The 67,704-nt window shown below is 33.5% G+C and overlaps 1 protein-coding gene and 2 long non-coding RNA genes across 15 annotated transcripts; all 3 read right to left on the reverse strand.

Moving 5' to 3' along the window:
* Positions 1 to 5,791: 5,791 nt before the first annotated feature.
* LOC148782084 (uncharacterized) lies at positions 5,792 to 11,032 on the reverse strand. Its single transcript, XR_016056217.1, has 2 exons — positions 7,466 to 11,032; positions 5,792 to 6,167 (listed from the first exon to the last, which is right to left on the reverse strand). It is a non-coding gene; the product is annotated as an uncharacterized LOC148782084 (long non-coding RNA).
* Positions 11,033 to 11,198: 166 nt separating this feature from the next.
* LOC18433004 (protein phosphatase) lies at positions 11,199 to 22,878 on the reverse strand. Of its 8 annotated transcripts, none has more exons than XM_088867832.1 (5): positions 22,565 to 22,878; positions 22,295 to 22,379; positions 13,292 to 13,362; positions 13,116 to 13,162; positions 11,334 to 11,434 (listed from the first exon to the last, which is right to left on the reverse strand). In XM_088867832.1, the coding sequence occupies exons 1-4, from the start codon at positions 22,654 to 22,656 to the stop codon at positions 13,123 to 13,125; spliced, it is 288 nt and encodes a 95-aa protein (XP_088723958.1). In that variant the 5' UTR covers positions 22,657 to 22,878; the 3' UTR covers positions 11,334 to 11,434; positions 13,116 to 13,122. The 8 variants fall into 8 exon arrangements, with proteins under 8 accessions (XP_088723956.1, XP_020522154.1, XP_020522155.1 ...); XM_020666493.2 differs by lacking the exon at positions 11,334 to 11,434 and adding an exon at positions 11,940 to 12,397; XM_088867831.1 differs by lacking the exon at positions 11,334 to 11,434 and adding an exon at positions 11,940 to 12,480.
* Positions 22,879 to 47,313: 24,435 nt separating this feature from the next.
* LOC110007153 (uncharacterized) lies at positions 47,314 to 52,849 on the reverse strand. Of its 6 annotated transcripts, none has more exons than XR_002280710.2 (3): positions 52,789 to 52,849; positions 48,218 to 49,942; positions 47,314 to 47,943 (listed from the first exon to the last, which is right to left on the reverse strand). It is a non-coding gene; the product is annotated as an uncharacterized LOC110007153 (long non-coding RNA). The 6 variants fall into 6 exon arrangements; XR_016055408.1 differs by having other exon boundaries at positions 48,218 to 49,947; positions 52,789 to 52,831; XR_016055406.1 differs by having other exon boundaries at positions 47,314 to 48,026; positions 48,218 to 48,373; positions 49,391 to 52,831.
* Positions 52,850 to 67,704: the final 14,855 nt, after the last annotated feature.

Raw genomic sequence — 67,704 nt, forward strand, 5'->3', positions numbered from 1 at the left:
TAATCTATAGACCATCGCTGTTCTATCATTCTATATATACTTCGTGGACCATAGACAATAGCTGCCCTATCATTATGTATTATAGCGTGTAGACCATGGCTATTGGTCTTGAGGGAGTAGGGTGATTTCTAGGTTTTGGGGCATAGGAATTGCACAAAAATATAGGTAGGACAGTGTGCACCGGATTTGGTAATACGCACAAAAATATAGGTAGGACATAGTGCACTAGATTTGGTACGTGGTGTATCAAGACCTGTTTGGCATTAAATTGTGCATGATTTCTAAATGGTATGTGGGATTGACATGAGACATGGACCTTTTGAAAGCTGGTTCAATTTCTTATAGAATGGTATTTAGGTTTCGGATCGGGGTTTATTATGGCTATAACTTTGACCTATGTTTTAAGATCTTGAGGGTATCTTTAGAATTGAGCCTGCAGTGTTTGGGGGATTCCTACGTGTGATCGGCATGGGATTTTGTATTGAATACAATGAGATTTTGTATTGAATACGATGAACAAATCGGTCGGTATTGAATACAATCAACAAATCGGATTTTCAGATGTTCACAATTTCCATCAGATTTTTACAACTTTTTTTTTGGGTGAGTCAATAGGGAGAGAGCCTCTACCCTTGATAGAAATTGAGTCTAGGATATAGCATTGCAAATCATCAAGTGCTAACCAATTAAGCCCAAGCTCTTTTCCTAGATTTCTACAACCTTTACAACCATTAGATGCCAACAAGGGATAGAAGGGGTGCCATTCCTTCAATTAAATTCTTGAAAGGATTTATAGTGTGGAGGAATGGTTCGCCAAGAAGCTGTAAAATTTGCCGTGAAAAAAGGAATAGTAAACATAACATACCAAGTGGGTACATTGAGTATGTAATTCCAGAATAGAAGGTATACAAGTAGCGCCTCCACCATAAGTTCCCTGAACGGTTGGTGGATGCATGGTATAAAGCTATGTATTTTTTTGGGGAGAAACATTGTATAAGGTTTGAACTTTATATTGTAGAAGTAAGGTGCATCAAAAAAACTCATCAGAAAAAGTTGTTCTGGTGTTGAAAAACTGTATAATTGATTATCTCGACTTCGAGATGTATGAAAGTTAAGAGACAAAAATGTTTCAAAAATAGTGAATTTGTTAATGCATTATCTGGAACGTCCATTTTCATTATGAGAAAGTTATCTTCTTTGTTTTTTTTTGCTCTGCTTGCCACTGATATTGAGGGAATTAAATTCTATGTTAGGCTTTAGTTTTCTTGTGCTTTCATGCTTATCACTAATGCTTGTTCAGTTTTCTTTTCTTTATGGTACTAGTGTCTACACCATGTTTCAGTAATGAATTTTTAGTTTATGTTAAAAAAAGATAAAGAAGGTATCTATTGGTATTATAATTTATGTTAAAAAAAGGTAAAGAGGGCATATATTGATATTATATACCCATTATGAGTTGGCTGAAGTAGATCGACCATCATTCAACATTTTAAGATGGCTTTCCAGCAGGCAGATTCATAACAGGCAATAAGTACTATCCGCTATCGAAAAATTGACTCAAAACACAATTGCTCAAGAAACCCTTAGGCATTGGCAAGGTAGGGAAGCAGTGTTTGGATCATAGTTACCAGGACCGAGAATGGCTTTGGTTCAAGGAGCGGGAGCGTCAGATCGATAATTGTCAAAGCTCTGGAGCGAGTTTCGGTGAAGGTAAAAGTAGTTGATCGAGATCCCATATGAAGAGGGAGCATGTTCCTAATACAATAGGATGTTGATCCTTACTTAACGGGTACGCAATCCATGTACAATGGGCTCACATTCCCATATTTAATAGGAATGCACTCCCATCCAAAATAGGAACGAGATCCCATTTGAAGTTGAGTCGCGCCCCCATTTAAAAATGACTGTGTTCCTATTTAGAAAATATCAAGCTCCATTCAAGAATGGATCACATTATGTGCATGATTGATCCACACTCCCATCATCGAACCCCACTTGTATCAAGAGCCCATCTCAATCACTATATATCAGTGGTTTAAGAAACGGATCGATGACCCGGATCGGACATCCAAAAAATTGATCCGGATCGGTGAATCAACGATTCGGATCAGGAATCGGGCCGAATCGCTCGGATTAAGCCTTAAAAAAATTCAAAAAAATATTAAAATTCATTATAAATGTTGTTTTTTAAGAATCCAATAAGAAATGGGGGTACTACATTATTAACTTTCATTGTTTTCATCAATTTATTAATATTGGGATGTTCTTTCCCTGTATGAAATTATGTTGATCATTAAATTTATATCACACAAAAGAAATCATAGAATTATCAAGGATTAATTATATAATCATATATGGACTACAATAAAGAGTTGACTAAATCGATGAAAAATTGGCCACTAAAATCTCGAATTGGCGGAAAACCCTAATCCGCTAAAAAACCCAAATTATTACAACCTAACTAACTATAATATTATATACCAACAATATTTTATAAATATTTTATTATATAAATAATAAAAAATCCAAAATATTTTATAATATCATCTAATTTAAAATGTATTATTGACAACTGTAATAAAAATAGTACACTACATGATTTATAATACAAAATTAATAAATAAAATAAAAGATTTGGTTATCAATATAGAAATTATTAGAATGCGTACCAATTTTCTTTAATTTTTTAGGTTTCTAGAATAAATTAGTGGAAGAGATTGTTAGTACTACTTAGTAGAAAGAGAGAGATTTCAAATGGCCTCATTGTATGAATCCTATCTTTAAATAATTATTATTAAATTTATGTTAAAGACCATCATATTATAAAAATAAAAAAATATAATCAGACCATTTATTCCTAGGTTGTATTAAGAAATACCTTTTATTTTTCTGACAAGAAATACTTATTGTGTTATCTTTTATGTTTGTTTACAAGAAAAATATGATACTTGTTGATTATCTTTTTTTTTTTTTTTGACAAAAGAAGAAGATGTTGTACTACATTTTTTTTTACTTGTTGTATTACTTCTTTTTTTTTTTTACAAGGAAAATAAAAAAATGATGTTGCCGAAGTACATTTTTTTTTTTTTATGCCTTTTGTTTTATTTTTTTGCAATAAATACTTGTTATATTACTTTGTATTTTTTATAAGAAAAATAAAAAAATGTTGTATTATATTTTTTTTCGTTATCTTGAAAAGTCTTTTATTTTTTATAACAAAATTTTTTTTGACAACAAAAAACGAGGACTCGCATGCTAAGGGGTTCGAACTCTAAACCTCTCCCTTAAAATCAAAGATGTCAACCAACACCGCCACATCACTTAATGTGAATATAATAGCTTCTATAATAATATATATTCAATCATCTTGCTTTAATGATTTTTTGTGGAAATTATCCCACATCGAAGGATAAGCGTTGCTTTGTTCTCTATATATTCATGTGTAATAGATATTACATTGTGTGTGTAGAAAGCGATGGGGCCGACGTATGAGGTGAGTTACCACATGTGGAGATTTTTTAGGTGCCACGTGAGGCGGTCAAGTGTAAGACTCGCGATTCACTATTGGGAATCGCTTGGTTCTCTATGGACACGGGCGATTCCCAGTTTTTTCGTGGAATCGGCTCGGTTGCAGATGATTCCCGAGTATCGAACAGGACGAGTCCAGCTCAACTTGACGAGTTTTCAAACCCTGCTATATATATATATATATATATATATATATATATATATATATATATATATTTGTGTTTTAGATTGTGATTTCACAGTTCACAAAGGCAAAAACTGTAAAAAAATTAAATGAATGGTCCAAAACTAAATTTAAAGCACCTCATTCTAGAGTTTAAAAGTATTTATTTATTTTTCCCATTTCCCATGTAACGATTCCGGTGATTAAATTATCTTAAAACTAAATGTCAAAAATAGTTAAGAAGACATTTGAATACGCGTGCGCCTTGACCCACCAAAACATAACGGCTTCGTTTTTTTCAAGTATATTCCAAGGTGTTATGGAAATAACACCTTGGTTAAGGTTTCTTCTAGGCTAAGTTTCTAGGTGCTCTTGTACAAAACAGTCGTTTTCGATAACACTTTGATTAAGGTTTCTTCCAGGCTAAGTTTTAGGTGCTCTTGTACAAAGCAATTTATCTCTCTCCCAGGGCCGGAAATCCGGACCAGTTCTAGGTGCCTTGGCCTGACAAGTCCTCATTAAATTAAAAAATTATTAAAAAATAAAATCGCAAAAATCTAAAAAATATGACAATGATGTTTGAAGTAAAATTAAACAAGCAAACCTCTAAATGAGGTTTAAAAAGTAGAGTAGTGAAAAATAGATTTTTAAAATTTAATTTGTGATAAGGGGTATTTTAGAAATAATCTAAAGTAAAGGAACAACGTAAAAATAAGTATTTATGGCTAAAATACTTTTCCAATCTTAGTAAAAATGTTACAAAAAAATAAAAACAAAAAACTAAAAAATAAAATTATCAATTTTTATAAATTCTTTGGAATTTCTTTTTTAGAATACCCAGCTTGCCACTAAAATCGGGTCTATCTATAGGTGGTCTCGGGTAACCAGGCCGGGTCCATGTCGTTCAAGCCGGCGGGTTTGATGGTTAATCTCTCTCATTTACCCACAACAAAATCCCTCGCCTTGTCGATTGTAGAGTAAATGGTAAAAACATGCAGCACCCTTTTTTTTTTTTTTTTCTAAGCTTTTTGAAGTCGATTTCTCTTTATTTTTAAGTGTCTCTCGTATTAATTTGAGGGTATATTCATATACCAAAAAAACAAAATAGGTTACTTCAATACCAAGTGAAGTTGTCATATAAAACTTTGAGCAGTTCACGTACGGATCCTAAAAAATAGGGAAAATACGAAATGCTCCAACGTTTCATTTTTTTTTTTTTTTTTTCCACTAAAATTGCCCTTGTTCGAGGATGGTATCCACAAACCGAATTTGAATTATTTTTTTAAGCTTTTTTTAGTAGTGCAGTACCCCGAGTTTTAAAGGTAGTACCCAAGCGATCCAAAGTTAGAATCGTCAAACCAATCATTCTTTTTTTTTCTTTTTAAAAAAAAATAACGGTCCAAAAATGACGACCTCGAAAGACCGGTTGGAGCTCAATTTTAGAGTGGTTGGAGGTCCCCACCCCGCAAACAACTATTTAATTTTATGTGAGTATAAGAACCTCAACTATTGTCTCCCCAACAATAACATCACTTTATTTTAATGAGAATCAAATTTCACTTCATTCTAATCCACATCAAATTCAAGTAACCATGCCAAAAGACATCATATCCGGCGCTTTGACTCACATACGAACATAAAACACAGCATTAAACTTGTACGTTGAGACATCAGCATCTATCTTTTCAATGGACGGTGATGGAGATAGTGTGGTTCCCACCACTGAGGACTTTGCTTTTTTTAGAGACAAAAAATTTTGGGAGGTTCCCGAGGGAGTAAATTGCATATTTCATTCGTCAGCCTAACACCATTTTCGGATGCTTTTGTAGTTGTGTGACCCAAAACTATCATCTTTATCCATCTATAATAACCAATGGTTTAAAAAACGGATCGGTGATTCGGATCGGGTTTTCAAAAAATCGATCCGGATCGGTGAATCGGCGATTAAGATCGAAAATCTGGTGAATCGGTCAGAATAAAGCTTTAAAAAAATCCGAAAAAATTATTAAAATTCATTATAAATATTGTTTTTTAGGAATTCAATAAGAAATGAGGGTACTCCATTAAGAATTTTCATGTTTTTGAATGAATATTCGAATATTGATATGTTCTTTCCCTGCATGAACCGCCATTCAGCATTTAATTTACATCACACAAAAGGATAAACATATAATTATCATGGAATAAGTATATCAACATACATGGACTACAATAAAGCATAAAATTAGTAACATATGATCTAAAAATAAAATGATAGACGACGTTATTGTTCTTCTTGATTACGCTGGTGCCATTGATTGAATTCGTTTAACAATTCATTGATTCGATCTAAAAACGAATCATCAATATTAGCAGGTGTCTGACTATTTCCAAATCCCTGAGTGTTAGTGTTTTGTTGTGTTCCCAATCTAAAATCCTCGAAGATTGTCCATCCTTCGTGCTCACCTGCATTGTCGTGCTCATCCCTACACTGTTGCTGTTGGGACTCGATATGTGAATAATATGGCTGGGATAGGGTGGCCTCTAAATCATCATCTCTCTTATTTTCTCTTTGAATAATAGGGATTAAAAAAAAAAAAAAAAAATTTCAAAAAAATCGATCATGGATTAAAAAAAAAAAACCACAAATTTTCAAAAAAATCGATCATGGATTAAAAAAAAAATTCACAAATTTTCAAAAAATTCTATCATGGATTACAAAAAAAAATTCGATCATGGATTAAAAAAAAAAATCATAAATTTTCAAAAAATTCTATCATGGATTACAAAAAAGAAATTCGATCATGGATTAAAAAAAAAAAATCACAAATTTTCTAAAAATTCAATCATGGATTACCAAAAATTCGATCATGGATTACATAAAATTCGATCATGGATTACATAAAATTCGATCATGGATTACAAAAAAAAAACAAACAAAAAAAAACAAAAAATTCAATCGTGGATTACAAAAAAAGAAAAAAACAATTCGATCATGGATTACAAAAAATTCAATCATGGATTACAAAAAACTCTATCATGGGTTACAAAAAAAGCAAAAAACAAAAAATTCGATCATAGATTACAAAAAAAAAAACAAACATTTCGATCATGGATTACAAAAAAAAAAAAAAACATTTCGATCATGTATTACAAAACATTCGATCATGGATTACAAAAAATTCTATCATGGGTTACAAAAAAAAAAAAAAAAAAACAAAAAATTAGATCATGGATTACAAGAAAAAAAAACAAACATTTCGATCATGGATTACAAAAAATTCGATCATGGATTACAAAAAATTCTATCATGGGTTACAAAAAAAAAAAAAAACAAAAAATTCGATCATGGATTACAAAAAAAAAAAACAATTCGATCATGGATTACAAAAAATTCTATCATGGGTTACAAAAAAAAAAAAAAACAAAAAATTCGATCATGGATTACAAAAAAAAAAAAACAATTCGATCATGGATTACAAAAAAATCGATCAAGTATTACAAAAAAATCTATTATGGATTACAAAAAAAAAAAAAAAAAAATTCCGTACGGGATTCGCCGATTCCGTACATCGAATCGTCAAGTCACTGTACAGAATCGTCCTGTTCTCTCTAGAACCGGACGATTTAAGTTTTTTTCGCCGATTCGATCCGTCCATGGCGATTTCGGAGTCGAATCGGATGAGTCCGGTTCGACTCGGCGTTTTTTTAAACACCGCTAATAACAAATCAAGTAACCGAAAAAGCTAAAGAACAGTTATCTTCAAATTTACCACAAGGTAAATCCTTACTTACGTGTGTCGCCTGTGGGACTAAGCATACAAATTTGTCCCGCAGAACCACCATCAACACCTTTTGTTTAATGTGTCGCGTTAATGTTGGGGAGGGAATAGCAATATGAGGTTCCCATTTCTCCCACTAATATTTTTTTTCAAAAATAAGGAGCCGTACGGGGACCTCTGATCGCCCTAAAATTGAGCTTTACTCCATCTAAGGGGTGGTCCGAGGTTCTTATCTTGGGACTGCTGTTTTTCCTAAAAAAATAGAGAAAGATGGTTTAAGGAAAAAACTAAAAATAAAAAAAAGTTAAATTCGGTTAGAGGATAACATCCATCATCAGATCAAGGGGTAATTTTGAAAAAAAATATAATGGGGTGACCGACCGTCATTATAATTTCCCGATATTAAAATGAGCATTTTTGTATTTTCCCTATTCTTTTAGGGTCAGTAAATAAATTACTCTAAAACTCTTCATGGAGACATAATGTCAATGGAATAACGGAACCATTTCGTGAAGATTGGGAAAAAAAAAAAATACAACGGAACCATTTCGTGAAGATTGGGAAAAAAAAAAATACCATTTCGTGAAGATTGGGAAAAAAAAAAATACAACGGAACCATTTCGTGAAGATTGGGAAAAAAAAAAAATACTAATATAAGATAGTTTCAAACTTTCAATATATATATATAAAAGATAGAAGAACAACACTAGTGGTGCTCCTTTCTCTCACACAGATGCCTCCCCCTCTCTCTCTCTCTCTGTCTCTCATATTTTGTTATTATCATATATGGTAGTACTCAGCGCATCCGCCGTCCATATGGCAACAGAGCCACATGACAGAAGAGACACCAAACAAAGAAACCTGAAAATCTAGGGCATAACATCTGGGAGCAAGAGACACACATTAAGCAGGAAAGCCAGAATAAGCAGGATCATTTCAATACCAAACAGACCCTTCATCACTCGCATGGATCTTCTAGACTCTGTCACAAAAATGTTAAGAATGATCGTTGCCGCCGCGACCATGAAACACAGGAAGTAAATCATGAGGAGGATTGCTGAGACGAAGGCATTTTCAGTTTCGAATTGAAGGAAAGTAGCTAGGCCCACAGAAGAGGCCAGGGTTATGGCTAAGAACCCTGAAGCCTTATATGCTGGCTTAGTATTTAAGAGAGCATCCATCAGTTTTTTAAAAACTGGTGGATCAGGTTGCTCATTTGCCGGAAAATGTACCATGCCACCGGGATATGGCTGTTTTTTGCAGGAATCCGGCAGCCATTTTCTGTTGGCAGTGAATGAGCAAGGCATGTTAAATGGTGATTTCCCCTTTGAAGCAGTGACTAATGACAAAAAGCCAAAACCTTTTATAGTAATTTGTTTGTTAAAAGAGCCGTGGGTATAAGACTAATTACACAAGTGGAGGAGACACTACGTCATAGCTGATGCCATCGACCCTCTCAAACGAAGGAACCGTGTGTGAGCTCTACGTGTGCGTGTGCATTTTCGAGTCTGAATGCGTTGGTATAGCGTGTGATGTTGTTTATACTTGAAAATGAGGGCAAAGAACTTGGTCCTCGGTTTGGTTTTGGGCATAAACTTGTCCAAAAGAATTGGTAGAAAAAAGGGTCCTGTCAAATTACATTTATGGAGAGAATCAGGCCATAAGACCTTCTCTCGTTAGGACCGCCGAAGAGCCAACTTCCCAACCTTAGAGCTCGAGAGGAATTTTGAAATATTTAATGAAAAGAGGGGGGTTTTATGAAGATATTTGAAACCATGGAAAATTATTAAATAGCATTAATGAAATCAAAAGAAGAAGGAAAATCCGGCCCCGGACCTAGTTCCCATAGTCATAGTCAGTTTAAAGTCAATAATTGTATGGCTAGTTTCGCTACTTTGGGTTTTTACAGGTCAAAGGTACGGTTGGAAGAGGGTCAGGGTCGGATTATGTGGACCGCTTTTGCTTTGGATTAAGTTTGATAATATTCCTAAGGTTTGAGATATAGGGATTGGCTTTGATTTAAGGGATTGGATAAGCTTGGATCTAGTCCGACAGAGCTTATGCAACAAAATTATCGGCCTTTGGCTCAAAGAGGAGCCCTCTATTTATAGACAAAACAATTCTACCATCATTGTTGGGCGTTTTTTATGCAATCTATTATGCCCCTCAAACTCTAGTGCTACTTGCAATGACTTCAGTGCCATTGGCAATGCCCAATCAACATTAATTACAGTCAGCATCACAAAATGCTCCAAAGTCATGTGATCCTGGCCTAGGTACAGCTCTGTGGGTGGGGTGTCAGAGGCCCGACAACATTGGCAATGTCGTTGGAGGAATTTAGAGTAACTTTCTGATACAAATTGCCATGTGTCGTCTTCTAGGCATTCTTCCATACAACTGACCGATCAGATTTCGGCACCATTTCGACTGTCATTGTGCCATTCTCAGTGTCGTCGATGTCAGTTGACCGTTGGATGCCATCGTACGATCCATAATTGATGTGACATTTCATTCGATGAATCCGAGAGTGGCACACCTTCCGTACTTACACTTGGCATGTCAATCCTTGCAGACACGTATTAGTCCATACTGATACGTGATAGGTCCGTGCATCCAACTTGTATCTATCTATGACTATCAAAGTCTTGACACTGCTGTCAATGCCGCTAGCGCCACTAGCAATGTTGTCCATTTTCTTCTTTCTCGTGTCGCTGAGTATGTCCAGAGTGCTGGGCAGTTTTCCTGTGTCGGCATTGGGTGCGGCACTGATGCCATTGGTAGTGGTGTTGGAACTTTCTACTTCTAGACTACTTCGAGTTTGGCATTTCTCAATTATGTTATGCCTTGCTTGTTCTTCAGGGGTAATCCTTCGTGCAATGGTCTTGGTTCTTGGAGGATGGTTTATGGCTAGGTCAGGAAGGGGTATGAATGGTTGAAGTTACGGGCTAGCTTAACAGGGGTATTTGGGTCTTCCATTGTTTCTTCGATTGGGATCAGGATCAAGATGTCTACTATTTCCCTTCTTTGTTGCTTGCGTCTCATGGTAGAAAAGAAGTAGACGCATGGGACACAGATTTGGGTGGTGAGGTATGCAACAACATTTGTCTCTCGGATGCCTGATAGGAATAGGCCCTATTGAGCATGTGGTCTATGAGACCAGGAGGTGAGCTAGCACATCGATTGGGGGTGATCACTATGCCCCTCCGTTATATCGGCTAAGGGGGTGATGTCAATATTCCAATAAAGTTTTGATGTTTTTGTGATGAGAGGAGATGGTTCAAATGAGGACGGAGAAATTCTAATCAATTGAGCAACGAGCAACTTCATGCCTCGGGCGTTTTTCTAGGCTTTTAAAGTTGAGAAATCTTAGGATTGGGGGTCTTTTCTGGCTTTGAGGGGTGTGGGTGTGTTGTGCTTTTTGCCATGGTATTTTACCTTTTGAACCCGGGTAACCTTTTGTGCACCCTGTTCATCATTTTTGGGATTGATTTGACTCATTTCTTTCTTAAAACGTTTTTGAAAGGATTTCGAAATCAGGGAGAGATTTTAGAAATAGATACTGGCACCGGTGCGGACTGGAGCAAAGCCTATATACATCACACAGTATATACTTTGACAATTATAAACACTTACGACCATGATGGATCACACTGTACTTTTTTTTGACACCTTTTCGATGGATCCTTACCTCAAATGGTGCAATAACTGCATGTTTTTCATGTTTTGTGATGCATACCACAGTAGCATTGCAATGTCTGGGAAACACATCCATAATCATGCTAATATCATCATCACTGGGGATGACTGGAAATGTATTCCAGGATACCTATACTTGATATTAATTTCATCTTGTGAGGGTTTCAACATGCTGACTTCATACATTTTCAACAAAAAGTTTAGAAAAGTTATTGCACCATTAACATAAACTCCATGAGTACAACTTCCATTCCAAACAGCCTTCCTGGACTCTTGAGTAAAACGCCTGTCAAAGTTGCAAAGCAATGGCACTTTGTCATCAGACATTGCTTGTATCCAAACCGTACATTCCAATGAATAATTAACTCAGTGCTTGAAAATTTCAAAATCGTGAAAGTTGACAGTCAAAAAATGCATTACAAAATGCACTATTTTTTAAAACTTGAAATCAATTTTTTTATCTTGTCCATGCATCTTGATATCAAGATGATCAATTTGATGATATTTGGATATCAAAATAATCTTGTTTAGTGAAATTTTTGAGTTAGGCTCGAATGTGATTGTTTAGAGCCTCGGCTCTATATAAAACTTTTCCCAAAAAAAAAACGGATGTTCTTTTCTGTTACTATTTGGAATTAACCGCTCCTTCAATAGTGTAAGATGATAGAATCCAATTAACCGTTCCTTCAATAATCCAACCCGCTCCTTCAATACTGTAAGAGGGGAGAATCCAATCCACTCACCAGTGTAGCGTTAGCAAGTAACTTACATTATTTCATAACACTGTAGCCTTCAATGTAAATACCTTATTCAAGACATAGAATATCAATCATACTGCGCATCACAGAAAAGCTCAGGATAAGTTAGTGATGAGTCATGATTCATAAACATCACAAACTAATACTGCAATTCAGTAACAACTATTACACATTGGCTTGCTACACTTTTAAATAAATGAATACTTTTCTTTTGTTGATCACCTAATGACCTCGAAGGAAGTAGAGGCATAGAGAAAGGGTATGAGAAGAGTCGATAGATAGGACTAAAATTACAAATCCCTATAGGGATCAAAAAATACATCCTCACATATCCAATGTTGTCTCTTCCTGGCTAGGGCCTGGTTGCCCTAAGTAGCTACCATCAACTTTTGGTCTCAGATGGTGGGGGTAATCATCTTCTACTCCATGCTCTAGAACGAGGATTTACTCTTAAGAACAGTCTCATTCCGATGTTGACGACGTCCTTCACTCTGTTGTTATGAAAGTAGGCAAACACTAGGGTATAATGGATGACCACAGTGGTTTCCTCTAATTAAGGATGGTCAATAATTTCCTGAGACCCAAGAAAAACATACATTTTGCTCCTTCCAACACCATACAGAGGGGAAAAAAAAAAAGTGTAACTAGTTTTCAATCCCTAAGTAGATCAACTGCTTTATTGCCATAGAAGTGGGTGGCACCCAACTGTATCTCAAAGAGCTCCAAAACGAAAGAGCAAATCCTAATCTTTTCATCCTTTATTTTTTTTTTGGATACGGATGCAAGCATTAATATACACACCAATGTTTTAAAAAGCGGACTGCCCAACTCCAAAATGGCTGCCTAGGCAGTCCAGAAGGCCTGGGCGAGCAGAAGGCCTGGGCACATCGCCCAGGCCTAGGTGGCTAAATTAGGCGGATATCCCTAGACGCTCGCCTAGGCGCCCGCCCAAGGGTAGAAATGTACCTCCTTGAGGGTATTTTTTTAAAACCTAAAACCCATTACAAGCTATTTTAGAAAGAGAAAACCCCAAAAAGAAAAAATTTCCACTAGGCAGCCCAAGTTCTGGTGCCTAGGCACTAGGCGGCCTGGACCCCCCGACCGCCTAGGTGCCGCCTAGCACTTTTTGAAGCACTGATACGCACGCATACATCCACATATATGTAAAATTTAAATCCAAAGCACACCAGTTCACTTTGAGAAACTTACAAAGGATCTAGTCTGCAAGAGTTATCGAGCACCACTTAGAATGAGAACTACAATGAATGCACATAATAAAGTTTAATGGGAGTTTCAATGTAAAATAGTAAAATAGTTTAAGAAGACAGAATTTCCAGCTCAACATCTATCTTGAAGAAGACTCGGCATCGAACGAATAGCCAAACCTATCTTTGTTGGAATATGCAATGGCCTCTACTTCCAATAAACGGCTCAGCTGTTTATCTTCCAAATGTTTCTGCATAGGATACCGATGGGATTAATCGCTTTGTAGGATCCAAAGGAACTAGGCTATTGGCTATAATTAGTTGAGCTTCCGTTCAAACAAATTAGAAATGAAAAAAGAAAAATAGGATATTAGACCTAAGGTGAATTTATCAACCCACATCAAACGGCATGGATGGTTATCTATACATCTCCACCCATATATATATATATGTGGAAAACTCTGAAAAAAACCTATAGGCGAAATTGAATAGTGTTTCGCCCCGCCACGGACATGCTATGTCCGTTGCGTTTTTGCCTTAAAAACAACTACAGATCTACAAGACCCATGCGGTTTCTCGTGTTTTTTTGCACAAAAAAATATTGCAAATTGCAGTACCTCAGCAGACATAGTAGGTCTGTTGCGGTCTTTTAATCCATGCCGTCCAAAAAAATCGGATGGCGCCGAGCCTATGGGCAAAAACACTAATCATTTTCGCCCATAGGAATTGCGTAGTGGCTTCCTATATATATATATATATATATATATATATATATATATATATATATATATATATATATATATATATATATATGGAAAAGATGAGATTAGCCCACTCGCTCATATGAACATATGAGCCCAACGGCCCAAATTGAATAAAGGCCGATTTGACGATCACGAACGTCCAATAGTGTTTGAATTTTAGTTTTTTTTTCTACAAATCCAAATCACTTCAAATTTTAAACATGTGTTCATCAAAAATAGGTGAATCTTTTAAAAATATCAAAAAACATATTTTACATGAAATAAATTGACCAAAATACCCTCGAAATGCTTCGAGGAGTATTTTGGTCATTTTGTTTTTTGCGAATAAATTTCTTTATCTTTTTATTAGGTGTGCCTTGATGAGAAGAACACACACCTCAAATTTCAAGTGATTTGGATATGTAGAAAAATAAATAAAATTCAAGCACTATCAAACATCCGTGATTGTCAAATCGGTCGAGATTCAATTTGGACCGTTGGGCTCATATGTTCATATGAGCTAGTGGTATATATATATATACATTCCTCATCTCCCAATCGTTCGATCTGAATGGATGGCTGAGATGTCCTAATAGTAATGTCACGCATAAACATTGTTTTATTTTAAATTTTTTTTCTATAAATGATATTGACACCAAATTTGGGGAATCCAATCCTCTCTTAAGCTCGCACCAGCAAAAATATTGAAAAGAAAATGTTCCTAATAAAATAAAATGACCAAAATACCCTTGAAAGTTTCAAGGCTATTTTGGTCATTTTAATTTTCAGAAATATTTTTCTAGGTCACCTTATTGAGACGATGACATGCACCAAATTTCATCTCCATAAGTTTTATAGAACAAAATTAAATTAAAATACTCTGAGACGTTAGATCTAGAACAAACGGTCAATGGCTCACTCATGACATTATGGCTGAAGTTATCCTAACCATCCATTTAGATCAGACGGTTGGGAGATGAGGGATGTAGATAATATATGTTTGGGTGGGGATGTATAGTAACCTTTCCCAATAGATAACAAGGACGAGATATTAGATGGTAGGGTTGCAAGGACATTCACATGCAATGAAACAATCTCCCTTTACAATTTTAGGCACATGGGAGAAAATTGGAAAAACGTAATGCACATGACCATTAAGTACACGAGTAGTTCAACATGTTCAGCTCAATATTGAACAAAGGCATCATAAAATGAGGATTTGGACATGACTTACCCAAAAAAAAATGAGGATTTGGACACGAAGAGATACTCTAGCCATGGAATAAATGGATCAGTTTTCTTATTTGTTGGAAAATGCCAATTTAGTAACCCCCTTGCAAGTTTTTATCAAGTAGTAACAATATGATTTAAGTCCTATACTTTCTACCATAGAGAGAGGCTGTATGGTACAAAAGACAAAAATCAACGGCGAAAGTGTCTGTAACAACTGTTTTCAGTGTCCATAGAATCATATTCTATTGTGGACCAGAGCTAGAGGTTGATTTGCTTCTTACCATGCCACAATATGTTTAAGTACCCAATAACAACTATTCATATCATTTATTTTCTCTCAGGAATATTATTAGATCATTTAGGAGTTGCTTCCTAAATTATCAATTCACTTCCAGTACAGTTTGCGAAGCTGAGACACAAGCAGTGCCTTGATTAGCTGGTTTGTTCAGTTAGATCGTAAATTGGCCAGATCATGACGTCAGTGACTCAAGGACATTGTACACAGATCCAGCCAAAAAATTAACTTGTAAAAGAAGAAACTGATTGCATTTATCTGATAAAATTCAAAAAGAGAACTTAAATTTGGAAACTTAGACCTGCAAACCCAATGCACAACAAATAAATTAGGATTAAAGTGTGTACATGCCTGGTTAGGTGTTGAGAATTGCAACACCACATCTCATGTTTGAATACAACCACATGACTATGAAAAAACAAAAATAACAACGATAACAAAAGCAATGGGTCGGTCAAGACTTATGATAACAAAGACATCATGATCAATGTTTCAGAAAACGCTTGGCAGCCGGCCTGGCGCCCAGCCCCAAGGCAGGCGCCATGAGGTGAAATAGTTTTGTATTGTCTTTTCTTATTAGAAATAATTTTACAAATCTATTCTCCATGGCATTTTCACGACATTGTACAAAGTAGTAGAAAATCAAAGGAACAAATTATCAACAATGGAACAATATTGATTACCACTACTTTTGACAAATTATTTAAGGCCAATATATATGATAACATAACCATGGGAGAGTCTACCATAGGTTATAAAATGATTGTATCTAGAAACATTTGAAACAGAAAGTTACGATTGCATGATGATGACAAAAAATTGCACAACATAAGAAATTTAGTATATGAACTGTAGATTTTTGGTGGACGTGATTTTTATTCATTATTAGAGGTTATCAACTAGTAGTATCTCTCTAATTACTAATATTCTATGGGAGTTATGTTAACATATTAAAAAAAACATTCTTAAGGGAGTTATTTCAAAATATAAAAAACTAAAACCTTGCAGTACTTAACCAGTATTTTCTATCAAAAATATAACAAAAAGACCCAAAAATGGCTTCGGGGCCTTTCTATTACACACAAAAGGGCCCAAGCCATGGGCACTGGGTGCCTGCCAGGCAGGCGCCCAAGGATGGCCGCCCAGGCCAAGGCATGCGCCGTAGTACACTTTGGGTGCCTAGGCACTTGGCAGACCCTTTTTTTAAACAATAATCATGATTAAGCATATAATGAAACGGTAATAGAGATTACCAAATAAACCTCTGGTTCTGGAATTCTCAACATGCATCCAAAAAACCAAAAGTCCATCACATAGAATAATAAAAATAATGAAAAGTAAATAAAACACGAATAAAGAGAACAAATCAAGAGAAAGAAAAACTAAACTATGACAATAAGTAAGAATACAAAGAATAAAGATGACAAAGAAATTTAACTGCAGAGAAAGACACAGAAAACTCAGGTTATTTTAAGTGTTTGGGAATCCCAGTGCACTAAATAAAAGTATGAACATATGATCTGATTTTAAATTATTTAAGGTAGTCGGATTAATTATGAATTAAAATACTAATGATATATTATGGAGATTTTCAGTACTAAAAGTAACATAAGCACATTTAGAATGAACTAGATGAAATTTTAGCAATATATTGTCACCTTTATGAGAAGAAGAGAGAAAGAATGAACTAAATGAATCCTAATTTAAAAGTTAATGATGGAGAATGGAAAACCTCATAAATCGCCGATCAGACATTGAAACAAGGGGATAGGAACACAAATTAAGTAGTTTGTAGCTTTAAGTTAGTGTATTGATATCTAATCTCTTATGCATCTTCTATTTTTTTGATACTAAGTTATGTTTCTCATGCATCTTCTATTAAGTTCCTTCAATGCATGCAAAAAGTAGCATTAGCACATTCAGCATGGAACTTGGTGAATCCCTATTCAGAAGTTCATAAAGGAGAAAGGGAACCATAGTTCAACTACCTTTCCCCGCCCCCACCCCCACCCCCCTCTTATAGGTAACAGTTAATGGGGCCAAGGTTCAAAAAGACAGCCGCCCAGGCTCCCAACCTTCTTATAAATTAAATTTTATATGTTTAAAAAGACAAAAAAAATGAAGTAATATTTTTAATTTTGCATTATAGAGTATAAACGAAACCAAAAAAAATCCAAACAGATAATAGAATATTTGATTTTACATTATAAATTATAAACATAGCAAAAAAATATAGATGAAAGTATATTATAAATAAATTTGCATCATACATGGAAATAAATTGAAACATGGACAAAAGTATATTATAAAATCTTGCATTAAAAGCTAGAAACAAGCCAGCCAAACATATCTGCACAAAAGGTTATAAAATTTTGATTTTGCACCATCAAGTAGAGAAATAGTCAAACATACCCAAAAATATGTTATAATCACAAAAATAGGAAGCAAACCCTTAAAAAAACCACCCAAGAAGTTTCATCATAAATGTCATGCCAAACTTCAAATATAAACACAAGAAAAGTAACTAATGAAACCTAACATAATATAATACTCATAAAAAATTTCCAAAAACACCCGGGTCGAATGCCTTTTGTGAAATTGAAACTTCGAGTTTGAAATCGATTTCCAAAAAAAAAAAAATTGATTCAAGCTTAAAAAAAATGTTTTTGGGAGGAACAATGTGTCTAAGTAGGGTTTCAAGGGGCCAAAATAACCCCCCCCCCCCCCCCTCCCTCCCCCTCCCCCTCCCCCTCCCAACCCATTTCCTAACTTTATAAAGGGATTGGCAAGGGCAATTTCCACCCTCACCACAAGGGCCTAGGGCGGGCGCTCGCGCAGGCAAGTCATCCGCCCTTGGATACCGCCACACCCAGAGCCGTATAGCCCCAGGGTGAGGCGGTGAGGCCTCCCAAATGGGGCATTATGTATACATCAAGTAGCACTGAAAAGAGTAGAGAAAAACAAAGCCCTATACATGGAAAAGAAAACAAAAAGGAGGTAGAGCTAGGGAACAGCAAATCAAGGAGATGATATCGAAGTTCATGGGAGAGGGGTCAAATGTACTTGCAAGGAAATCAATCATTCTTTCTCCTTAGCAAGGACATCTGCCATCCCATTGGCTTCCCTATAGATGTGCACAAACATGCAACCAATGGCTTCAGTCAGGGGAAAATCTCCTTCATAAGATTACCCAAATGCTATGGAAAGGGGCACTTTTCTCGATGACCGACATATGAAACTGAGAGAATTACCCTCCATGAGAAGAAGCAACATGAAAGAATCTTTTTACAGCCCCAACCCTGTCAAGACTCCTGACACCTCAGCATGAGTAGAGTCATAAGCCCCCAAAGGTCCTAAGAAGGACATCAAGGCATTCTCTGTGCTATCACCCTACCATAAAAGTTTGAGTTTAATGGTATAAGCCAAAGGGACCTATCTAGGGTGTGGCCTTGGTCTAGGCTTCACTCTTTGAGTAACACCATCCATTCAGCAATGAAGTCCTAAGCTCTTACGCCACAAAACATGGCCCTTGCAAGAGCCCATGAAATGATCACATGTCTTATCCTCTTGCAAAGGAGGGTATGGTGGGCCTTGTGCCAAGTAAAACCCTATCAATACCCTCCTTCCAGATACACAAGAGGATCACTAGAAGGCAAAATCTCCAGAGAGAGGACCTTTCCATATGCTGCATGGTCATCGAGGCACCACCCAGCACTAGTGAATAAACACAGGAAAAAACACCACGCCTCTCTAGTAAATGGGCAATGTATTAAGAGTTGGTCCACCATTTTCTCAGCTTCTCAACATAAGTAAAAATTTGTTGGTGAATTGGACGCTGCAGTGATTTAGATGGTCATAGGTGAGAGCTTTGTCCAAATGGCCAGTCCCCTAGAAGAGGTCGCTCTTGGAATCGGAAAGGACCAAATAACTCATGCAAGATGGACCACGTATTGTGTTCACGTGAAAAAGCATGAAAAGATCTCATCATGAATGTCCTAGGCATATCAGGGGGACAATTAATCCTGTCAAAGGCACCAACATCAAGAGAATAAAGACAGGCTACAAAGTGGCCAACAACTTGCACAAAATATCACACTCTACATCTTCCCCTAAAGGAAGGACAACGGACTCCCCTCACACCCTCCACCCCACACACTCAAAATAATCCGAACTAAGATACAAGGATCAGTGGCCAACCTAGCAAGAGTTGGGAATCATGATGGCAAAGAGGCCTCTACACACCAAAGGTTCGGCCAAAAGCCTACTCTCTCCCCATTTCCCTACTCAAATCTAAAACCCTCAAGATATAAGCGGCATGCACTACACAAATCTCTCCACACCCCAGATGCCCTACATGATCTAACCACAACTCATACTCCCCACCCATCCCTTACCTTGCCATACTTTCCCTGATACAACTCACCCCAAAAACATTCCCCTCAGTGGCACTCCTCCAAAGTCACTTGCCTAGAAGAGATCATTAGCTCAATTTGTCGCGCACAGGCTTTTGATGCAAATGCCTCCCACTTTGCCAAGTGGAATCTACTCTCCCCATTGTTTGCTTGCCAAGGAAAGCCCATTTGTAATCTCTCTAATCTGTTCGAGATGCTACATGGCATTTGAAATAGGAACATAAAATAAATCAGTATACTACTAAAGGTGGACTAATTAATGTTATTCTACCTGCAAAAGACAGGAAATGGGCCTTCCAAGGGGCCAGCCACTTCTCCACAGTGTTCCATCACTGGGTCCCAAAGGCTCTTCTTTGGTTTTTCATATACACAATGGAAACCTGGGATAACAGTCAGCTAGTAGAAATACTCTGCAGCTTAGGAGATTTGCCAAATACTTTAAAAATCTTTGAGGCACAGACACCCACGATGAAGCTCTCATGAAGATTGACCTTTTCATGTGTAAATTATCTAACATTGTCAAGGTCACATGGCAAAATACAATGGCATCATCGGCAAACTGGAGATGAGAGATCATGGGGGCTCTTGATGAGGCCCCAAAGCCACAGTGATCCCACTAAGGACATCCCCCACAGGAGTGCGTAATAAGCGAGACAATTGGTCCCCTTGAAGAAGTCCTTCTGAACTCCTAAAGAAGCCTTCAGATGTACCATTTATCAAAACAGAGAAAGATGATGTTGAGATACACTCCACAATCCATGCCCTCCATCTACACCCAAATCCCATCCAACCCATGAGATAATCAAGTGCCTTCCATTCTACTCTCTCATAAGCCTACTCAAGATTGATCTCCACCAACCCCCCTGGATGCTTCTTCTTATATCTTGAATCGCTACATGCATTAGCTATCAGAGCCCTAAGTTGAATCTGTCTCCCCTCACAAAAGCGTCTTGGGAGGGTGAAATAATCCTATGCTAGACACCCACCGCCCAAGTCTGGAAACTAAGACCTTAGCTATGATCTTGTATAAGCTCCCAACCTAACTGAACGATCTGAAGTCCGCTATATCCACAATGGTTACAAACTTTGGGATAAGGGTAATGAAGCTGGAACTCAAATTGTGACTGAGACTGCTTTTGAAAAGGAACTCGGTAAGGAAGGTCAGATCCCTTGTTAAGTCGCAAATTGCAAGCACATATCAAAACCAAGGAATTGGGACACACCTTAAGTAGCTAGGAGCTGTAAGCTATTGTATAAAATCTCCAATCTCTAACAACGTCTTTCACATATATTCAACAAAGCATCTGTAGGAAAATGACTTTTCACAACTAAGCATGGTAGGAAACTCAGAGTAACTTTTATTTCAAAGTTTCAGTAAATAAATTTGACCGGAAGAGCAAACTAGGCAATTATAATTTACTTGGAGTCTTATATCAAAAAAGGCTCTATCAAGCGGTCAGAGAATCACTAACTATAGGAACTTCATAATGGACCATCAAATACAAGAGAAACTGTTCCATTGTACTTGAATCTCATTGCATAGCTTTTGAGTCATTATACTTGGTTATATTACGATCAGGTTTGCTTGAAATAGTTCTCGACTCTATACCCATATGTTATTTGAAATGTTAATCACATGAAATGCCCCAAAGGCCAATACACATACAAGGCTTGGTGGATTTCAGAAAAATTTCTTAATGTCTCTAGACTCAATAGAAAAAAAAGATAAGAAAGCTATATATATCTAAAATCTGAAAGTAAAAATTTTATATTAATTTTATATAACTTGATCATATCATCTAAATCAATTTATTAATTTCAATTAAATTGACAATCTTTTTGAACTCAAATTGATAATACGGGTACCTCATATAAACTCCTGATGTATCTGTTTTGAGAAAATGAAGCCATAAAACATGTAGAATATACTGGCTCTGCACTATGTATGAGTCTTTACCGTCCAATCCCAATGATGGATGGTGAAGACAAACGGTTCCTTTACCACTGTCTGCTCAAAATGAGGAACAGTTGACCTCCACTGTCCGACATTGAAAATGATATATCAGATGCAGCAATATATCGTCTGGTCTGTTTTCTCGAATTTCAAAACTCATTAAGTTTGCAAGTTACCGATTTATTGCCAAAAAACTGTTTCATGACAACAACAAAGAAACCCCTATAAACCTCCAAATGCTGCAATCCCTTTTTTTCCAATTTTATTCAGCAGGTATTTCTTAATTCAATAAATTCGATTTTAATAGAATTACAGGCCTGCAGTAAAGTAAGAGTGGTGCTTTTGCAACACCGCATCACAAACTCTTCAATAAAATATCCAAAATTTTGGAAGCAAATTGAAAAAGCAAAAGAAGAATGTAGAATGCCATTCAAATTTCAGAGAAAATAAATGATAGTGGGATTCATTAAAGAGAAATATTCACTTTCTTTGATAGCTAAAGGATTTTTTTTCTCAATGAAGTCGGTAAAAGAAATTTCCACTGACCACTAAGCAAGCACGGTATTTACCCCACTCAGAAACACACTCCTCTTTATCCCACTGCCCTTTCAGATACTTCTCTGAGTACCACCTGCAAAACATACCACATAATTGAGCAGAAATGAAAGGGGAATATCTCTGTGCGAAATGGTCGAGGAAAGGGAAATGGAATTGGAATGAAGCCCAATATGAGAGAGACAGAGAACATTTTTATGAAAATAGAGGAGAAAGAAAGATATGATACAAATATCAAAATGAAGAAAATGCAAGAGAGACCTGTTGAAGCAATCGTGATAAGCAGCTCTGAGATGTGCGCAAGGTGAAGTGCTAACCCTAGGTTGTTGCTCTTTCCTGGATAACAACCCCATCAATGAAACCTAAAAATTCATGTGATCCTATGAACCCTAAAATTTTGCCCCTTTATTTCCTCTGCAACTCTCCGTGATCAGCTGCCCCAAAAAAACAAAACCAATTGATAATCAGACAGCCCATAGTAAGAGAGAATAAATAAATTTTAGACGCGTTTTCTACCGAGTCCATGTAGAAACGAGTCGACTCTTGAAAAACCATTTTTGAGATTGATTTTCGGACCCAATTTTCAAGGACACGTAATATCGAGAGATCATGAATACAAAAATAAATAAATTTTAAGAAATAAAAATAGTGAATTTATGAAAAAAAATATTTGAGCAATTAATTTAAATTGTATTTAGATGAACCACATATTTGCATCCATCTTTAAGATAGAGATGTGATCGAGCCCGTATCAAACAATTTTTTATAAACTTTTAATTTCTAATAGTTTAAACTTTAAAGTAATATGCAAGGTGTTCCCTAACGCATCGAAGCAAGGTGCACATCAAAAGAGTGATATGATTTTAGAAGACCTTCTAGTTGATTATGAGGTGTAAGGATCTGAAGAAAAAAGGAGTTTCAAGTCTTAAAAATGGTGATAGCAAGTTATGTAGACCATCTATTGTAATATGTTGGTGTGTATCTTTTTTAAAGTTCAAAATTTTTTAAAGGATTGTGTACTATGAGAACATTGCCTTTGTTACAACAATGTCACAATTGCTATTAACTATTAGATATCAAATTGGATGGCTTGGAGAGTATCACAAAATTTAAGTAAATCTAGTCAATGACACACTCATAACTACCCAATTTGAAATTTGACGTGCAAGAAGTCAAAAATAATTGTGGCCTTCTTGTATTAAAAATAAATGGTCTCGAAAAAAATCGTAGTTATGGCATTAGAAAACCTTCAAATCAATTATCTTGATATTGACCAATATGGTCATGAAGAAAAATTAGCATTTTAAACCCTAAAAATAATATATATTATAACACATTAACTGCACCATCCATTTTCAATTGTTTATAAATCCGCAAGATCTGGACCATTTTGTGAGCTACAAATGTCATAATCGATGGTGGAAATTGATTTTAAAGTTATCATACACCTTTCCTACGCCCAAATTGTTTTTGAACGAGTTTTGAGATAAGGATTTTCTTTTCTCATGGGGCCTAGGCCTTACAAAAATTGCATCCAAAATTTCAATGTGCTTCAATGGTACAAGGACCGTGCTTTACATAAACCGTACTAACTTATACTATACAAGTAAGGCACACCTTTAAATTTTGCCGAAAGAGTAATTTCATTTTCGAAAACCTTACAACAACTTGAAGTTGCATGTTCAACCCAAATTATAAAATTTAAAACTTCAAAAAAGATGTAGGTCTAGCATATCTATAAAATACTTGAAAATCTTAAAAATACATCGTCCATTTAACTTTTACAAGATGCACCATTTTTAGTAATTAAAATTCTTTTTATTCTTTATATTCGTGCATCTTTAGATGAAGACCATCGGAAGGTTTCTCAACTTTGAAACAATCTTTGTACAAGATTTTTGATGTCCACCATAGTTCTCGTGGGTTCCGTCCTCGTTGTATCAACCCTCATTCTAGGATCCGACGTTTATTATACTCTTTCCACTTTTTCATATCTAACTACTGACTTAGTGGACCCGAATGATTCATCCTATTTTATCATGTTTCAATGAATTATTCCTCTTTTGAATTTGAAACAATAAGTAATTTACACTTGCCCTATGGATGGAAGTATTACTTGACCTTAGTTTGGGCAAAACCACCCGTTGGGTGGTTTAAGCTTAACTTTGATGGCAGTATTTATAGGGATATGCGTATCTCAAGTTACGAGGGTTTGCTTAGGGATTTTATGGCCATACCACAAACGGATATATGACTGTGGAATTAATGAGGCCTAATTTTGGGCCTTGAGGATGGGGGTTTCGAGATTTAATCCTACACAACATAAAGTTATTATTGAAGGAGATTTAGCTAATGTGATCAAGTGGTGTATTCAGTTGGACCTTACTCCTTAGAGATTGAGCTGCATTATAGATCAGATCGTCATTTTTCTACGTGGGAGACAAATCAGCTTTGCTTATGTTCGCCATGGCTTCAATTCAGATGCTGATCTTTTGCAAAGCAAGCGACACGGCTTACTTCTTTCTTTGTGACCTATTTTCTCTTTTTTGTGGTCATTTTATTTTCGTTTTCTTTGTATTTGTATTTGTAACTCCACATTATCTCATTTGTCTTTAGTTTAAAAAAAAAACATTATCGAGGGATTGTATACTATGAGGCTACTTGTTTTTATTATAGGGAGGTCGCAATTACTTATAGCCATTAAATGTCAAAATGGATGACTTAGGGTATCAATTTTTTTTTTGAAATTTGAGTCTAGTCAATGACACACTGATAACCGTCTGATTTGAAATCCAATAGATAAAAATAATTATGATATCTTTGTACTAAAAATAAATGATATCTTTCAATACTTTCTCTATTATTGATTTGAAATTTATAAATCTACTTAAGAATCTTCATATGATTATTTTCAAAAAAAAAAAACAGTTTTCAACTTGATATCCAAGTAGAAAAATGCAATGGCCTCTCTTCAAGTTTAAGATATTATTTTTCAGGAAATTTACATTTTTTTTCTTTCAAAAATAGGCGTTAGGTTGAAATGGTCACATCCAAATATTTAATATTAATAATACTCTTACATTAGGTTTTACCCGTGGGACTGAATAAACAGTATGCTCCCTAGGAAGGACAAAATCTTTTGATCTCTCTTAGATAGTAAGCATCTCTCATTTTGTGAAAGGTAGACACGGTTTTGCATATGTTTATTCTATGGATAAGGACGATCTTAATTCTGTGGATAATGACAATCTTTTTTATTTTGGAAAAAAGAAATGTGAAGATGGAACCTAGTGCCCCCAGTGGGATGGCAACGTACCCAAATAAAATTTATGGGATCGAGACCTGGACCTAGATCCGATGAACCCAGACCCAGACCTAACCGGACCCAACCCAAAACTAAAAAAATAAATATTTAAATATATGCATATATTATAACTAAATTATATGTTAAATATTATTTAAATATTACTATTCAGGTCAGATTTGGGTTGGGTCTACATACACCCGGACCCGGACCCGGACTCGGACCCAAATAGTATTTGGGTCCAAGATTTGAACTTGAACCCGATCCAATCCTCCGATCCCAGGTCGGTTCGGGGTCCAGTGCCACCCCTACCCCCACCACCTCTCTCTCTCACACACAATTTAGTAGCAAGTAACGACCTATAAAGGAAAATCACTTCCCAAACATTTGCTCTTTGGTTTTAAACATGCAATCAAGAACAATAGATGCATAATTTCTCTCCTGTGTGACCATAGCGATCTAGGCAATGGTTTAAAGAGTGAAAAACACCATTTGTAAAACTAAGTTGCTTGATGCTATGTTTTGAACAAAATACTCAACCCTCAACCTTCTTGGCATCTATGAATTTAGTTACAATTTTCCCTAAGATCCATGACCAAGTGGCACCTAATTAGTTGAGTGCAAAGTAATGAGGTTAAGTCACATAACAATTGCCATATAGGAAACAACGAAGTTGCAAAATGCATTATAGCCCATCTACAGTTTGGCTTATACCATTAGTGTGAAAGAGCTCCATCATGTGAATGAAGGTTTATTCTACGACATGAATTGGAGCCAACAATTTGAATTCCATGGTACATCATTATTTTGGATTTAAAGTCCAATGTATAGTTAGTGAATCAGGAAATAACATTACATTGGTAAATTAAAGAGCTGATTTTGTTCTGAAAATTTGGAGGCAAAACGTTCGGGTAAATATAGGGATTGCCAAAAATTAAGTAATTAAAGAAATTGTGAATGTTTTAGATTTGACTCAAAAAAGGGTGAGAGAATCTTTTATTTATATATATATATATATATATATATATATATATATATATATATATATATATATATATATATATATATATATATATATATATATATATATATATATGAGATAATCTAAACTTTCACAACTTTTCAAAATACAAAGGTTCAAGATAGAGAGAGGTGTGAATGGTAGATTTATTAATTTTGTAGTCTATTTTTTAAAAAACATTACTTTTGTGAGGCAATTTTGCAAATATTACTACGGGGCAAAAAGAACTTTTGTCATCTCCATAAGGCGTAAAGTTGAAATGTTAACTAAAAGACAAGAGCACTCTACAAATAAAGTTCAATGACACTAACTTCCAAAGTACCATTGTATTTTTGTGAAAATTTTAAATTTGTCATTACTTAATGGTAAAGTTACCTATTTAAATAATTTTTTAATAAAAAGTAATGATTGTTTTGATAAATACGCCCATCACAACTTCTTCTAACTTGAACCTTTATATTTTGAGAAGTTGTTAACCGTAGACAAACCCTATATATATATATATATATATATATATATATATATATATATATATATATATATATATATATATATATATATATATATATAGACATAATAAGTTTAATGATTCCTTATTAGGCATGGTAGAATCTAGTTTATGTAATGGTCCAGTATACTTTAATTGCTTCCCAAATTATTCTATATCATTAAAAGATCCAAATATCCTTAAGGTATTAACCCTAAACCTGAAAACCCAAGGGTTCGATATGAACCCAGGATCTCAGAATTTAGCCATAATATATAGAATATATTACAAAGTTATGACCACATTATGCCCTAATGTTTTACAACATGATACAAGAGGAAAAACAATACTTTTCCAAACCAATATTGAAAAATCTAATACTATTATACCAAAAACCATAGAATGGTCAGAAATTACTCTACCAGAATCATGGTCAATCTACAATGAAAATCATCAGTACCAAGCCCCAAGAATAAATAGTATTCCAGAAAGAATATTAGAAAATCCTAATGGTAAAATAGAAATCCAATTTACCAACAATAGAAGAAATAACAGTAAAGATGATTCTGAAATAAAATCATCTACAAAACCTATAATAGAATTACCAAGAAGTTCTACCTCTTCAATAAATCCAAACTTAGAAAGTCTATATAGAACAAGAGAAAATATTATCATCCCACAATATAGGTCCATACAAAAATCTGAACCAGAAGTAACTGACTCAGAAATGGATTTTCAAATCTTAACTCTTACAGAAGAAAAAAGACTCAGCAAACAATTTATAGAACATGATTACTTATCTGAAGAAAATAAGAAAATAAGAACTTGGTATAAAAAACATTTTCAACCTAGATTAGTAGAATTATTTCATATAAAATACAATAAGGCACGAAAAAGAGAACGATATAACAAAAGATTTTTTGTCTGGTTAAAAGAAATATGTAGAGAAAGAAAAATGCATATTCCTAATTTTGAAATAAATACAATACAAAGTCAATATGCTTCGTATGAAACAACTAACGGAAATACAATGACAAGTATTCACCCTCCTGAAAAAAGCATTATTATAAAAGGATCAAAACCAGAATTAAAATTAGAAACAAAGGCTACACCATATAAAATGACCACAAGAGAAATAATACATAAAGCTGAATTAATTCCACATGTAATAGAACAAAATAACTATACAAATTTATATATGCAATCTTTAGGAAGACAAGCATCCAGAATTGAAAATATGTTAAGACCTGTACCTATAAAAGAAACCACAAATGTTTTATTTAAACCACCTCCATCACTTGATAAAGAAAATTTTAATTTTGGAGAAGATAATAAAACCCTAATGGATCAATTAATATCAAAATTATCTAAATTAGAAATTAAAGAGAAAACTTTAAAAATTCAGGACAAAGAAAAAGAAAAAATTTCTACAGAAATCCCTGAATCATCTACATTAACCTTACAAGTAGAGACACCCATAATTGCTAACACAATAGAAAATAAGAAAGAAGCCTTTACGGAAAATAGTCATGAACAAGATAATAATAATATTCAAAGAATAGTATATGGAAAATCATGGAACAGCTAGGCCCTATCATCATAGACCTACCCCTGTTGATATACAATTCGAAGAAGATTTGGTAGCCCAGAATATTTCCTATTCAGGAAGATCAATAGTAAATTGGAATATAGATGGATTATCTGAACAACAAATATTAGACATTATGAAACATATGACCATGTATGCCTCTGCGTGCAAAATGGTAGGCAACCATGATCAAGAGGTCGCCAAAGCCATTGTTTGTGGTTTCACAGGATGGCTTCGAGGTTGGTGGGATTTCCACTTACCTGAAAATACAAAACAACAAATTTTGAATAATACTCGCCAATGGACTGTTAAAAATGAAAATAATCAAGACGTCCTATATTCCGAAAATGATGCTGTTAATACTCTCATTTATACCATCACACTTCATTTTATGGGGAGTACAGCCTTACTTGAAGCCCGATCTGAAGGTTTGTTATCTAATTTAAGATGTCCACCCCTATCCCATTATAAATGGTACAAAGATGTTTTCTTTTCCAGACTATTAAGCAGAGAAGATAGCCAGCAGGATCATTGGAAAGAAAAATTTATTATTGGATTACCATATTTATTTGCAGAAAAGGTAAAAACTAGATTAAAAAATAAAAATGGAGGAATAATACCATATTCTGTTTATACATTAGGAGAATTATTTGCAAAAATATGTGCAGAAGGATTAGCCCTATGTACTGACATGAAATTAAAGAAACAATTAGATAAACAAAAAATGACTGGTAAAAAAGAATTAGGAGACTTCTGTGAACAATTCGGATATCATATAGAAAAATATAGAGATAAATTTCATAAAAAGAAAAGATATAAGACAGAAAGACAAGAAAAGAAATCTTATAAAAAACACAAGAAAGATAAATTCATAAAAAGATTCTCTCCAAAATACAAATACCATAAGGGTAAAAGGAAATTACCTGTATGTTATAAATGCGGAAAAGTTGGCCATTATAAAAGCCAATATAAAATAAAAAAGAAAATAGATACTATAATCTTAGAAGAATCTATTAGAAATAAACTATATGATATAATACAAATATATGATGATGATTCTTCTGAATCTTCCACTGATACTACAATGGTAGGACAAATAGAAGATGAAGATTATTTCATGTCCTCAACAGAACAATCTGGATCTGAACAGAATATAGAAGAATGTTCCTGTAATATGCTATCCAAAGAAGATACATTAATATTAGACCTTATAGAAAAAATAAATGATCTAGAAGAAAAGAGAGAAATTATTACCCAATTTATCACATTAACAAAAGCAAAAAATAAACCAATGCCATTACTCAAACCACCAGAGGATTACAATTTTGCTGAAATACTCAAACGAATTAATAAAAAAGATATACTTCAAAGAGAACCCACAATATCTGAATTAAAAAAAGAAGTAAATGAAATAAAAACAGAAATAGGACAATTAAAAACTAGAATCAAAATATTAGAATTACAGAATGACATATCAGGAGCTGTAACTGATACAGACGAGATCGAATTCGATCAACTAACATATCCTAGTGATAAAGAACCAGAAACCTTCAGAACCAAAGAAGTTGAAGAAAATATATCGGTAAACTTAGTAAATAAAATTATTTCTCAAAAATGGTTTATATTAGTAAAAATTGTCATCGAAGAGGAATATAATTTTCAAACATTAGCTTTAGTAGATTCAGGTGCAGATTTAAATTGTATTAATGAAGGTTTAGTTCCATCAAAATATTTTGATAAAACTACTCAAATACTTAATACTGCTGATGGTAGTAGATTATTTATTAAATACAAATTATCAAATGCCATGGTATGTAATAATGGACACTGTTTTTCGACACCTTTTACTATGGTAAAAAACTTAAGTCAGGCAGTCATACTTGGAATTCCATTCCTAACCTTACTATATCCCATAACAATTAATAATACAGGAATAGAAACATTTAGAGTAGGACAAACAATTAAGTTTGAATTTTTAGAAAAACCAAAACTTAAAGAAATCAATAGAGTCAAAGACAAAATGGATAATAAAGAAAAGTTTCTATGTTCCTTTAAAATAGAAATAAAATATAAACAAATAGAAGAAGACTTAGAAAACCCTGAGATAATAACAAAAATTAATAATCTTAGGACTCATATAGAAACAAAAATTTGTAGTAACCTTCCTAATGCCTTTTGAACACGAAAGAAACATATAGTAGGATTACCTTATGAAAAGGGGTTTGATGAATCAAAAATTCCTACCAAGGCTAGACCAGTACAAATGAATACAACCTTATTAGAATTTTGTAAAAAAGAAATTGATGAATTACAAAGCAAAAATCTAATAAGAATAAGTGTATCTCCTTGGAGCTGTGCTGCTTTTTATGTCAATAAAAATGCGGAAAAAGAAAGAGGCGTACCAAGATTAGTAATAAATTATAAACCTTTAAATAAAGTTTTACAATGGATTAGGTATCCAATACCGAATAAAAAATACTTATTAGATAGACTTGCTACTGCTACAATCTTTTCTAAATTTGATTTAAAATCTGGTTATTGGCAAATACAAGTAAAAGAAGAAAATAAATATAAAACTGCATTCAATGTTCCATTTGGACAATAAGAATGGAACGTAATGCCATTCGGATTAAAAAATGCTCCATCAGATTTCAAAAAGTAATGAACGAAGTATTTAACCCATATTATAAATTTATGATAGTATATATTGATGATGTTTTAGTCTTCTCAAATACTATAGAACAACATTTTAAACATATTCATACATTTGTACAAGTAATCAAACATGCAGGATTAGTAGTATCTGCTAAAAAGATAAATCTTTTCCAAACAAAAATAAGATTTTTAGGCCATCATATTCATTATGGTACAATTATACCAATCGAAAGATCTATTCAATTTGCTGATAAATTTCCTGATATTATTTTAAACAAAACCGAATTACAAAGATTTTTAGGATGTTTAAATTATATAGTAGACTTTTATGAAAAATTGGCTATAGATGCTAAACCATTATACGAACGGCTTAAAAAGAATCATCCTAAATGGACAGAGGAACATACTCAAACTATAAAGAAAATAAAAATTAAAGCTAAAGAATTACCTTGTTTAAATCTAGCTAATCCTAATGCTTTCAAAATAATAGAATGTGATGCTTCTGAATTAGGATTAGGAGGTATTTTAAAACAAAGAATAAACTCTAATGAACAACTAGTCCACTATACTCCGAAAGCTTGGAATTCTACTCAACAAAATTATTCTACCGTGAAAAAAGAAATACTTTCCATAGTTCATTGTGTTACTAAATTTCAAAGTAATATACTTAATACACATTTTCTTATTAGAACAGATTGCAAGGCCGCCACTGATATTCTTACTAAGGATGTGCAAAACCTTGTCTCTAAGCAAATCTTTGCTCGATGGCAGGCAATATTATCATCCTTTGATTTTTCTATCGAACACTTAAAAGGTACTACTAACCATCTTCCTGATTTTCTTACTCGTGAATTTTTGCAGGGAGGGCAACACTGATCATTTTGATCCACCAGCTTTATCTTTTCCACTAACTTTGTTTTATGCAAAAATGAATAAAAATAATAATACTTCTACTTCTGAGCAAAGGGGAAAAGCCCCTATGGAAGCCTCACTAGATATCATTTCAGTAAATATTACCCGGTCCCCCCCAATAAGAATAGAACCTGCTTTATCACCCAATAATAGTCCTATTTCCTATTCTCCAAATATCAATTAGCCAACTTATTCAAGCCAACCTTCAGCTTCTCCTCCAACTCTAGTTTTCCAAACCTCTACACCAAAGAAACCAACTTTATCCAGCAAAACTCCATATCTTGAAACATATTTTGTTGCTGATGCAATCATAGAATCCAGACATGTGAATGACAACCCAAATAGTGTTGCTAAGTATTACTTATGCAATAATCTTTGTCCATCTGTAGGTACCAAAACAAGAGAATGGTACGAAATGATTCTGTTAGAAACAGAGTCTATTTCCTTGGTACATTATAATCAAAAGAATTCAAAAATAGTAGCATATTCAAAATTACAAAAAAGGAAAGTATTATCTTTTGAAGATTGGGGATCAAACCCTTCAAAAGCCAAGAGAATATATTCCCCAGATTTCCCAAATAAATACTACAGACATGCTGATTACATAGATGCTTGGCATAAGATACTGACACTTCAAAACCCATATAATTCTCACACTTGGTTCTTACAGTTTAAAATGCCTATAAATGCTCCATTTCCAAATTGGTTTCGTAACTGGTTTGCAACATGGGGATCTTTAACCCAAATACTTCCTGAACCTCTGCAACTCTCTCAAAACCGTTTTATTGACTTCAATGGGAGTGATCCCAATATAGATTACCACTTATATTTTATTGCTATGTATCAAGTACCATGGATCGTTAAATGGAATTTTGTGATATCCCCAAATAATACAAATAATTTTGAATATATGTCATGTTTAAGCAAACAAATTGCCATAAAATGGTGGGACGTCTTTGTCTACCATAATATTGAACCAGACAATATACAGCTCAAAAGAATCCCATTAGCATATGGCTCTCATTCATACTCCAACCCAAATAGTCTAGCAGAATATATTATCATAATGAAAAAGCAAAGCTGATGTGACCCAAAGCAAAGCTGATGTGACCCAAAGCAAAGCTGATGTGACCAAAAGCAAAGCTGATGTGACCCAAAGCAAAGTTGATGTGATTTAAAGCAAAGCTAATGTGACCTAAAGCAAAAGCAAAATAGAAGTGACCCAGATATGACCCAAATAAAGATGCTCGAGCCACCGACAAAGCCACTTGTCATCAGAAAAAATTCCACCTGTCTCCACAATTACTCAAAAGATGCTCCAACCATCTCATCAACCGGTCTTTTACAACTAAAGCAAGATTCCCGAAGATAAGGATGAATGATCCTCTACAACCAGGACCAACCACGTGGCACCCACCTACATCTCTTACTTCTCTATAAATAGGGGAGGAAGAGAAACATTCGGAATAACCCCTCCTCTCAGAGAACAGCCTCGCTTCTCATCTCTTCCCATTTCTCTTCTCTTTTAAACCATCTATGTGTGACTGTAACGTCAAAGCCTTACCAGATTATTATCTAGACGAGTGGAAACTATTATGCAGTTACTGTATCTGCACTCTGTAAGTTTTATGAGTCGCTTTGATTTTTAGCTGATAAGTTTGAGTCTGTAACAGTTTGTTATTTTTAGTTTGAGTCTGTAACAGTTTGTTATTTTCAAGTTTACTTCAGTCTGTAACAAGTTTGCTTCAGTTTGCTTCACGTTTGTAATAGTTTACAGTTGTTATGATAATACGTGTTGTATGTAGCATAAAGATATATCAAACTACTTATAATACATGGGTTACTATTGATATTACTCCTGTATCTCTCATTATTATCATAGTATTAAGTCTCTATTTCGGTTATCTAAGACTAATAGTATGGAATCTTTATTAAATTTATGAAGTCTCTATTTGGTTAGAATTAGTGATAGATCTTAGAATTAGTGGTAGATCTTGGATAGAATTATCTTATGGAAGATACTACAAAACACCTATAAGCGAAAATGAACAGTGATTTCGTTTATCCTCATCACTGTCCAAAGTTCATCGCATGGTCACGATTGTTTGGTAGTGTTGCATTTTTCACTTTTTTTTCTACTAAATGGAATAATCTGAAATTTGGAGCGTGTATACATCTTAGTGAGGGGCACTTAATAAAAATATAAAAAAATAATTCAAAAAAAAATATTTGATCAAAATACCTCGAAACTTTTAGGGGGTATTTTGGTCAATTATTTTCATGTAAAATATTTTTTTGATATTTTTCGTAGATTCGTCTATTTTTGATAAACACACGTTACAAATTTTAGGTAAATGAAACACTGCACCTATAGGCGAAAATGAACAGTGATTTCGCCTATTTTCATCACCATCCAAAGTTCATCGCATGGTCACGATTGTCCGGTAGTGTTTCACTTTTCACTTTTTTTTTACAAAATGGAATAATCTGAAATTTGGAGCGTGCGTACATCTTAGTGAGGGGCACTTAATAAAAATATAAAAAAAATAATTGAAAAAAAAATATTTGATCAAATTACCCTCAAAACTTTTTCGGGGTATTTTGGTCAATTATTTTCATGTAAAATATTTTTTTGATATTTTTCATAGATTCATCTATTTTTTATGAATACACATTACAAATTTCAAGTCATTCTGATTTGTAGAAAAAAATGAAAAATGAAACACTATCAGACAATCGTGACCATACGATGAACTTTGGACGGTGATGAGGGTAGGCGAAATCATTGTTCTTTTTCGACTATAGACATTGGGAAGACTTTTCCATATATATATATATATATATATATATATATATATATATCAATGATTTAATGCAACCGTTGTATAGTAATATGATGCAACAATCTTAAAAAACCATCTTATGGCCATTTGTTTGATCCAAATTTTGAAATATACACTATTTTCATTCTAATGAACAATCACAAAAAAAAGAAAAAATTGAAAATACAACCTAGAAAGTATTTTTTAGCCCAATTAACATAGGGCGTTTATTTTGGTGAGATGCTTGAATCTAGGCCTTCAAAAGATTTTTTCATTTCCAATTTTTTTGGATGGCTTTATTATAATGAGATGAACAATGTTAAAAAAAATAATAATGATTTTGAGTTTATAAAGGTTAAGATTTTGAAATTTACAAAATGAATGGTCTAGATTCGTTTTTGAGGGGGACTCATTTTGACCATATCTAGGGTTCAAATTGAACTTTTTTTTAGGAGAATTGATTATTGAGATGAAGAGAGTGTGTGTGCAAAATTTGAGGTCATACAAATACGACAAACATGGTTTTTTAGAAGTGTTGTTGCATTATATTATGATACAATCATTGCATTAGAGCATTGCTTATATATATATATATATATATAGGAAAAAGTTTGCAGCCTTAAAATATGGAACTACGGATGCACCTCAAAATTCCATTGAAAAACTATCTAATTGAGCATCTTGACATTGAGATATATGATTATGAAATAGAAAAAGATTGTGAGTCTCAGAAATAGTGCACCTTATAATACATAATCTTGACCATTCATTTTCAAAAATTTCATATGTTTATAGATCTACTTGATTTTAACTATTTTTTAAGTTTAAAATACAAAAATATATTTTGAGATAATCCTATGAATATTTTACATCAAAAGTGCATGTTATGATCAAATTTGAAGGCACGTCTGAATTGGATTGTTTAAGGTTGCAACCTTATAGAAACCATATATATATATATATATATATATATATGGAAAAGTCTTCCCAACGGCTATAGGCGAAAATGAACAGTGATTTCACCTAACTTCATCACCGTCCAAAGTTCATCACACGGTCACAATTGTCCGATAATATTTTATTTTTATTTTGTTTCTACAAATTGAAATGATTTGAAATTTGGCATGTGGATGCATCTTAATAAGGTGCACCTAATAAAAATATAAAAACAAATTCACAAAAAACAATTTTACCAAAATACCCCAAAAACATTTTAGGGGTATTTTGGTTAATTTGTTTCATGTAAAATATATTTTTTATATTTTTCGTAGGTTTGACTATTTTGTTTTAACACACGCTCCAAATTTTAGATCATTCTAATTTATAGAATAAAAAAAAAAAATGAAACACTACCAGACAATCGTGACCGTGCGATGAACTTTGGACGGTGACGAGGGTAGGCAAAATGACTGTTCATTTTTGCCTATAGTAGTAGGGAATAGTGATTTAAATGAATAGTAATTTCGCCTACCCTCATCACCGTCCAAACTTCATCGTGGTCATAGTTGTCTAATAGTGTTTCAATTTTCATTTTTTTCTACAAATCTAAATTTAGAGTGTATGTACATCTTAGTGAGGCGCACTTAATAATAATATGAAAAAAATAATTCACAAAATTTAAATTGATCAAAATACCCTCGAAAATATACAGGGGTATTTTGGTCAATTTATATTTTTTGAATTATTTTTTTCATATTTTTATTAGGTGCGTCTCACTAAGATGTACACACGCTCCAAATTTCAGATCATTTCGATTAATAAAAAAATAATGAAAATTGAAACACTACCAGATAACTTTGACCGTGCGATGAAATTTGGATGGTGATGAGGGTAGGCGAAATCACTGTTCATTTTTACCTATAGGCGTTTTGCAGTATCTTATATATATATATATATATATATATATATATATATACACCAGTGATTTCATACAATGGTTGCATAGTGATATAATACAATAATCTTCAAGAACTATGTTAGGGCCATTTGTTTGATCCAAAATTTGAAATATACATTATTTTCATTCTAAGGAACAATCACAAAAAATAATAATAATTAAAAATAGACCTTAAAAAGTATTTTTTTAGCTCAATTAACATAGGCAGTCCATGTTGATAAGATGGTTAGATCTAGGCTTTAGAGGGATTTTTTCTTTTCCAATTTTTTTATATGGCTTTATTATCATTAGATAAACAATATTAAAAAAAGGAAAAAGTGATTTTAAGTTTGTAAAGGTTAAGATATTGAAATTCACCAAATGAATGGTCTAGATTCGTTTTTGGAGGGGACTCATTTTGACTATATCTAGAGTTCAAATTCAACTTTTTTTTTTTAGGGATTGATTATTGAGATGAAGAGAGTATGTGTGCAAAATTTTGGGTCATACAAATACCACAAACATGGGTTTCTAGAAGTGTAGTTGCATTATATTATGATACAACCGTTTCATGAGATCACTGCCCATATATATATATATATATATATATATATATATGGAATAAATAAAATTAAAATTTACAATTATTGTGAAGATATAACAAAGTTCTAAAACAATATTTTCATGGTATGAATTGGTAGCGTTTAGAGTCTTAGTTGACGTTGTTTTTGGCTTAAATTTTCATCAAATGCAGCAACGTATAGTATGCTTACTCTATTGTTAAGATTAAGACACAACGCATATCATTATTTCATTGGGTGCATATCTGCAGAGAAAGAAACAAAAAGCTTACTTGTACCAAAACTACACGATCGCAATCCTTAAATACTCAAACACCACCCCAGATTCCCAATCACCTAAATATTTAATTGTAACTAAATCACCCTCTTCCCCTCTTTGAAATGATGCTCTTGTTTAAAGTAAAGAATATTTTCCATTGGATTACTCTTGTTTTGATTTTATACATTTTTTTGGGAAAATATTGTTGTTTTGAAAGAAATTTTTTATTGGAATACGTTGGTAATTACTTTTTCTGTACTATACGTTTTTAGGGGGAGTTACATTTTTCTAGGACTTTTGTGAACTTTTTTAGGGAATTTTAGGTTAAATAAATATTTTTCATTAAATTTCACTCTAGTAAGCTTATTCGATCAAATTTTAAAGATTCCAAACAATGAAAAAAAGGGAATTTCAAGCAAGTTCGAATCATGAGGACATTAAGGAAAGGAAGAACTTCTCCAACATGTTTTTTTTTTTCTTTTTCTTTTTTTAAGAATAGAAAAAATGTTTATTTGTATAAGTTTCATTAAAAAATGATTTTTTAGAGATCTTTTGAAAAACTTAAAGTTATTGATTTATGGCCCCGATTTCCATACGGCCAAGCCAATACGGGCCTCTTAATAAATCTATTTTTGAGATGGATTTTAAGACTTAATTTCTAAGGACATGTAATCTTTAACATGGATATCATGGATATAAAGAAGTAAATAAATTTAAAAAATTAAAAATGATAATTCTAGTAAGAAAACATTTGGACCGTTAGTTTCTATTGTTTTTAGATAGAACACCTACTTGCATCCATCTTTAAGATGGATGATTTACACCTTTTGGACCGCATATATAGAAATCAGGTCCAGCCCGCATGAAACATTTTTTTTTTTAAATTTATTCCAAAAGAATCTAAGATTTTTAGAAAAAAACAAATCCTCTTGTAATAAGTGAATTGCCAAATGTGGTACATAAAAGTGTGAAGATTGAATGTTCGATGACCAACAATGGAGGTGTGATCTATCTTATATGGGAGACGACCTATTGGGTTGTAACAGTCGCTAACGCATTTGGATTCTACCCCTTTGTAGTGTTACAAAAATGTTACACCTTTTGGATTTTACAAGTCAGTTGTAAAAGGAAATCAAGCACTCCATAATAAAAATATCAACTACTTTTTTATCACCAAGGGAAAATTGAATAGAAAGTAGACTGCGGCTCACTCGTTCCTGAACAAAGTGGTAATAAACCTTGATATGTTTTATTCTGCCATGCATCACTGGTTTTGTTGCATGATAAGTTTCCCTAAGACTATTACAAAATAAGATATGTGGAGATCATGGAGAAACTCCACTGTTAGAAAGTAAATATTGTATCCAAGTTACTTCAATAGTTGCTTAGGCAATGGAGCAATATTCTGTCTTTGAACTCGAACTTGATATTATGCATTGTTTTTTGGGAAAAGTTTATATAGAGCCAAAACAATCAAATTTGAGCCTACCTCAAAAAATTCATTAGAAGAGGTTGTTTTGATGCTCAAATATCTTCAAATTGATCATCTCGACGTCAAGGTGCATAGACATGAGACAAAAATGGAATGCAAGTTTTGAAAATAGTGTATTTTGTAACGCATTTTTGGACCGTCAATTTTCAATATTTTCAAGATATCATAGATATCTAGATCTACACTATTTTTGAAGCTTTGAACTTCATAAATAGATATGAAAATATATTTTAAAGCTATCACAGAGATTTCCAATGTTGAAACCAAATTTCTTGACGCTCTTTGGAGGTAGGCTCTAATTTGATTGTTTAGAGCCTAGTCTCTATGCAAATTGCACCCTTGTTTTTTGGGCACCCATGACATTAGATTTGGGCCATGGAAGACACAGAGACCCATGGTCAATCTTGTATCACCCAGACAATCGCCATTTGAGAAAGCAAAAAATGCAAGAGCAGCAGACCGAGTATTTTTAAGTCCTATACCGAGAGTCCCTTTTAACTATGTGTCTCTGCAACAAGATCTGCAGTAGTGTGAGCATGCATAAATTGACATGCTTGTTAACAACATAAGAATTATTAGAGCAAGTCATTCTAACATATTGAAAAGCACCAACAATGGAGCAATTGTCATAATCATAAGGAAGTCGAGTACTATTTTGTATAGATATCTTGGAAGTTGAGTACTATTTTGTAGAGATAGCTTAGAGCTAGCAACAAGGACTCAAGATGGACATGGTTTTTTGAAGCAGAGCAGCCATATAGTTGGTCTAGATGAAGGTATCCGTATTTGGATGAATTTTCATGCCTAGAAAATGTGGAGATCACTCAAAAGTTTTATGTCAAACTGAGTATGGAGAGAATGAATGAGACCATCAACAGTACTTACGACAAACAGAATTACAGCGATGTTATCTGCACGTAACAATAAGATCGACATACGCTGAAGTTCTTGCCGGATGAGGAAAAGTATGTGAAAGCCAAGCTTAAGGAGATAAAAGCTGAATCGTTGAAACTAGGCTTGTGAAACTTGTTTTAATCCATGAAGTGTTTTATGGAGAAGACAAACGCAATCAAGACGTATTGGGTCCCTAAACCTCCGAGGCAGGCACACGTAACTTCCTCAGTAAGTGTGTTGTGAAGAAAAGTGTTCTTGATGTCAAGCTGCTTAATTATTAAGTTAGAGAGAAAGGAAAGCTAAATACAGATCTGATTGTGCAAGGTCTGACATCAAGCCTAAATGCCTCAACAAAATCAATGTTGTATTTTTGTGTAAATCTTTTGGCCTCAAGAGAAGCTTTATATCCTTTAATGGACCCATGGGAATTTCATTGGACTTTAAAAACCCATTTACAATTTGAACTATTTTGTGGGTGGGTGTGGAGGTACTAACAACTAGGTCTGTCTCTAATAATGATGTGTATTCATCTACCGTTGCGTTAGATCAATTTAGATCCTTTGCAACCACTTTACAAAATGAAGGCTCTAGAATTGAGTTGAGATAACAAGCAAAGTAGAACAGCATAACAAGTAGAGAGCAAAGTTATCAGTTTTTATCTCATCTTGACTTTTGTTGCCATATGATGGTGGGAAAATGTAGTAGGTGGTTGCGGTGCAATGCTTGTCGTTGGGGACTGGTTATAATTGTGAAGAGTCTCAGGTTTCTCTGAAGAGACTCAGTGTCCGTTAATTGATACGAATGTACAGACTTGTCTTTTATAGATAAATTACAGATGACAATAATAGAAACTAAATCATAGACACCCAGACTTACTATATGGTACCTACCTTTCCTATATATACTAACTACATATACACCTTTCATATTAACCAGATAGACAATCTATACTTCCTTTCACACTCCCCTCAAACTCAAGTTGCTATGAGAGAGAGCAACTGGAGCTTGAACACTAAGTTGCGGAAACGAGTAGATGGATCTTCAGGTGCATACTCAGATTACTTGATCAACAAGCACAAAAATCAGTAGCGGACAGTGGCTGATCAACATGCCTCAAAAACAAAACGCAAGAACAGAGAGGCAAATCGGAGTTCAGCGATGAACAAAAACTTCAGATCTTCACCAGACATAGAAAAACAGTCGCGACAACTGAGAAAACAAAATGGCACTTGGAAGGGCCAGCAGAACTCGAAGTGGATCGAAGACAGGTTCAACAACTCACAGATCAAAACAAACATGATCAAGTAACAGATCAACAAACTCGATCATACAGATAAGAACCGACAATGTGAAGATAAATTCAGAAAACCTTCTTTTTTTTCTTTCGTTTTTTGTGAGGGATGTTTTCAGGTCGAATTTCAGAGGGTCAATGACAGTTAGATCAGCGTAGCTGGGTAAGATTTAGACAGATCTGGTCCCTAAGATCAAGATCTAGAGGTAAAAATAGGCAGAGGGGCGGTTTTTCAGATTGGGCAGACTGGCCATTTTCAAAGGCCATTTTTCAGAGGTAGGTTTCAGGTCAAATTTTGGAGGGATTTTTCAAAGGGTGTTACTTAAAGGTCGTTTGATTTCAGAGGGAAGGCAGTGATGTCAGATATTATGATTTTTCAGAAGCTATTTTCAAATGGCTGTTTTCATATGACGGAAAGGTAAATATTTCATATCCAAAGATTTTCATGGTATTTTTCAGTTTTTTTTTTTTTTTTTCCAGAGTGGTTTACTGACATATTTGGCTGAGACTGGGCAAATGTGTTGATTTTTCAAAGGTAAAAAAGTTGTTCTTCAGAAGGGCAAAAAACAATTTTTATGTTTTATTTATTTATTTTTGGGTTTAGATATATTTGTGTTAAGCTCTCTTGTTTTGTGAAAACGTAGGGCTCAAGTCGGTTGATGAATTGACAAAGAAAGAAAACTGTGGATTGATGGATTATTGGAAGGGCGGTTAGATGGTGAGTCGAAAGCACGGCTTAACAGTAAGGGCCGATTGGCAGAGAGTCGAAAACACGACTCAATTGCTGTTTTGCAAAGAGTCGAAATACGACTCAGTTGCTGTTTTGCAAAGAGTCAAAATACGATTCAGTTGCTGTTTTGCAAAGAGTTGAAATACGACTCAACATAAGGGCTCAGATTAAAGAGTCGACACACGACTCAACATAAGTTGCACCGATTGGGTGAGCAACAAACTCGTTTTGAAAATCGGCGACAACGCTTTAAGGATGAAGATGGACATAGCGAAGAGAATCTGACTCTTGTACCATGTGAAGAGTCTCATGTTTCTCTAAAGAGACTTAGTATCCATTAATTGATATGAATGTACATACTTGTCTTTTATAGACAAATTACAAATGAAAATAATAGAAATAAATCACAGTTTTCTATATTATACCCAAACTTACCATAAATACAAGATATTGTATCTACCCTTCTTAAATATACAGATATTATGAAGAGTCTTAGGTTTTTAGACTCGGCGTCCATTAAACATATGAATATATAGACTTGTCTTTTATAAATAAATTACAGATGATAAAATATAAAAATAAAGCATAATTTCCTATACTATACCCAAACTTACCATAAATGCAAGATATTACATTTACCATTCCTAAATATGCCTTCTATATTAACTAGATACGCAATATATGCTTTCCTTTCACAATAATAAGAGTCAATACAATTAGAGGGAGAACTATTCTAGTGTGAAGATGATTGTAAGTTAGGCACTGGTGGGCAAAAGGAAGCGTTGGACACAGACTTTGTAGCAGTGAACGTAAGACCTAAGAGTCGATCATGTGTTGTGGCAGTAGTACACATTTATAATGCTTTTGAAGGGGGCAAGTTAGAAGTTTAGACTGATTGAGAACATTCTTGATTTGTATCTTCAAGATGAACCAAATGAGAGGTATAGATGCCTATCAAAGGTCCATATTCGTGGAAAAAGAAAACCAGTTTCACTTAACATTCCAGAGTAATTTGTGGTCGAGGCAATGATTTCCCTTACGATTTCTGTCATATCCCAAGAAGACACAAGGGTTTGTCTTGGGAACTAACATTCCAGAGGAATTATCTACTAGCAGGTAGAGCCAAAATACATGTATAACAGGTAGAGCCAAAATATATAGAAAGTTATAATCTAGCTCCTTATTGATTAAAACTTCAAATATAAACTTTTGATTTAAATGCAAGATGGTTCTTATTGATTAAGGCGTCAAATATAAACTTTTGATGGTCAAACGGTTGATGAGGTAGACAACTGTACAAGAATGCTTTTATACCCATAACATTTTCGACATTCAAGCTTGTTCAAGCATAGCAATTCTTGTTTCAATAACGTAGCAATGATTTCTTTCTACAGTGCCATTTTGTTTGCGTACGTGTGGGAATGAAAATCACTAAAAAAAAATGTATCAGACTCATGTAGTAAATTCATAAATGTGGTTCCAAAAACAAAATATTTTCTACCATCATTTTGAAAGGAAATAGTATATAAAGAGACCATTTACTTCTAATATAAGGAAGTCACAATCTCTCTGGTCAGTCAGATTTCAAATCTGGTGGTTGTAAGTATTTCATTGAATAGATTCAAGCTTCAAAAAAAAAAAAATTTCTAGAATTATGATCTCCTTATAACAAAGATAAATGATTTCATAATATATAACCCTTTAAATGATTCAAAACACTTAATTAATTCAGACTTTTGTATTGGAGAAAATAACCAATTAAATTATAAAGACTCATCCATAATTAACCTGAATATATACATCCATTTTTTATAATATCCCCACACCCAAAAAAACCCAAAACAAAAACTAAATGCAAAAGTTCAAGTGGTACACTTCAGATCCAACTAGATGAATTAAAAGGCAATTTATCATTTTTCCAGCCAAACGGTAGGAGCAAAATCTAGAGACTCTCCTATTGCCAGATAATTTCAATTTTATTTTTATTTAGATACCCTAAAACCTTATAGTTAGGATGACCTAACTCATTATGTCATTTATCAATACTTCTATGTTCACTTTATATGAGAAATTATTATTTTTAATCTTATACTATAGAAGTGTTTTTCAATATTTTTAAATTATTTTGATGCAGTATTATAATAATATATTATAATTAACAAATATACAAATATCCAGATAGGAAAACACTGTCTCAGTATTAACTTATTTTTACAAAATAATAAAAGTACATTATGCACCACTCTTATTTCTTTTAACAATTAAAATAACACTATTTTTAAAGATTTATAGTGATTGTTTGAAAAAAAAAATTGCAACGACTTGCCGATTCTGCTGATGCTCCAATCTGATATGCCGATTCACCGATCCAACATGGTTTTTGGGGTGGGCGATCCAGGTCGCTGATCCGTTTTTTAAAACCTTGGTTTCACCTCATTCTAATATGCTTTTAAGATGTTTTATACAGTCTCTTTATTAAACCCCTCTTGATAAATGCAGTCTCTCATGGCATATCAGTTTGTATCCAAATTTCTCTAATATTGTGTGGCGAAGACATACAATGGCCTTGATATCATAAGTCCCATTGGTTGGTCTCATATGGAGATGATTTGATAACCTCTGAATGAGTCCAGACATTAAGGTATATATGGTGACCGGTTGTCAGGGCTTTCAAGGCATATTGGGCCCTGGATGGCAAGTCTTGATTGTATTACACCTTTTGTATGAGAACAATTGTTTAAGCATCCATCTTAATGTAGTCCATATAAAAACAACTGTAACTAACGGTCCAAATGTTTTCTTAATATAAATATTATATCTAGTTTTCAAAAATTATTTATTTTTTCATATTCATGATCTCCATGTTAAAAATTATATATACTCTAAAAATTGGGATCAAATTATATTTAAAAAATATATTTATTGCCAAGCCCGTATTTCTACATACGCATTCTAACCACATGCTAATGCCGTCCTTTATATGATATATGGACTATATTTCATAGATATATCTTGAAATCATATTTATAGGCTTTTCATAGTATCCATCCATCCGTCAGGCCTGTATGTGCTTGACGGCTATTTGATCTTGCTTCAATTTTTGCCTTGGGATTAATCCTAACCTTTAATTGTACATCTTGAATTATGGGTCCAAGCAAATTGAAATGTGCTATAAAAAACTAACAGTACGTGATTGAATCATGTAACATAAATCAGTACTTGAAGATGCTACCATAACCTGAATCAATCTTGATCCTCTTTTTCCTTTTATGAGAGGAAATCAATAACTAGTTTGGAATGCATAGCCTTCTGCAAGCTTCAATTCTTCACGTCGAGCTTTTGATTCCAACCTTATTGATCCATATCAATTAACTTCCATGTTATCGAGTTTCTATGCATTTTAAAGCTAGAATTTAGTGACCGAATCTCATCCATCTCTTATGTAAAAACTTCTCTCAAAATCGTTTCAAGTTGATGGAGAACACTAATATTGGGAATCCATGTTTCCCAAAATCTCAGAGGACAAGCTTTGGCTTAGCCATGGTTGAACTAAGAAGATCATGAAAGTTAAAAGGTGAATTTTAGTGCACTAGACTTCATTATAGAGTCTCACTGATCGAAAAGAAACCAGAAAAATTGTGGAATGGAAAAAGAAAGGCATGATAAGCAAGCACGTAGAGATATCACAACAAAACCGAGGGAATGTACTCAACTGAATTCAAAATCTCACCCAAATAACAAATTCTTGCAAGGAAAGATGGCTACTAAGCAAGAGAGTAGTTACAGCACCCTCCAATTTCTTTGCATGTTTTTCTTTCACAACCAATTTTTATGAAATTCGAAACCATGTTGGAAAATTTCCTGTAACTTTTTTCTTTTTGGGCCCAAACTGCCACGAAAATAGTGAGAACACAACTCAAAGGACCAAGCTTGTATGTATAGCAACATAGAAAGTAATCCAGAGAATAAAATCTATTTGTACAACAGAACTTATCCCTAAAAATGATAACCCAAATCTTTAGTTTTCAGAAGTTAGAAAAAAACGGTCTCTCTATTCTAGAAGAAATGACAAGGATTCAATTAAGCACCATATATTTTCTACAGAGTGTACCGTAGTTGAATGGACTATGGAATATCATACTCCAAGGTTAACCCATTGTTGGTTACTACTCATGGATGGCTAATATTAAAATGAAATGGTGCCCACAAGGAGAATACACCAAGGTAGAGTTAACATCAAACTATTTGTTAGTGGGAGAGAATGGTGGACTTAGTCTTGTACCATATATCATGGTACATTTGACTATGTTATCTTTTCTTTAGTCCCACCACATTCAAAACCAGAAGCTATAAATTACAAATAGAAATGATCAAATGGAAGTAGCATATTTTTTAAAAAGAAAAGGGTTGCAAGAAAATCCATGGTACCTGTTGTTTCATATATATCCATAGATACACATCCACACAAATATAAGCTGTACATATATGATAAAATCCATCAAAAGTGGTTGTCACCTTCACAAAGTTCCTGAGTAAGGATAGAGCCTCGACATTTGAGACTGCTCTTTTATGAGGATCCACGTAATAGGCTTATGTGACTCTTTGACCACAATCCATGTATTCCTTTAAGAAAAGATGTTCAGAGACTTTAGATGTGCTTGTTCGTGTGTATGTGAGAGAGAGAGAGAGAGAGAGAGAGAGAGAAAGAAAGAGAGAGATGGGAAGCAAAGTGTTGGCATCTACAACATTTAATAGTGTCACCAATATAATATAATACATTACTGTTATACAATAGTATTCTCTCTTTCTTCTTAATTTTAATGTAGGATTACTCTCTATATTTCTTTAGTGCAATGTGTAATTGTTTTCAAGAAGTTCTCTATATGTGGTATCAGAGCTCTCCATGCCCAAAAATCACAAAATACAAAAGAGAAAAACTTGCATAGGAAATACATGGTCAATGGGATTGTGGTATTTACTACAGAGAGAGAGAGAGAGAGAGAGAGAGAGAGAGAGAGAGAGAGAGAGAGAGAGAGAGAGAGAGAGAGAGAGAGAGAGAGAGAGAGAGAGAGAGAGAGAGATCTGTGTACAGCAGATGTGGATATATGGAGAGTTAACACCTTTGATAGAGGAATCATTAAGATTGTGTGGTTCATAATTTAAGACGACAAAATATAAAATCACAGTGAACATCGTGACATGGTTCAAAACATAGCAACACTCCTCCAAGACCTGTCTTCCTTCAATTGAAATCAGCAAATTAAATTGTAATTGTCTAAAACTAGCAGTGACAAAAAATGACAAAATCATTGTCATATGTCAACTTCAATCAAAGACATACATGCCCACGAGCCATTCAGCTATGCTACCTCATATGAGTTGAAATCATATAATTAGTTTGGTTTTTGTAGCCCTCTTCAAGAGCTGTAATTTACTAAGCCCGTCCTTTGACCCCCATCTCATGCATCTATAGCAACTAATTCTGATCTTCCTGAGCTTCTTTGCATTCACAAGAAAGAACCTGACAAGTCCAATTTCGTCCACCTCTCCTCATATGAGTTGAAATCAATAATTAGTTTGGTTTTTGTAGCCGTCTTCAAGAGCTGTAATTCACTAAGCCTGTCCGTTGGCCCCCATCTCATGCATCTATAGCAACTAATTCTGATCTTCCTGAGCTTCTTGGCATTCACAAGAAAGAACCTGACAAGCCCAATTTCGTCCACCTCTCCTGCAAAACTTTTAATCACTACCTGTAGGATTCCATGTTTCCCAAAGTCTCTTGGAACTAGCTTTTGCATGGCATTGCTTGAACTAAGAAAATCATGAAGACTTTAAGATAAGTTTTTTTTAATATTATGAGATTTAACATAAAATTTTACTCATCTAAAGTAAACTACAAAAGATGAAATAGGAAGAAGAAAAGACAAGATAAGCATGCATCTAGAGAAAAAAGACCAAAACTGAACTAATATACTCAAATGAATTCGAGTCAAAATACTCACCTGAATAACAATATCTTGTAAGGAAAGAGAACTACTAAGCAAAATAGCAATTACAGCAGCCTCCAAATCCTTTGCCATATTTGCTTGCACATTCAACTTCTTCAAATTTGGAAACCATGTAGGAAAATTTGCAATAATTACCTTATAGGCCAAAGACTGTAACCAAAAGGAAAGGTGAGAGCAGAGCTCACAGAACCAAAATTGCATGTGTTTCATCGTAGACAAGCAATTAAGAAATACAATCTTCTTATGCAACATAACTCATCCATAAACTTCAAAAGACAGAATGATTTTCAGAAGTTCAAGTTCTGTAAACTAAGCAAGATCCAATTAATTTCCAACATATTTCGATGTAAAGTATACCATATACCAATAGACTATGATTTATGAAAGTCCAGGACTCCATCCACACACGTATGGTTCGAGATAAACTACAGGCACATACGTACATTCATCCAGGTACTATTAACCTCCAACCATCCGTTAGTAGGGATAAATGGTGGATATGGCCTTTGGAGCAACGTATACCACACGCCAGTGGACTATGGTTTGTTTTCTTTACTTTTAATATTGCATATGTAGGCCCAGACTAAAAATTAAAATATGAAATGTCAAAATGAAGTAATATATGTTGTGAAAATGGGTTATAAAATTAATAATAGACTCCCCAAACGATACCTAACAATTCATCCATATGCATCTACAATATGCACAACTTGTAAAAATATAAGTCATTCCATTAAAGGTTGAATTTTACCTTCACAAAATTTGCAAGGATAGAGTTTCCACATTAACCAGGTGGTGTAGAACCCTACCATAGTTTTTCTTTTTTGACACAGTATCCATCACTTCAGTGTCTTGCGTAATTGAGCAATTCAACAACCTTGGAACATTTAATACAGGGCCATAATAAAATACTCCACCAATTAAATCATGAGACAACAAATTTGGAGCATCAATATCTACTGATCCAAAGCTTACAAGGCAGTTATCTACTGTCAAGTTACGAAGCATGTTAGATTCCTTAATCTTTATTACCTCCAAATCCCTACAATACCTTAAGGTCAAGTTTTGAAGAACCCCACATTTGGAGATCAAATTTGTAAGTTGCTTGTCTTGTATATAAACTCCCTGCAGAATAAGAGTTGTAAGATAACTAAATCCTTTGTATACCTTTGGGAGCCCCACAGTGCAATTTCGCAAAGTCAATGTCCTCATGGATTTGCGACTAAAGAAACAACAGCCAGCTTATAGCAAGGCCCTTCATATGCCATAAACTCCCAACGAAATTGAGATCAACTTCTTGGGCCCCACTTCTTGAGAGAAAAGCAATCCACTCATGAACATGGGATTTGAACCTATGAGGGTAGAACAATAGCTTAAATCTTTGAATATGACCGCTGTGATGTTCTAAGAAGTGGTTGATACTCTCCACCATTTGTGCTCTCTTTCCAATCATCGTCTTCCCTTACTTTCTCTTTCCTGATTGCTTCTTGAAGGGAAAGAGGTCTTCATTGAAATCAAGGTCAATGACAAAAGTCCACATGTCTTTCCATCTTTCCTCACTGCATCTTTCATAGGCAAATGGCTTATTATGCAACCAAGAATGCTGTCAGAAAGCTTGCTAATTTGATCAGAGCAGTCCATTTCCATAAACAATCCTTTCTTATTCTTCAATAAAGTTGCATTCAGAGTATGATGCTTCTTTTTCTTCATGTCTGAAGTCTGAACTACACAATTTGACCACTCAAAACATGCCATCACATATTATCAAAGAATAAAACATATATTAATAACTCTGTATCCCATAATAAATCAGTGAAAATTACCCAAGTATCAAGAACATATTTTACGTTGTTAAATAATGAAATTCGAGTACAACAGAAGAAAAGTTGGTTTACAATAACAAGGTCCACCAAGTAACAAACCTATGAAAATCATTCATGCATACTTGGGGAAAATTCTTTAATCCGTTCACATTGGTGCTAGAAGAAACCAATAGAGTTTAAACAAAAAAGAACAATGACCAAGAATGACCACACTCATAGCATAATAAAATTATCTATAACAGAGCAGTACAACATAAGAAGGGCATAGAGACGTTACAGTCATTTCTAAATGTGCTAAAGAGGAAAGTGAAGGTGGGTAGGAGCAACATTGTGGCCATAACATCAATGACAATTCAAAGTAGTTTGATTATGTTAAAACTAGGTACATCTGGATGCTAATGTGGAACTAAAGGTATGAACTAAAATCAGGCATGGTTCATTATAAGCTGACAAGGAAAATTCATTGCTTTTTGTCATGTGAGAGCCTTTTGAGATAAACATGAATGACATGGATTCTGTTCCAAGGGGAATGCTGGTAGAAAAGCAGTAAGAGTAGCAACCCAAGATGTACAAATATATAACAAAAAGAAAAGCAGCAACATTAGAGATATCGTATCCTAGAGAGTGAATATTTCGTTTTTATAGATCGGTAATCCTAGAGGTGATTGAATTATAATCTTAAATTTATGACAATATTATAAAACATAGTTATGCAGATTTCGAATGTGTAGTACCACCATGTTAAGATAATTTAATTTCAGGAAAAACATTCTTCGATCATTTAAGTTTCCAAATGTGCCTTGGTACATGGCTAGGGATTGACAATTCTAATTCCAAATTAATGCTTGAATATAATCTTTTCTTTTCATTGTTGAGTAAATATAATTGCTATTGTTTCAAAAAAAAAAAATCATATGTTCTGATGTTCTCAATGTCAAAAAAAGCAATCTAAGTTATATTCACACAATGATTATCGCATCCATCAAAATGAAAAATTCTTCATGACCTTTCAAGTGAGTATCAATGATTCGGTACAAGACCTAATTGTCCCCCTATTTGTACAAATAGTTGTTTCCTCTGTTTTCATTTTATGATAATTGTTTAAGTATGGCTCACATCGAGTCTGCATGAGGGTGTTCATGGACTCAATTCTTGGAGTTTGCCCCAAAAGGAAACCACTCCAACCTACCCTTTTCATTTTTTCCTCCTATTCCTAGAGGTAGGTGGTACTCCTTGTTTATCATTTATTACCGGTGCTTACAAACTCGTCAAGTCCACTCAGACTTGGCTCCTCGCCGGGACTAGGGTACAATTCGGGTTGATTGAAAAAGAAAATCATAAAAATATATTAACTTGCAGAATTAATGTATAAATATTTTATATGTAATTTGGATATTTTTAACAATTATTTGTGAGTTTTTTCTCATCCTATGCTCTAGTTTTATATTTTCCTCATTTATTAGATTTTTCAAAAATTCCTAACTGTACATCAATTTTTTCTAAATCCAACATTTTATATTTTTTTTCAGCACTTTTTGGACTTTTATTGTTGTTTTGGGTTTATTTTGAATTTTTACTATTTTCCTCTATTCCTAACAAATTTTTGTTTTTTAGTATTACTTCTTTTTTTTTGAATTTTTGGCTCTGTACATGGACTCAGCGAAGTAACACTGCTCGGCTAGAGTCGAGTGCAAGGTCTGAATCGAGTTTCCAAACATTGCTCATCACTATTTTAAGTGTAAAATAAACATGCTGATTTTGCTGAGATCGGATCCTTTTACTGAAAACAGCCTTTAAAATGAAGAATCTAGGTGAATTAAACTATTTCATGGATATAGATAATAGAGATTATCAATCAATAAACAGTTGGCTTATATCTCCTCTGCCAGGCTATCTCATGGGAATTGCTCCATCCATGTCCATTCAATCATTGTTTTACCCATTGTAAGGTCGCTCTATAATATTGCATTGTATTTATATTGGCATTGTATTAATATGAATTGCACCTATAATTTGCATTGCATTAATATGCATTCTATTTTTGTAAATTTGCAGTGTATTTATATAACCTTATGCATGAAATAAGCTTATTTCTTTCCATTCTTAAAAAAGGGGTGTATGGTTTTCTCTTCCACATGCTTCAAGAGTGCTCAAAACTTCCAATGTATGTTTTAATTAACAAATTATATATTGGGCTTTCCATAAATATCAAAAAAATTTATGCAAAAGCCAAACCCCAAATCATTCAAGTTGAAAATAAGTATCCTATAACTACTGCAAAACTCAACTAATCTTTGCATGTTGATAAGAAGTCTGTATGAAGAATAGGGGTGTGCTATTTTTAAAAAATAAAAAATTGAAGAATAAGTGTATATCTCCAATACTTGAATATGTCTGGTTATTGCTTCTGTTTCACTTCAGGTAATGTCAAGTATATTGATGAAGACTGAAGAGTAAGTAAATTTTAGTGAGAAAAAGCAGTATCACTAAATCAAACCAGCAAAAATGTGTGTGTGTGAGAGAGAGAGTATGGCCAATATTATGCAGAAAGGAATCCCTTGGTTAGAGTGAAATACCATATATTAAACAGCATACGCAAAGGCAAAAAAAAGAGTGAAATACCATATATTAAACAGCATACGCAAAGGCAAAAAAAAAAAGGAAGGAAGAAAAAAAAAACAGAAGAGAGACAGAGGGAGAGAGAGAAATTCCATAAAGCAAATTGGAAGGACTTGACCATACCTAAACTTGATGACAGAGAAACCCACAAGGAGAGCTCGGCTTTGGTGTTTATCGCAATTCCACCGAAATATATCGGCAATGGATATTTGAATTTCAAATTTTAGCTCAATTTTGGATAAAAAGAAACGGCTATATTTTGATGGTAGGAAACATATCACTTAAATGCATGAATAATTTGACCAAATCAATGGTCAAATCATCCAAGTTAATTTAAATAAATTTCTATGAGTCCATGTAGAAATGAGTCACCTCTTAAAAATATATGTTTGAGATGGATTTTTGGACCTAATTTTAAAAAAATATAATATCTAAAATGGAGATCATGAATGGAAATAAATAAATAAATTTTAAAATTAAAAATAATAACTATATTAAGAAAACTTTGAACCCTTAATTTCAATTGTGTTTAGATGGACCACTTATTTGCATCCATCTTTAAGATGTATGTTTTAAATCTTGAGGACCGCAAATGTAGAAAAACAAATTTTTTTAATTTAGTATTAAAATGATTATTTTATCTCTTCAATTTTTTTAAAAAATACCCAAATTACCCCTTTAAATTTCTAGGATCATGAAGGGCCTTTTAATAATTTGATACCACTTAAATAGCTTGAGCGATTAAAACTTCGGAATTCAGAAAATGAGTCTTCGATAATAAAAAAAATGAGTTCTCTATCACTAGCCCCTAAACAATGGCGGGTAAATCATCATTTTGCTTCAGTAATATTGATAATACTTCTCTGTATCCAGAATACAAAACACCGATTTTCAATTAAAAAAAAGTCTCGAGATTCTAAATTCAAATGATATAACCATCATTTTACTTTTGCTATTTATTTGGAACGTAATTTGATGGTTAAAATCAAGTTCAAATTTGCAACCCACTATAATTATCAATATCATCATCATCATTGGAGCTTGAACAACTTAGTGTTTTATGGTCATTTGGCTGGTCCATCCGAAATGATATAAAAACCCGCTTTTCGGATGGTCCATGTTAGGAACATTGAACAATATATTATGATATGAAATATTTCCGGATTCCAAAGGCTAAAGGAGGAGGGGATTCATGTGATTTGGCTTGGCCACTTAAGTGAGACCAAATTCAGAATCCTCCAACTCATGTAGCTCCAGGAATTAAATAGGAATAATTTTGATATTTTTAAATAAAATTTTCCTTGTGGTGTTTAAGTGAAATGAAACTTATAGAGTAACTATTCTAATGTTAAATGATTATTTGATCGTCTTTAGGATGTTGGAAATTGATATGATCATTTAAGTAAGGAAAATTGTTTCATGCGGATCCAAAGGTATAAAGCATCCATCTTAAAGATGGATGCAAATAGGTGTTCAGTGTAAAAACAAGTATAACTAACGGTTTAAATGTTTTCTTACTATAATTATTATTTTTTATTTTAATTTTTTTTTTTTTTTCATATTTATGATCTCCATGTTAAATATTATATATTATCTAAAACTTAAGATCATATATTTTATTGCCAAGCCCGCATTTCTACAATATGCAGGCTGGTCGAATGGAAACTGTGTCCTTTAAGTAATATTTTCTTTAAATATTAAGTCATCACACAATACAAAATTTTAAAGGGATGCCTTTATATACATCTTCACACACATATAATTTAGAAAAATTCATCAAAATACACCTAAGAATGTGTTATTTAACATTTGGGATTGTATACTATGAAACCATTTATTTTTTGTACAAGGAGGTCACAATTGATACTAACCATTGGATGTCAAACTGGATGGCTTGTAGTTCGAGAAATTTTTTTTTTAACTTGATGTCTAGTCAACGATACACTCACAACCATCTAATTTGAAAATTAATGGACAAAATTGGTGCTGAACTCATTGTATTAAAAGTAACTTATTTATTTACATTCTATTTCTTAACATTTTAAGTATTTATTTTGATTTAATTTCAAAAGATCCCATCAATATGCCCTATGGGTTGGAATGGTCAAAATATGATATTAAGCTAAAACTATGGATGGTGATGTCAAGGTTAAGATTTTTATTTGGGAAAATATCTTCATATACCCTATTTTTATGTTTCATTTCACAATAGATTTAAAGTTTTAAAAGATATTTTGAGACATAAAAATTGTAGATTTTATTTCTTTTAATCCCCTAAATCAATTTATATATATATATATATATATATATTATTTTTATGCCAACCAAATCTAAAAAATACATGTCAAAAAAGCTATCATCTCAAACTTATGTCTCTCTCTATCCTCGTACCGTTCACTCACTCCGTCATTCCCATCTCTCTCCCCTCCCCTCCCTCTCTTTTTCATGTTTCCCATCTCTCTCTCTCCCCACCATCCCTCACTCTCTCTCCCTTCTTCATGTTTCCCATCTCTCTCCCCTTTGTTTTTACGAACTTCACGTAACCCACAAACCCAATCCCCTTTGGGTACCTCCTTCAATGGAGGCTTGAGACACCAGAGATGAAAACCTCTAAACATTCATCACACTTGATTATCACAGCTCTCTCTGACATCAAATAAACCCTACCTTTCTCGACCTCTGGATCCTCACCATCAGATATTATACAATTGGAAAGTAGCAATTAGGAAACCTCTGATGTCTTTCATGGCTATCGTTGGAGTGCGGAGGTGCTCTGCAAATTGAGCTTTAGAATCCTTGGCATCCGAGAAACCTCGGAATTTTGAGGCTCAACCCTTGAAACATTGAGCTCTTTCATTGTAATGAGTTCTTCTTCATTAGCACCTGAAATATTCGAGCAGTCTAGAATTTAAGAAGCCCGAGAAGTTCACGGACTTTGTAATCAGATAAACCCATTGAAATCTCAAGCACTTACATGGCGATTATCAGAATTTTTCTGCAAATTCACCTTCTTAAGTGCTATAAATTTGGGAAACCCTAGAATCTCTTCTTTTTGAGTAGGTGAGGTGGGAGTTGAACTCACGGCAGTGTTTCTATAGCCAATACCCAAATCCCTGAAACTCTAGAAATCTATACCCTTTTATGGCGATCCTGCAATTTCTTATTTATAAACCTTAGAAATTCTTAGAGACACTAGAAATCTGCGATGGCAATTATGGGCGACGCTTTGCGCCAGGCTTTCATGCCAAAGCACGAGTATGAAAGCCTCAGGGAAGAAGATAAGGCATGGGGTCGATTACAAAGACCTGTGCTCATGGTAATGGCGATTATCTTGTGGCTCTGTGTTGTGGACTCTTCAGTTATTAGCCTGAACATTGTTTTTCAAGCAAATGGAGAGAGGCCTTTTTGCCATGATCGTAGGTTTCATGAGCTTCCCGTTATGCCAAAAAATGGGATTCATGTCTTTGATCTCTTTCCCGGAGATATATTTTTTTGATACAATTTGTTTATCATGTAATTTAAAAATAGGAGATACGGTGATATATTTTTTTTTTATTTATCAAAATGTCAAATGATAAAGCGGTTAATAGCAAGGTAAAGTGCTTTGAAATCATGGGTAAAAATCAGTTTTGAAAACACAATTGGGGAACAGAACCCGGCCATTGGCCTAGTCTGAGTATCCGGCCCAGGTCCGGCAGTTACCGGCTAGGCAAAAAGTGTTTAAAATATAAAATAATGAAAAAGTATAGAATGAGACTTATTATATTTGGTACAAGGTGGTCACTATTAATCTTAACCATTGGATGTGAAATTAGGTGATTGTTCAATTTTCAAAAGAATTTTTTGTGAAATTGGGTGATTGTTCAAACTTCAAAAGAATTTTTCTCAAATTTTGTGATACACCCAAACTATCAAATTTCACATCTAATGGTTTTAAGTAATTGTGATCACTTTGTATAAAATGTAAATGGTCTCGTTGTATATATTCCTTAAAGTAAATGCCAAAAAATCCAAAAAAATAAAAATATATTCAAAATATAATTAAACAAAAATATCTAAATGAGGCTAAAAAAGGAGTGAAAATAGATTTTAAAAATTAATTTATGACCATGGGTGGAAAAAGTTTATATAAGGATGCTACCTTATAATATAGAATTACTAATGTCCCTCAAAGATCCATCGGAAAAGGTAGTTTTAATATTGAAAAACCCTTTGATTGATTATCTCTACATCAAGCTAAATGACTATAAAAAATAAAAAGATTTTACTTCTTAAAAATAGTGCATTTTACAACATATTATCTATACCGTCTATTTTCAAGATTTTCATATGTTTATAGATCTACTTAATTTTAACCATTTTTGAAATTTAAAATTTTATAATAAGATATAAAAATAGATTTTGAGATAATCCTAAGAACATTTTAGACCAAAATTATATACCATGATAAAATTTGAAGGTGCACATTACCTCTACTCCTACATATGCATCCATATGCAAACTGCACATTTTAGAAATAGTCCAAAAATATGGAAAAACTTAGAAATAAGAATTTATGGCCAAAATACTTTCCAATCTTTGTCAAAATGATAGAAAATATATAAAAACCTATTTTCTTATTTTATATATTTGTAATAATTTTTTGTGAATATTTTTCAATCTTGGGAACTTGATCACGGCTTAATAGGACCTGCCGATGGGGTGGTTTTGGGTAACCCGGTTGACTTTGGTTCGATCTGGCAAGTTTGTCTAACACTAGTAAAAGTGCTTAGGAGGCGGTCCAAACGCCAGACCTTGTGCCCCAAGTGGGCTCACACTAGCCAACTAAGCTATAGAAAGAAACATATGATATAAGGAAAGGTATCCCATCCACATTACGTGGACTTCGAGATGTCATATGGCCATATCCAACAGCTGAAAATAAGTTTCGTATTTTTTAATTTTATTTAATTAGGATATTTATCTGAAATTTGGAGTGCAGGTGTATTTTTATATATAACTAAATAAAAATAATTAAAAAATTATTTAAATAAAAATGACCAAAATATTCTTACATTTATTTTGGTCAATATTTTTATTCAAAATATTTTTTATTAATTCTATTCAATCTTACTTATAAAAATGAAACTAAAACCAAAATTTCAAATTAATATCATTTTACAAATAAAAAATAAAAATAAAAAATGAGATTCATTATCGATCCTTGGATGAGCATTCAATTTGAAGGATTCAAAGTGTCTACATGTCACGTACGCAATGTCGACCCGTTCATATAATGGTAAAGTATATAATGAGACCATTCACTTTTGATACAAGATTGTCACAATTAATTTTTAAGCTATGTTTAAAAAGCCCTTAGTTCAACTCAAAACCTGTCGAGTCAAAACAAAACCGGTGGCTTATTAGGCCGAATCAGCGAGTCGGCCTAGCAACCCTTTGCAGGGTCAGTTTAAGAATTTAAAACCTCATAGCTATAGAAATTTGGTTTTCACCTCAATAGTTGAAGTTTGCCCTACATAGAGATCCCGAATGATCGATAAATGCTCTGATTATTCAAAAAAACATTCATATTAGTTGCTTGATTTCTGGACTTTTTGGATTTTTTCAACAAAAATTAGTTGCTTCATGAACCCGAAATACCTAATCCCCCAAACTATTAATATCTCTTTCGATTCTCAACCAAATAAACTGAGTTTTTCCAACAAATATTAGTTGCTGGATATCTGGATTTTTGAGTTTTTCCAACAAAAATTAGTTGCTTCATGAACCCTAAATACCTAATCCCCCAAACTATTAATATCTCTTTCGATTCTCAACAAAATAAACTGAAATTTGTTTCATTGGATTCATTACTCAAGTATTTGAAGTGATTGAAGATCGAATTTTGGGATTTTCCATGATGAATATTGGATATTTTATCCTTTTTCTTAATCTCCAATCAAAAAATTCTTTGGGGATTTTGATTCATAAGTATTGAGGATCAATCTTAACCAGGTACCTGAATTTTTTCAAAAATAATTATATTTATTTGAATTTTTTTGCCTGGTTTAGGGCTTTCTTGAAAAATTCTAGAATATATATATATATATGGTAAATATTATGTCAATTCTTTTTGTTTTCTTGTTGTAAGTTGTGTTATCAAGGGATTATCTAATATAATATAAGGGAAAACTACTTTAAACCTCCAAATATGGATTTTCTAGGCACTTTACCTCGGGCCTAATTTTTCCTAATATATTTTTCTCCAAAACCAACTTTTCTGGCTAATACCCCCAATACAAAAAGTTCTTTTTTAATTTTTATATGAAAATACCATTCCCATACATAACAAATCATTTTTGGATCCCAATACAATAACAAATCATTTTTGGATCCCAATACAATAAAATAAAAAGTGGGACCGCACCTTAAAACGCTTGACTGCCCCTTCAAAATGTCGGGCCGCTATTTCAAAATGCCGGACTACCCAATTCTCCAATAGCATAATCCTCGGACCATCACAATGAAATACCGGACCGCCCATTCTAGCAAAAATAATCGCCGAACCCCCTCTTTTAAACGCTAGACCGCCCTCTCCAGCCACAATGATTTGTTAGGTAAGGGAAGGATATTTTCATTAAAAAAAAAAAAAAAAGTGAACTTTTTATATTGAGAGGTATTTGTTAAAGAAGTTGGTTTTGGGGAAAAATATGTTAGGAAAAGTTAGGGGTAAAGTGCCTAAAGAGCGTTTTAAAAAATTTTCCCATAATATAATCTAATTTCCAGTTTATAAGTTAAACTTTGATTTCCATCAAATGAATTAATTTCACGTTTTTTAGATAGTCGAATATATGCAAAAAATTGTATTTTAAATAATTTTGTTGAAAGCTAGGTGTTCTTCTCATAAATTAGATTATGTCAATCTTGTTAGATAATTTGATGTATTAGATATATATTAAAGGTTAAACATATATATATCATATACATAGAAACTATTGAGGTTTAATCAGATATATTATTTACTTAGAAAATATAATTAAACATATATTAGATAAATGGAAACTATTTAGGTTTAATCAGATATACTATTTACTTAGAAAATATATTAAACTTTAATATATCTAGTTAAAGTTTTAGTTTTAAACATATATTCTCTAATAATTTAATATATGATTATATATGTTCAACCATACCTCTAAAATTAAAAAAATATGCTTAAAATTCTAAATACTATCTAATGGGAAAGTATAGAATGAGACCATTTACCTTTGATAGACGGTGGTCACATTAATTATGACTATTGGATGTGAAATTGGGTGGCTACAATTATTTCATTGACCAAGCTCAAACTTCAAAAGTAATTTTCTCGAACTTTGTGACACATCCAAGCTATCAAATTTCATATCAAATAGTTGTAAGAAATGGTGACCACCTTGTATGAAAGGTAAATGGTCTCATTGTATATAACCCCTTATCTAACTATATAATATATACCTTTTTTAGATTAAATATACAATATTGATCAATTCTATGGAGGAAAAAGTTTTGAAGTAAGGTGCACCTCGAAACCCCTCGAAGAGAGTGTTATGATATTGTGAAAACTTCCAATTTGTTCATCTCAGTCTCAAGATGTATGGATGTGAAGAAAAAACAATTTCTAGTGCTAAAAATAGTATATCTTGTAACATATTATTTGGGCTGTCTATTTTCAAGTGATTATATCTACTCGGTTTGTACTAATTTTTGGGATTTCTAATTGTATAACTAACTATAAAAATAGATTTTCAAGCCATCATAAAGTTTGCAGCATCAAAACTTCGTCTATAGATAAAAATTATGGGTGGCAACAGGATAGGTACGGGTCATGTCTAGCTAAACCAAAACTGTTGCAAAAGGAGTTCAAGAAATTAAATTCGACCTTCTTTCGATCTTAAAGCCAACAAATTTCAATAACTATGGAGAATTTCAATCTTAAAACCAACAAAATTCAACAACTATGGAGAATTTTGATCTTAAAACCAACAAAATTCAACAATTATGGAGAAAATAAGGTGGCTATAAATCTAGCCATGAGAAAAAGAAGTTTTTCATTCATAAAAAAACTCTTTACAAAAATATCCAAGTTTCTCTTCCAAGAAGAAATTTGTACTTTTTAAATACAAGCCAAAAAAAAAAAGTAAAGAAAATTCTCTCGCTCTCTTCAATCTTTATCTTTCTCTAAGTTCCCATGATTATCTCTCCCTAAATCATGTAAATCATCTTTTCCATTCTTTTCTATCTTTTCTCCCCTAGATAGTCTTTTCTAGAAAATATCTCTACTCCCACTTAGGGCTCTAAGTGGCTCTCCCACTTAAATAGGAAAACTACCTAAATCAAGAATATCTATCTTAATCCTAAAGAAAGGGGAATATTGCCAAATGACTACTCTAGCCCCTAATAATAAATAAAAATCATTTTTTAGCCCCTCACACTACAAATCCCTTAAATTTAACCCAACAATCATAAAAATAAATAACAACCCAACTACACCCCCTATATATAAAAAAAAATTAAAATAAAATCGAACTCCAAATCTAGATTTTTTCAACTGAAGTATGACGGACTTTTTCAACTCATTTCTAAAAAAATAGTCGATGCCCTTATTACTTAAAATCAAACTCCAAATCTAGGATTTACAAATGAAACTATAAGTGAATCTACTTACTAACTCTATTATCTACAAAACCCATATATTTTGATTGATAAAAATCCAAAATGATGCCACAATATGAACTATGGAGGATTTAAAAAAAAATGGGAATAAAAAGGAAAAAACACTAAAAAAAGATCAAAATTCTGTGTACCAGTTAAAATCCTTCATTTTATACTATTCAATAAATAATTTAAGACAATTATTTACCAAAAAATCTTTAAAATTTCTGAAAAAGTAGGAAGAAAACGAATCAACAAATGATTCAAACAAAACTCATGGTTTCTGCATAATATAATGGGGATTGCTACATACAACTGTCTTAATTATATAATGGTTGTTATTACGTTATTTGAGCGTTTTTTAAACCAACTGGTCCGGTTTTCTAAAATACCAGCCGATTAGATAGAAAATTAGTCGGTTCATAGATATTCCAACCGGTTTTGGTCCAAACATTTTTTGGGGTATTTAGTACACGTATTAGAACAGTAAAATTGGTGTTAACCGGAGTCATAACCTTACCTGTTTCGATCTAACCGGCCGATTTTTCTAGCACTGGCTGCAGCTCCTGCTTCACTTGTGAGTTCTCACTTTGTCTTAGGCTATTGATCGCTGCAAAGTTTTGCTAACCTTCATGAGATAGTTCATCTCGCAAGACAAAAGCTTAGGAGTCTCATGTTGCATCTCTTACCAAATAAATCCAGGGCCTCATCAAGCATGGTAGAAGTTATTCCTTTTGCGTCGAGATAAATTGGTAGAATTGTGAGGTATATGTTATGTTGGGTGAGTGTGGCCATTAAAGGCCTTATGAGTGTTTGTAAAATGAAATAATATAATAGAACATGAACTTAGTGGGAGTGTGGTCTCTCGTGGACCAAATTAAGCAAACGATGTTTGCTCATTCCGGATTATGCTTGACAGTCTAGGTCAGTCGGTTGGAAAAAACTCATGTTACCTGAGTATAAAGTATAAACCAATAAGGTATTTAATGGGTCATCCCTTGATGAGGTCGGAGTATATCCGAATGAGTGAGCCGAATGACTGTGTGACCCTTGTATGTGATAGGGGCCTTCAGAGACGGAGGCAAACTTCATACATATACCATCACACGGCATGCATATTGATAGACCGTTTCGAGAAAGCAAGTCACATTTCAGGGTGAAGCGTATGCCTGTGCGAGAGATATCCTTATACATCATAAAAGCTATGATCACATCAGGTCTAGGTAACCTTGGCCCGTCTCTAAGGGAGAACTTGAAATCTACAGACTGGGATTGCGACTCCTTAGCTCATCGGCCAGACTTTGGTGACCTACTAGTGAGCCCCTGCATGGACTGTGGGTCATCGGAAACACTAGGTCGGTTTAATAAAGCAAGTGTGGTATGTAGTCTATAGTTGAAGGTAGAGTGTCCCATTGTTTAATTGATTTAATTCTTAGACCATATGGATCATTTTCCTATCTAAATTATGTTTGTTTTATGATATATATGATTTAAGAATTATTATTTGAATTTTTCTAGATCTATGGATATTTTATTTATCAAATTTGGATTTATAAAATCAGATATATTGATTTTAGATTGATTTAAATATTGAAATAAACTTTAAAATTATTTTATTGAGTTTTAAAAATTTTAAAATTGCACGTGCCCATTGTGCACATGGGCCCACCATGGCCTAGATGGTGGGGCCCATGAGATCCTCTCATGGGTGGCACACCCCACTCATTTATAAGCTTTTTATTTTTGTGATAAGTGATTTTGGCTTGTAGGCCAAGTTGCTATGCTTTTTGGACAGGTATTGGCTTGAGGAAGCTTTGAATGAATTTTTGGAAAGCATGAGAAGGGTTGTGCATTATTTTGGTATGCTCAATATTATATTTAAAATTATTTTATTTAATTTCTATTGATGAGAAAATGGTTTAGAAAATGGGGGATATAGGTTCCAGCACCTTCTATAATGTTGATGACCCATCTATGGAATTGAGGGCTTAAATATGTCACCCCACAAGTCACCCATGATCAATGGTTTATATTCAATCTCACATGAGAGGTAAGCCAAATAAAACTCTAAGAAACCCTAATCTTGTTCAAAGCCTATAAAAAGGGATTGTCGCTACCCAAAATCTCTACACCTTATCTTTCAATCTCTCTCTTAAAAAAAGTTTTTTTTTTTCTCTCTCTCTCATAAAAGCCCAAAGGGGGCACGCCCCAGTCTCTCCACCTCTTGGATCTCTCTCCCACATTTTGAGAAGGGGCTAAGGGTTTTTGGCCATGGAGTTCTTCTCTCTCCCATCTCTCGACTATAAATTTGTAACGAAGGAATTTAGTGTACAGTAAAAAACAAGCTATCTCTCTCAAACTAGGTTGCTAAGGGAATTCACCTATGATTTGAGTTTGTAATCAAAATGGTTCATGTTCTATTGGTGTGACTTAACCTAAATTTGCTTTCTTGGTGGAGATTGAATGTTGATCATTGATCCCGCACCATCGGATGGTGGTGAATCGGTGTGGGGTGTAATAAGTCCAGTTAAGGTAATCTTTGGCACTCTCTTTTTCTTTCTTACTATATTTAATTATATTGTTTTTATATTATCAAGCATAATAATTATGGATATTTTCTTTGATTAAAAGAAAATCGATTTAGTGGCATCAAGGTTTTTAAGATCTTGGATTTGTTAGTTTTAGTTTATTTGAAGCAAGAGTTATTGTAATAAAACTACTTGTAAGTGATATTTTCCAAAATAAAAAGAAAAAAAGAAGAAAATAAATTGAGTGAAAAGAAGAAAAATAAAATATATATATTCCCCGACAATATTACATTAGTCTTTCTTTTATTAGTATCAGAGTTATTGATACTTGATGTCATTAATTGTCTTTTATCTCTATTGAGTATAGATCAAGTTTGAGATTGAGATATAAGAAAGCTTGACGTTTGTGGTCAAATAATACACCCCGGTTAAATAACTATTGGAATATTCAAATACCGAAAAGGCACTCTACATAATAGGTATTTTGGGCTATTTTGGAGCAGTAATATAAAGAAGATTATGATGTATTTTTCTGTTGTATACTTTAGTGATATTGTATGCTTTTGAGAGTATGATCTACTTACAAAATTTCAGTGGGAGATCCTTGAGGAATTGAGAGTTATGAACTCATCAAGGAAGGATGTCAGTTCAGACCCTGAAAATCCAGGAACTGTCCATTTCGTTCTATGATTTTTCTCACATATCATATGACTTTATTTCTCACTATAATTTGACTATAACTATCAAATTGAGTCTACTTTCAAACAAAAATAGTTTCATCAAGAAATTCCTTATGGTTTGAAAGATAGGATCTATGTATTGAAGGGTATGCAAGTGTTGTTTTTTGCAATGAAAACTATTTCAATGACTTGAAAGTCATGATTTTATTTATGTTCTTAACATAATGTTTTATAGTCCGCACTAAGTTTTTAGACTTCCATTCTGAGTCTATTTTCTAATAAAAGTTATTTGAGAGAGAAATATCTATGTGAAGAGAAGAATAAAAATTTTGGATTGAAGAGATGTCATCCTGAATTTTCTGCAATTTGGTATGTTCTTCATGAGATATGAATAACTATATTTATCAAGCCTATTTAGCATAGTGATATGATGCTTGTGGAAACATATGTGTTACTATTATGTGTTTACTTTCAAACAAAATTGGTTTGAAATGGAAACTCCATGAGAGCAGAGAGAAAAGACAATTGAGAGAAACAATTTTTTGTTGAGAGGTGCTCAACCTGACTTTCTGTTGAGAAAATTGTATTGTGATCTAAATATCACTAAAATGAAGACTCACTAAATGGTATGATTTAGGGATGGATCTGAGCATTATTTTATATTTTTTAGTTTATTTCAATATTCAAAAGGATTCAAAGATAAACTCTTATGAGTTGAGAGATATCATATTTTTATCATGGGATGCTCAAGTTTTATTATGCAGTAAATTAAAAGATGTGGTATGATAAGACACATATTTAGATTCCTAATTATGGAGACCTTTTTAGGGCTCATTTAAAAAGGTTTTATAGTATGTCATGAGCATGGTTTATTATAGTAAAACTTCTGAGAGATTGAATACAGAGTTGGTTAGATATGACAGTTTATATGAAGAGTTTTCGCTATGGGAATAGCAAAAAGAAGAAGAAACATAATACCTATAAAAACATTTTGGTTTCTTCAAGATGAAGGAATACATAGATAAACTTGGTGGTAGCAAAAAAAAAAAAAACCCAGTAAAGATCAGTGGGAGAATCAAATTTATGATATTTGAAATGATGGGATGAACAAGAGATTTTCTTCACGGCGTGAGACATGTAGAATCCAAGTGCCGAAGAGACGGACACTTCGTGACATGTGAAACCGGCGACCAATATATTCTCCATTTATTGTGTGTTCTTCCGATATCACAAAAGCTTGTCAAACAAGTAAAAACAATGAATCAAGAACGCCCAAGTACCACACTAAATGGTTTTGACATATGAAATCTATCCCACATTACATTGTAAAGTCATATAGGGAAAGAAGATTGAATAACTTTTAATTTTATGTTTAATATGCTTTGGTTATATTTTGGCTAATTGTTTTATGAATATGTAAGGAGTGTATGGACATTAAGTGAAGGGTGCTAACAAATTTGAAAGAGCCGATTTATGAATACCTTATGTTTTATTGCCTCATTGTGCTAGAGCATGAACTACTTAAGGTAGTAATACACATGGAGATGTAATTTGATCATGGGCTTTGAGTCCTCAGGATGAAACACGAGAGATGAGTGTGACTCCTTCAATTATGTATGTACGAATGGAGTGTTATGATAGAACTTGGTCTTAGTGACTATCCTCCCAATCATGTATATAACATGATGTGTTGCATGTGATGATGATCTCTCGATAAAGTCTCCATATTTGCAAAAAGTGATATATTTTGTCAAGGCTTTGATAGACATTATTTAGTCATACTTTATTTTGAATAAAATTATAATATGGTATTTATGATATGTTTTTGTGGCCATGAACTTGACTTGATAGGAAATTAAAAGTGAATACAGTAAAATGATTTATGAAGGCTAAACATGTATTTTAAAATTAAAATTGGATGATCTAAAAAAAACTTAAGTCTATGAATATGGTTTTGAGAAAACCACATAGTCTTGCAAGGTCCATTAAGTCTTTATGAAAATTATTTTAAACTATCAAACTATTATATAATTATCGCTTGTGGATGCATATATATATATATATATATACCAAGTCAATATTTTTTTTTAAAGAGAAAAAAAATTTGTTTTAAAGGTATTTATAAAAGTGGGAGAAAAACTATTATGCACTGTTTTTTTAAATATTCATATACCTTGACCCATGTTTCTAGCTATTTAAAATCTTCGATTACTTAATACCTTGAACCATATGGAATGTTGTAGAAATGCCATCTTGCTAGGCTTCCTTGACACATGTTGTCTTGATTAGATAACTTGGTTTGTATGAATTTACAACCAAGACGACTAGTGTGGTTGAACCTTTGTGGTTCAAGAAGGTTTTGCATATTGTGAAACCAATGGGCATTGAATTACATATTGCATGAGACTTGCTATGCTACCTCATGATATCGGTATAAGTATGTTGAGAATGTATATATTATATGTATAATACTTGAGTGAGAGCTGCTACAGTCCCATGTTTATTTTAACTGCTTGGATATTCAGATATACAGATACAAGTTATCTACGGATCCAGATGATGCGAAGTCTACATTTAGATATGTGTTCATGCTTGGAGGGAGTACAGTTTCTTGAAAATCAAAGAAACAGGATGTAGTGGAATTGTCCACCATAGAGGTAGAGTACGTGACCTGCTGTTTGGCGGCAAAGGAGGCCATATGGATTAAGAAATTTCTTAATCGACTTGATTTTCACCCCATGCGTTGTGAGGCAGTAAGGATTTTCTACGACAGCACGATGGGGATATGCGTGTAAAAGAAGCCACGATTCCATAACAACTCCAAGCATATAATATCACATATCTGTCATCTGAGGAATGAGGTGAGATTCAAAAAGATCCAAATAAACTAAATATTCCAGTGGGAGCACCTGTTAGTATTTGACAGGCCAATTGGAATAACAGACTATAGTATTGTTCACCTATGAAACCCAGATGTGTGGCGCTGGTTGTATGGCTACAAAAAGGAGCAACTTGTTTGAAGAACTTTTTTGAACCCATGAACATACAACCCCATGCGATGAGAATACATAATGATCTTTTGCGACAACAGGTCCATGATTCGCGATGCGTTATGAAAGATGGACTACGACTACTTTTGGGATAAGATCCTAGCAGTAAAG

Source organism: Amborella trichopoda, chromosome 5 (genome assembly GCF_054954075.1).
Source record: "Amborella trichopoda isolate Santa Cruz 75 chromosome 5, AtrichopodaSantaCruz75HAP2 v2.0, whole genome shotgun sequence".
In the NCBI taxonomy this organism is placed as follows: Eukaryota; Viridiplantae; Streptophyta; class Magnoliopsida; order Amborellales; family Amborellaceae; genus Amborella; species Amborella trichopoda.

What these genes read in the sequence shown, in the direction of transcription:
- LOC18433004 (XM_088867830.1), bottom strand. Translation starts at nt 22,656, where the DNA reads ATGGGGTTGTTATCCAGGAAAGAGCAACAACCTAGGGTTAGCACTTCA. An exon ending in TATCACGATTGCTTCAACAG is followed by an intron (nt 22,380 to 22,564) that starts GTCTCTCTTGCA and finishes TATGTTTTGCAG; the next exon opens with GTGGTACTCAGAGAAGTATC. An exon ending in GCATATTCCAACAAAGATAG is followed by an intron (nt 11,435 to 13,291) that starts GTTTGGCTATTC and finishes CAACTTTGACAG; the next exon opens with GCGTTTTACTCAAGAGTCCA.